The sequence below is a fragment of the Aegilops tauschii genome, chromosome 7 (genome assembly GCF_002575655.3).
Source record: "Aegilops tauschii subsp. strangulata cultivar AL8/78 chromosome 7, Aet v6.0, whole genome shotgun sequence".
NCBI lineage: Eukaryota > Viridiplantae > Streptophyta > Magnoliopsida > Poales > Poaceae > Aegilops > Aegilops tauschii.
The window spans coordinates 80,243,382-80,307,181 of NC_053041.3; the positions used below are offsets into that span (position 1 = coordinate 80,243,382).

Here is a 63,800-nt window from a genome sequence, read left to right on the forward strand (position 1 = left end):
ATCAAATACCCAGGGGCTACTATGAACACTAGTAAGGTACACATCAATAACCTGTATATCAAATATACCTTTGTTCACTTTGCCATCCTTCTTATCCGCCAAATGTTTGGGGCAGTTCTGCTTCTAGTGACCATTTGCATTGCAGTAGAAGCACTCAGCTTCAGGCTTGGGTCCAGCTTTGGGATTCTTCCCGAGAGTGACAACTTGCTTGCCATTCTACTTGAAGTTCCCTTTCCTTCCCTTTGCCCTTTTCTTGAAACTAGTGGTCCTGTCAATCATCAACACTTGATGCTCTTTCTTGATTTCTACCTTCGTCGATTTTAGCATCACGAAGAGCTCGAGAATCATTTTCGTTATCCCTTGCATACTATAGTTCATCATGAAGTTCCAGTAACTTGGTGATGGTGACTAGAGAACTCTGTCAATCACTATCTTATCTGGAAGATTAACTCCCACTTGATTCAAGCGATTGTAGTACCCAGACATTCTGAGCACATGCTCACTAGTTGACCAATTCTCCTCCATCTTTTAGGCGAAGTACTTGTCAGAGGTCTCATACCTCTCGACATGGGCATGAGTCTGAAATACCAATTTCAGCTCTTGGAACATCTCATATGCTCCGTGGTGTTCAAAACGTTTTTGAAGTCCCGGTTCTAAGCCGTAAAGCATGGTGCACTAAACTATCAAGTAGTCATCATATTGAGCTAGCCAAACGTTCATAACGTCTGCATCTGCTCCTGCAATAGGTCTGTCACCTAGCGGTGCATCAAGGACATAATTCTTCTATGCAGCAATGAGGATAAACCTCAGATCACGGACCCAGTCTGCATCATTGCTACTGTCATCTTTCAACTTAGTTTTCTCTAGGAGCATATCAAAAACATAGGGAAGCTACAACGCGAGCGATTGATCTAGAACATAATTTGCAAATACTATCAGGACTAAGTTCATGATAAATTAAAGTTCAATTAACCATATTACTAAAGAACTCCCACTTAGATAGACATCCCTCTAGTCATCTAAATGATCACGTGACCCATATCAACTAAACCATGTCCGATCATCATGTGAGATGGAGTAGTTTTCAATGGTGAACATCTCTATGTTGATCATATCTACTATATGATTCACGTTCGACCTTTCGGTCTCAGTGTTCCGAGGCCATATCTCCATATGCTAGGCTCATCAAGTTGAACCCGAGTATTCTGCACATGCAAAACTGGCTTGCACCAGTTGTATGTGAACGTAGAGCTTATCACACCCGATCATCACGTGGTGTCTCGGCACGACGAACTGTAACAACGGTGCATACTCAGGGAGAACACGTATACCTTGAAATTTAGTGAGGGATCATCTTATAATGCTACCGCTGTACAAAGCAAAATAAGATGCATAAAAGATAAGCATCACATGTAATCAAAATATGTGACATGATATGGCCATCGTCATCTTGTGCCTTTGATCTCCATCTCCAAAGCACCGCCATGATCTCCATCGTCACCGGCTTGACACATTGATCTCCATCTTAGCATCGTTGTCGTCTCGCCAACTATTGCTACTACGACTATCACTACCGCTTAGTGATAAAGAAAAGCAATTACATGGCGATTGCATTTCATACAATAAAGCAACAACCATATGGCTCCTGCCAGTTGCCGATAACTTTGTTACAAAACATGATCATCTCATACAACAATTTATATCACATCATGTCTTGACCATATCACATCACAACAAGCCCTGCAAAAACAAGTTAGACGTCCTCTACTTTGTTGTTGCAAGTTTTACGTGCCTGCTACGGGCTTCTAGCAAGAACCGTTCTTACCTACGCATCAAAACCACAACATTTTTTTGTCAAGTGTGCTGTTTTAACCTTCAACAAGGACCGGCTGTAGTCAAACTCGATTCAACTAAAGTTGGAGAAACAGACACCCGCCAGCCACCTGTGTGCAAAGCACGTCGGTAGAACCAGTCTCATGAACGCGGTCATGTAATGTCGGTCCGGAACGCTTCATCCAACAATACCACCGAATCAAAGTAAGATGTTGGTGGTAAGCAGTATGACTATTATCGCCCACAAATCTTTGTGTTCTACTCGTGCATATCATCTACGCATAGACCTGGCTCGGATGCCACTGTTGGGGAACGTAGCATGCAATTTCAAAAAAAAAAATCCTACGATCCTGCAAGATCTATCTAGGAGATGCATAGCAACGAGAAGGGGAGAGTGTGTCCATGTACCCTCGTAGACCGAAAGCGGAAGTGTTATGTTAACGCGGTTGATGTAGTCGAACGTCTTCACGATCCAACTGATCTAGCACCGAAAGTACGGCACCTCCGAGTTCAGCACACGTTCATCTCGATGACGTCCCTCAAACTCTTGATCCAGCAGAGGGTCGAGGGAGAGCTTCGTTAGCACGACGGCGTGATGACGGCGTTGATGATGTGATCCGCGCAGGGCTTCGCCTAAGCACTACGATGATACTATCGGAGGAGTAAACGGTGGAGGGGGGCACCACACACGGCTAAGACAATGTTGTGCCTTTGGGGTGCCCCCCTTCCCCTGTATATAAAGGAGGGAGGGAGGAGGCGACCAGCCTAGAGGGGGCGCTCCAGGGGGGTCCTACTAGGACTCCCAGTCCTAGTAGGATTCCCCCTTCCTTTCCGGAGAAGGGGAGAAGGGGAAAGAGGTGGAGGAGAAGAAGGAAAGGGGGGCCGCGCCCCCCACCCCTAATCCAATTCAGTTTGGGCTTGGGGGACACGCGCCTCCACCTGGTCGTTGCCTCCTCTCTTCCACTAAGGCCCATGAAGGCCCAGTAGTCCCCCGGGGGGTTCCGGTAACCTCCCGGTACTCCGAAACTTATCTGATACATCCCGAAACCATTCAGTGTCCGAATGTAACCTTCCAATATATCAATCTTTACCTCTCAACCATTTCGAGACTCCTCGTCATGTCCGTGATCTCATCCGGGACGAACAAACTTCGGTCACCAAAACACATAACTCATAATACAAATCTTCATCGAACGTTAAGCGTGCGGACCCTATGGGTTCGAGAACTATGTAGACATGATCGAGACACATCTCCGATCAATAACCAATAGCGGAACCTGGATGCTCATATTGGTTCCTACATATTCTACGAAGATCTTTATCGGTCAAACCGCATAACAACATACGTTGTTCCCTTTGTCGTCGGTATGTTACTTGCCCGAGATTCGATCATCGGTATCTTCATACCTAGTTCAATCTCGTTACCGGCAAGTCTATTTACTCATTCCGTAATGCATCATCCCATAACTAACTCATTAGTCACACTGCTTGCAAGGCTTATAGTGATGAGCATTACCGAGAGGGCCCAGAGATACCTCTCCGATACACGGAGTGACAAATCCTAATCTCGATCTATGCCAACCCAACAAACACCTTTGGAGACACCTGTAGAGCATATTTATAATCACCCAGTTACGTAGTGACGTTTGATAGCACACAAGGTGTTCCTCCGATATTCAGGAGTTGCATAATCTCATAGTCAGAGGAACATGTATAAGTCATGAATAAAGCAATAGCAATAAAACTTAACAATCATTATGCTAAGCTAACGGATGGGTCTTGTCCATCACATCATTCTCTAATGATGTGATACCGTTCATCCAATGACAACACATGTCTATGGTCAGGAAACATAACCATCTTTGATTAACGAGCTAGTCAAGTAGAGGCATACTAGGGACACTTTGTTTTGTCTATGTATTCACACATGTACTATGTTTCTGGTTAATACAATTCTAGCATGAATAATAAACACTTATCATGATATAAGGAAATATAAATAACAACTTTATTATTGCCTCTAGGGCATATTTCCTTCAATTTCGGCACTAGTTCTGAAACTTGAAAATAGATTTATCCGTACCCATCCTACCTTGCAAAGATTGTTTTATTAGCTTCCCGTTATAAAAGACCCTAGGGCTAAAAAGATAGCTACCCATGTTCTAATGAATGAATTTGAATACATAATAAGGGAAGCTAGGGAATTTTTTTTATTTTTATGGTATGAGCCGTGAAAAACCGATGATAGATGAAGTCCTTTACAATAGTGACTATATGTTGAGACATTTCCTGGAAATAATCAAATCTTCGACAAGAATCTTAAAAAGGAAATCCCCATTTTAGATATAATCCCACAAGCTTTCAATGATGTCAATCAACAATATTTTTGTATTGTTGCCGGAAATCAAAGGGGATACGTAGATGGGAAACTTGATAATGCTAAAATTTCTATGGCTAATGTGCTTCAAGTTCTTTTTGCAAAACCTCCTGACAAGGATACATCTACGGAGAATAAGAAGAAAGATGAATACTTAGATCCGTGCTTTTTGCCTAGCTAGGGACGTAAAACGATAGCGCTTGTTGGGAGGCAACCCAATGAATAAATTTTATTTTTGCCTTTTTCTGTCTATTTTTGAGTGTTTGCGCAATTATGCAATTTTTATGATTGTGTTTTTATGTTTTAATTAGTGTTTGTGCCAAGTAAAGCCATTGGGATCATGTTGGGTGATAGTTGATTTGATCTTGTTGGAAAGCAGAAACTTTCGCGTCCAGTAATACAATTTTGAAAATTCACAGAAGCGATGAAAAATTATGAATTCTTTACACAAGATTGATCTACAAATTGCCTATGTTGTCCTAATTTTTTATAATTTTTGGAATTACAGAAGTATGAGCAAAATTCGCGTCTTTATAGACTGTTCTGTTTTTGACAAATTATGTTTTCTTTGCATTGTGTGCTTATTTTGATGAATATATGGTTCGTATAGGGGGGTATAAGGCATGGTAAAGTTAGAATACAGTAGGTATAATGCAATAACAAAATGGAATGGGTTTGCAAAAGTTCTTAAAGTAAAGATTGGTTTTATTATACTAACAGATCTCACGAAGGTTTTGTTGAGTTTTGTGTGATTGAAGCTTTCAAGTTTTGGGTGAGATCACGATGGATGAAGGAATAAGGAGAAGCAAGAACCTAAGCTTGGGGATGCCCCGTGGCACCCCAAGATAATATTCAAGGATGAACAAGCAACTAAGCTTGGGGATGCCCCGAGTGGCATCCCCTCTTTCTTCTAACGACCATCGATATTTATTTGTCACATGTCTTGAGTTTTGCTTGGAGCGTCTTGTATGATATGTGTCTTTGCTTGTTTTTTTTTGGTTTTGTGTCAAGTATCCTTGCTGAACACATCTATTTTAGAGAGCCAGAATTATGCTATGATTTCTTAGAATTGCTCTTTATGCTTCACTTAAATTTTTTGAGCTATGGAATTGCTCTAGTGCTTCACTTATATCTTTTTGAGCATGGTGTGGTTTGTTATTTTTTAAGAAATGCTCTCATGCTTCACTTAGATTTATTTGAGAGTTAGTATTTTTTAAGAAATTCTCTCATGCTTCACTTATATTATTCTGAGAGATGAGAATCTCTATGCTCATGTTCTTCACTGAAATTTATTCAAGCTTGCCAAAAAGCAATTGTAATAAATGAAATTAGTCCCAAAGTGATAGATATTCAAGAGGGATATAATAAAAACTTTCATGAAGATCATTGGACAAAATAAACTTGATTGTTTATAACAGTTTTGAGATCTGATGATAGTGATATGTGAGTCATGTTGGTGAGTAATTATGCTTTAGTAAGAACATTGGTGTTAAGGTTTGTGATTCCCTTTGCAAGCACGAAAGTCAATAGTTATGCAATGAAATTACATCCTATTTGTGGTGCATTATTCGGTGTTAGTTATGCTTAATGCTCGTTTATGATATTTTTCGTCTCTTGGTTGGTTGCTTCTCAATCTTTTGCTAGCCTTCGCTTGTACTAAGTAGAAATACTACTTGTGCATCCAAAATCCTTTAAACCAGTTTTGCCATATGAGTCCACTATACCTACCTATATGCGCTTTTTCCGTGCCGTTCTAAGCAAATTTGTATGTGCCATCTCTATTATTCAAATAAATTCCCTTTTTGTGTGTTCGTACTGCTCATGAAGAGGTAGGGGGTGGCCGACATTTTTCCATGCTAGATATGTTATTCTCAAGATGAGTGTTTATTCACTTGTCATTGCACGAGAGTATGGCAAAGGTTTTAGGGATGCCCAGTCCCGAAATGCAAAGAAATTTACTTTATGTTGTCAAATAATAAATTCCTTGGAAAGTGTTGGTATGGGCGGTACCTGTGGATACGGCTAGCCGTGGAATGTGAAAGAAAGGTGGAAAAAGAATAAACTTTATTTTCTGTTTGGGAACCATGTCTAGCAAAAGATGTATCTAGCCCATTATGATGTATCTAGAATGGAAAGCTATCCCTAGCCCATTATGATGTATCTAGCATGGAAAGTATTGGGAACTACTCGATCATTTTTGTTGACGGGAAAGTCATGCCACCCAAATTTTTTTATCTCTCAATTTAAGCTTTGAGCTTTGGCACGTCTACAAATCCCTACTTCCCTCTCCAAAGGGACTATCTATTTACTTTATGCAATTTTTATTTTTACTTGAGTCTCCATCTTCTCTTATAAAGCACCAACTAAGGGAACTATGATCGTACTTGAGCATTGGATGTAGCTAATATGGGAGTGTGTTTCATGAATGGATCAATGATTGGGCAAAATGGGCTAGGAATAGCTTTCTTTAGTGTTGATATTTTGAAAGACATGGTTGCTTGTCGGTATGCTTGAGTATTGAAACCTTCATGTCAAAGCTAGACTATTGCTTTGAACCATATGAAAGTCCATATGTCCATGGTACAAAAGAAAAGAATATGGGATGAACATGTCAGGCAGCATACCACATCAAAAATTCTGTTTTTATCATTTACCTACTCGAGGACGAGCAGGAATTAAGCTTGGGGATGCTGATACGTCTCCAATGTATCTATAATTTTTTATTGTTCCATGATGTTATATTATCATTCTTGGATGTTTTACAATCATTTTCTAGCAACTTTATATCATTTTTTGGGACTAACCTATTGACATAGTGCCCAATGCCAGTTGTTGTTTTTTACTTCGCAGGATATAGCTACCAAACGGATTCCAAACGCAGCAAAACTTTTTGAAGAATTTTTCTGTACCAGAAGACACCTGTTGGTCCAAAGAAGTACCAGAGCGGGGCTCCGAGGGGAGAAAACCCCACCTGGGCGCGCCTGGGGGCCCAGACACGCCTTGGTGGGTTGTGCCCACTTCGGCTGCCTCCGGCACCGCCTCTTCGCTCTATAAATACCCCGAAAATCCAAAAACCCTAGGAGAGTCCATGAAACACAATTCCAGCCACCGCAAGTTCCAGAACCACCAAATCCAATCTAGACACCATCATGGATGGGTTCATCATCCTCATTGGTGCCTCTCTGATGATGCGTGAGTAGTTCATTGTAGACCTACGGGTCCGTAGTTAGTAGCTAGATGGCTTCCTCACTCTCTTTTGATTCTCAATACAATGGTCTCTTGGACATCTATTTGATGTAACTCTCTCTTTGCGGTGTGTTTGTTGGGATCCGATGAACTTTGAGTTTATGATCAGATCTTTTTATCCATGAAAGTTATTTGAGTTTGTTTGATTTCTTATATATATGATTACTTATAGCCTCGTATTTATTCTTCGGATCTTTGGTTTAGTTAGGCCAACTAGATCAGTTTTTCTTGCCATGGGAAGAGGTGCTTTGTGATGGGTTCGGTCGTGCGGTGTTCTTTCCCAGTGAATAAAAGGGCAGCAAGACACACATTGATCGTTTCTATTAAGGATAACAAGATGGGGTATATTACTACATGAATAGATCTTCTCTACATCATGTCATCGTTCTTATTGCATTACTCCGTTTGTCCATGAATTTAATACAGTAGATGCATGCTGGATAGCGGTTGATGCGTGGAGTAATAGTAGTAGATGCAGGAAGGAGTCAGTCTACTAATCTTGGAGGTGATGCCTATATAATGATCATTGCCTGGATATCATCATAATTATTTGAGATTTTATCAATTGCCCAACAGTAATTTGTTTACCCAGCGTATGGTATTTGTTGGCGAACGTAGTAATTTCAAAAAATTTCCTACGCACACGCAAGATCATGGTGATGCATAGCAACGAGAGGGGAGAGTGTTGTCCACGTACCCTCGTAGACCGAAAGCGGAAGCGTTAGCACAACGCGGTTGATGTAGTCGTACGTCTTCACGATCCGACCGATCAAGTACCGAACGCACGACACCTCCGAGTTCAGCACACGTTTAGCCCGATGACGTCCCTCGAACTCCGATCCAGCCGAGTGTTGAGGGAGAGTTTTGTCAGCACGACGGCGTGGTGACGATGATGATGTTCTACCGACGCAGGGCTTCGCCTAAGCACCGCTACAGTATTATCGAGGTGGACTATGGTGGAGGGGGGCACCGCACACGGCTAAAAGATCAAACGATCCATTGTTGTGTCTCTAGGGTGCCCCCCTGCCCCCCGTATATAAAGAAGCATGGGGGGTGCGGCCGGCCAGGAGAGAGGGCGCGCCAGGAGGAGTCCTACTCCCACCGGGAGTAGGACTCCCCCCCTTTCCTAGTTGGATTAGGACTTGGGAGGGGAAAAGAGGAGGAGGAGAAGAAGGAAGGGGGGGCGCCGCCCCCCTCTCCTTGTCCTATTCGGACTAGGGGGCAGGGCGTGCAGCCCTTGCCCTGACCGCCTCTCCTCTCTTCCACCAAGGCCCACTAAGAACCATCAAGTTCCGGGGGGGTTCCGGTAACCTCCCGGTACTCCGGTAAAATCCCGATTTCACCCGGAACACTTCCGACATCCAAACATAGGCTTCCAATATATCAATCTTCATGTCTCGACTATTTCGTGACTCCTCGTCATGTCCGTGATCACATCCGGGACTCCGAACAACCTTCGGTACATCAAACATATAAACTCATAATATAACTGTCATAGTAACGTTAAGCGTGCGGACCCTACAGGTTCGAGAACTATGTAGACATGACCGAGACACGTCTCCGGTCAATAACCAATAGCGGAACCTGGATGCTCATATTGGCTCCCACATATTCTACAAAGATCTTTATCGGTCAGACCGCATAACAACATACGTTGTTCCCTTTGTCATCGGTATGTTACTTGCCCGAGATTCGATCGTCGGTATCTCAATACCTAGTTCAATCTCGTTACCGGCAAGTCTCTTTACTCGTTCCGTAATACATCATCCCGCAACTAACTCATTAGTTGCAATGCTTGCAAGGCTTTAAGTGATGTGCATTACCAAGTGGGCTCAGAGATATCTCTCCGACAATCGGAGTGACAAATCCTAATCTCGAAATACGCCAACCCAACAAGTACCTTCGGAGACACCTGTAGAGCACCTTTATAATCACCCAGTTATGTTGTGACGTTTGGTAGCACACAAAGTGTTCCTCCGGTAAACAGGAGTTGCATAATCTCATAGTCATAGGAACATGTATAAGTCATGAAGAAAGCAATAGCAACATACTAAACGATCGAGTGCTAAGCTAACGGAATGGGTCAAGTCAATCACATCATTCTCCTAATGATGTGATCCCGTTAATCAAATGACAACCCATGTCAATGGCCAGGAAACATAACCATCTTTGATCAACGAGCTAGTCAAGTAGAGGCATACTAGTGACACTCTATTTGTCTATGTATTCACACAAGTATTATGTTTCCGGTTAATACAATTCTAGCATGAATAAGAAACATTTATCATGATATAAGGAAATAAATGATAACTTTATTATTGCCTCTAGGGCATATTTCCTTCAGTCTCCCACTTGCACTAGAGTCAATAATCTAGATTACACAGTTATGATTCTAACACCCATGGAGTCTTGGTGTTGATCATGTTTTGCTCGTGGAAGAGGCTTAGTCAACGGGTCTGCAACATTCAGATCCGTATGTATCTTGCAAATTTCTATGTCTCCCACCTGGACCAGATCCCGGATGGAATTGAAGCGTCTCTTGATGTGCTTTGGTTCTCTTGTGAAATCTGGATTCCTTCGCCAAGGCAATTGCTCCAGTATTGTCACAAAAGATTTTCATTGGACCCGATGCACTAGGTATGACACCTAGATCGGATATGAACTCCTTCATCCAGACTCCTTCATTTGCTGCTTCCGAAGCAGCTATGTATTCCTCTTCACACGTAGATCCCGCCACGACGATTTGTTTAGAACTACACCAACTGACAGCTCCACCGTTCAATGTAAACACGTATCCGGTTTGCGATTTAGAATCATCCGGATCAGTGTCAAAGCTTGCATCAACGTAACCATTTACAATGAGCTCTTTGTCACCTCCATATACGAGAAACATATCCTTCGTCCTTTTCAGGTATTTCAGGATGTTCTTGACCGCTGTCCAGTGATCCACTCCTGGATTACTTTGGTACCTCCCTGCTAGACTTATAGCAAGGCACACATCAGGTCTGGTACACAGCATTGCATACATGATAGAGCCCATGGCTGAAGCATAGGGAACTTCTTTCATCTTCTCTCTATCTTCTACAGTGGTCGGGCATTGAGTCTTACTCAACTTCACACCTTGTAACATAGGCAAGAACCCTTTCTTTGCTTGATCCATTTTGAACTTCTTCAAAACTTTGTCAAGGTATGTGCTTTGTGAAAGTCCAATTAAGCGTCTTGATCTATCTCTATAGATCTTGATGCCCAATATATAAGCAGCTTCACCGAGGTCCTTCATTGAAAAAATCTTATTCAGGTATCCCTTTATGCTATCCAGAAATTCTATATCATTTCCAATCAACAATATGTCATCCACATATAATATTAGAAATGCTATAGAGCTCCCACTCACTTTCTTGTAAATACAGGCTTCTCCAAAAGTCTGTATAAAACCAAATGCTTTGATCACACTATCAAAGCGTTTATTCCAACTCCGAGAGGCTTGCACCAGTCCATAAATGGATCGCTGGAGCTTGCGCACTTTGTTAGCTCCCTTTGGATCGACAAAACCTTCTGGTTGCATCATATACAACTCTTCTTCCAGAAATCCATTCAGGAATGCAGTTTTTACATCCACTTGCCAAATTTCATAATCATAAAATGCGGCAATTGCTAACATGATTCGGACAGACTTAAGCATTACTACGGGTGAGAAAGTCTCATCGTAGTCAATCCCTTGAACTTGTCGAAAACCTTTCGCAACAAGTCGAGCTTTATAGACAGTAACATTACCGTCAGCGTCAGTCTTCTTCTTGAAGATCCATTTGTTCTCAATGGCTTGGCCGATCAACGGGCAAGTTAACCAAAGTCCACACTTTGTTCTCATACATGGATCCCATCTCAGATTTCATGGCTTCAAGCCATTTTGTGGAATCTGGGCTCACCATCGCTTCTTCATAGTTCGTAGGTTCATCGTGGTCTAGTAACATAACCTCCAGAACAGGATTACCGTACCACTCTGGTGCGGATCTTACTCTGGTTGACCTACGAGGTTCGGTAGTAACTTGATATGAAGTTTCATGATCATCATCATTAACTTCCTCACTAATTGGTGTAGACGTCACAGGAACCGGTTTCTGTGATGAACTACTTTCCAATAAGGGAGCAGGTACAGTTACCTCATCAAGTTCTACTTTCCTCCCACTCACTTCTTTTAAGAGAAACTCCTTCTCTAGAAAGGATCCAAATTTAGCAACAAAAATCTTGCCTTCAGATCTGTGATAGAAGGTGTACCCAACAGTCTCTTTTGGGTATCCTATGAAGACACATTTCTCCGATTTGGGTTCGAGCTTATTAGGTTGAAGCTTTTTCACATAAGCATCGCAGCCCCAAACTTTAAGAAACGACAACTTTGGTTTCTTGCCAAACCATAGTTCATAAGGCGTCGTCTAGAGCATAACCCCAAAACGATAGCGGTAAATCAGTAAGAGACATCATAGATCGCACCATATCTAGTAAAGTACGATTACGACGTTCGGACACACCATTACGCTGTGGTGTTCCGGGTGGCGTGAGGTTGCGAAACTATTCCGCATTGTTTCAAATGTAGACCAAACTCGTAACTCAAATATTCTCCTCCACGATCAGATCGTAGAAACTTTATTTTCTTGTTACGATGATTTTCAACTTCACTCTGAAATTCTTTGAACTTTTCAAATGTTTCAGACTTATGTTTCATTAAGTAGATATATCCATATCTGCTCGAATCATCTGTGAAGGTGAGAAAATAACGATATCCGCCACGAGCCTCAACATTCATCGGACCACATACATCTGTATGTATGATTTCCAACAAATCTGTTGCTCTCTCCATAGTACCGGAGAACGGCGTTTTAGTCATCTTACCCATGAGGCATGGTTCACACGTACCAAGTGATTCATAATCAAGTGGTTCCAAAAGTCCATAAGTATGGAGTTTCTTCATGCGCTTTACACCGATATGACCTAAACGGCAGTGCCACAAATAAGTTGCACTATCATTATCAACTCTGCATCTTTTGGCTTCAATATTATGAATATGTGTATCACTACTATCGAGATTCAAAAAAAATAGACCACTCTTCAAGGGTGCATGACCATAAAAGATATTACTCATATAAATAGAACAACCATTATTCTCTGATTTAAATGAATAACCGTCTCGCATTAAACAAGATCCAGATATAATGTTCATGCTCAACGCTGGCACCAAATAACAATTATTTAGGTCTAAAACTAATCCCGAAGGTAGATGTAGAGGTAGCGTGCCGACCGCGATCACATCGACTTTGGAACCATTTCCCATGCGCATCGTCACCTCGTCCTTAGCCAATCTTCGCTTAATCCGTAGCCCCTGTTTCGAGTTGCAAATATTAGCAACAGAACCAGTATCAAAATACCCAGGTGCTACTGCGAGCATTAGTAAGGTACACATCAATAACATGTATATCACATATACCTTTGTTCACCTTGCCATCCTTCTTATCCGCCAAATACTTGGGGCAGTTCCGCTTCCAGTGACCAGTTTGCTTGCAGTAGAAGCACCCAGTCTCAGGCTTAGGTCCAGACTTGGGTTTCTTCTCCTGAGCAGCAACTTGCTTGCTGTTCTTCTTGAAGTTCCCCTTCTTCTTCCCTTTGCCCTTTTTCTTAAAACTGGTGGTCTTATTGACCATCAACACTTGATGCTCCTTCTTGATTTCTACCTCCGCAGCCTTTAGCATTGCGAAGAGCCCGGGAATCGTCTTATCCATCCCTTGCATGTTATAGTTCATCACGAAGCTCTTGTAGCTTGGTGGCAGTGATTGAAGAATTCTGTCAATGACGCTATCATCCGGAAGATTAACTCCCAGTTGAATCAAATGATTATTATACCCAGGCATTTTGAGTATATGCTCACTGACAGAACTATTCTCCTCCATCTTGCAGTTGTAGAACTTATTGGAGACTTCATATCTCTCAATCCGGGCATTTGCTTGAAATATTAACTTCAACTCCTGGAACATCTCATATGCTCCATGACGTTCAAAACGTCGTTGAAGTCCCGGTTCTAAGCCGTAAAGCATGGCACACTGAACTATTGAGTAGTCATCAGCTTTGCTCTGCCAGACGTTCATAACATCTGGTGTTGCTCCTGCAGCAGGTTTGGCACCTAGCGGTGCTTCCAGGACGTAATTCTTCTGTGCAGCAATGAGGATAATCCTCAAGTTACGGACCCAGTCCGTGTAATTGCTACCATCATCTTTCAACTTTGCTTTCTCAAGGAACACATTAAAATTCAACGGAACAACAGCACGGGCCATCTATCTACAAACAACATAGACAAGCAAGATACTATCAGGTACTAAGTTCATGATAAATTTAAGTTCAATTAATCATATTACTTAAGAACTCCCACTTAGATAGACATCTCTCTAATCCTCTAAGTGATCACGTGACCCAAATCAACTAAACCATGTCCGATCATCACGTGAGATGGAGTAGTTTCAATGGTGAACATCACTATGTTGATCATATCTACTATATGATTCACGCTCGACCTTTCGGTCTCCGTGTTCCGAGGCCATATCTGTTATATGCTAGGCTCGTCAAGTTTAACCTGAGTATTCCGCATGTGCAACTGTTTTGCACCCGTTGTATTCGAACGTAGAGCCTATCACACCCTATCATCACGTGGTGTCTCAGCACGAAGAACTTTCGCAACGGTGCATACTCAGGGAGAACACTTATACTTTAATAATTTAGTGAGAGATCATCTTATAATGCTACCGTCAATCAAAGCAAGATAAGATGCATAAAAGATAAACATCACATGCAATCAATATAAGTGATATGATATGGCCATCATCATCTTGTGCTTGTGATCTCCATCTCCGAAGCACCGTCATGATCACCATCGTCACCGGCGCGACACCTTGATCTCCATCGTAGCATCGTCTCGCCAAACTTATGCTTCTACGACTATTGCTACCGCTTAGTGATAAAGTAAAGCATTACAGGGCGATTGCATTGCATACAATAAAGCGACAACCATATGGCTCCTGCCAGTTGCCGATAACTCGGTTACAAAACATGATCATCTCATACAATAAAATTTAGCATCATGTCTTGACCATATCACATCACAACATGCCCTGCAAAAACAAGTTAGACGTCCTCTACTTTGTTGTTGCAAGTTTTACGTGGCTGCTACTGGGCTTAGCAAGAACCGTTCTTACCTACGCATCAAAACCACAACGATAGTTTGTCAAGTTGGTGCTGTTTTAACCTTCGCAAGGACCGGGCGTAGCCACACTCGGTTCAACTAAAGTTGGAGAAACTGACACCCGCCAGCCACCTATGTGCAAAGCACGTCGGTAGAACCAGTCTCGCGTAAGCGTACGCGTAATGTTAGTCCGGGCCACTTCATCCAACAATACCGCCGAACCAAAGTATGACATGCTGGTAAGCAGTATGACTTGTATCGCCCACAACTCACTTGTGTTCTACTCGTGCATATGACATCTACGCATAAAACCAGGCTCGGATGCCACTGTTGGGGAACGTAGTAATTTCAAAAAAAATCCTACGCACACGCAAGATCATGGTGATGCATAGCAACGAGAAGGGAGAGTGTTGTCCACGTACCCTCGTAGATCGAAAGCGGAAGCGTTAGCACAACGCGGTTGATGTAGTCATACGTTTTCACGATCCGATCGGTCAAGTACCGAACGCACGGCACCTCCGAGTTCAGCACACGTTCAGCCCGATGACGTCCCTCGAACTCCGATCCAGCCGAGTGTTGAGGGAGAGTTTCGTCAGCACGACGGCGTGGTGACGATGATGATGTTCTACCAACGCAGGGCTTCGCCTAAGCACCACTACAGTATTATCGAGGTGGACTATGGTGGAGGGGGGCACCGCACACGGCTAAAAGATCAAACAATCAATTGTTGTGTACCTAGGGTGCCCCCCTGCCCCCGTATATAAAGGAGCAAGGGCGGGTCCGACCGGCCAAGAGAGAGGGCGTGCCAGGAGGAGTCCTACTCCCACCCAGAGTAGGACTCCCCCCTTTCCTAGTTGGATTAGGACTTGGGAGGGGAAAGAGGAGGAGGAGAAGAAGGAAGGGGGGCCGCCGCCCCCCTCTCATTGTCCTATTCGGACTAGGGGGCAGGGCGCGCAGCCCTTGCCCTGGCCGCCTCTCCTCTCTTCCACCAAGGCCCACTAAGAACCATCAAGTTCCCGGGGGGTTCCGGTAACCTCCCGGTACTCCGGTAAAATCCCGATTTCACCCGGAACACTTCCGACATCCAAACATAGGCTTCCAATATATCAATCTTCATGTCTCGACTATTTCGAGACTCCTCATCATGTCCGTGATCACATCCGGGACTCCAAACAACCTTCGGTACATCAAACATATAAACTCATAATATAACTGTCATCGTAACGTTAAGCGTGCGGACCCTACGGGTTCGAGAACTATGTAGACATGACCGAGACACGTCTCCGGTCAATAACCAATAGCGGAACCTGGATGCTCATATTGGCTGCCACATATTCTACGAAGATCTTTATCGGTCAGACCGCATAACAACATACGTTGTTCCCTTTGTCATCGGTATGTTACTTGCCCGAGATTCGATCATCGGTATCTCAATACCTAGTTCAATCTCGTTACCGGCAAGTCTCTTTACTTGTTCCGTAATACATCATCCCGCAACTAACTCATTAGTTGCAATTCTTGCAAGGCTTTAAGTGATGTGCATTACCGAGTGGGCCCAGAGATACCTCTCCGACAATCGGAGTGACAAATCCTAATCTCGAAATACGCCAACCCAACAAGTACCTTCGGAGACACCTGTAGAGCACCTTTATAATCACCCAGTTACGTTGTGACGTTTGGTAGCACACAAATTGTTCCTCCGGTAAACGGGAGTTGCATAATCTCATAGTCATAGGAACATGTATAAGTCATGAAGAAAGCAATAGCAACATACTAAACGATCGAGTGCTAAGCTAACGGAATGGGTCAAGTCAATCACATCATTCTCCTAATGATGTGATCCCGTTAATCAAATGACAACCCATGTCTATGGCTAGGAAACATAACCATCTTTGATCAACGAGCTAGTCAAGTAGAGGCATACTAGTGACACTCTGTTTGTCTATGTATTCACACATGTATTATGTTTCCGGTTAATACAATTCTAGCATGAATAATAAACATTTATCATGATATAAGGAAATAAATAATAACTTTATTATTGCCTCTAGGGCATATTTCCTTCAGTATTTTCTCAAGAGAAGCCATTAGTGAAATCTACGGCCCCGGGGTCTATTTTCTCATCATATATCTTCAGATCTATTTTGTTATTTGCCTTTTTATTTATTTGCATCTTTTTTTCCAGATCTATATTATCGGAAACCCTAAAATATCTCGTTGAATTTTATTTGCCTTTATTCTATTTGCATCTACTAATCTATCACTTTACCAATCTTTTACCCGGGAGGGATTGACAACCCCTCTTTTGCGTCGGGTTGCAAGTATTTGTTCTTTGTGTGCAGGTACCGTTTACATAGTGTTGCTTGGTTCTCCTACTGGTTCGATAACCTTGGTTTCATAACTGAGGGAAATACCTACCTTCGTTGTACTGCATCATCCCTTACTCCTTGGGGAAAACACTGACGCAGATACAATACATCAAGAAAGGATCAAGCATCGGTGGGGTGTCTCCTGTTAGAGGAAGCTTCAACAACATGTGTGCATGTATAGGCGAGGCGTCATCAAATAATGATGGTGACATCCTCTCAACGATTGAGATTACTCGAGGGGGGGTCAAATCGTCGAAGTCAGCACGGGCATGTGCTCTAGCTTTGCCATGCCCTTGAGTATCCCCTTGTTATGGTCAAGGTCGGGGTCAAAGTCCATGGCAAAGGGGTGGTCCTACATAGAGGAGAATGGTTAATAACCCCACCCGTTATAACAAAAGGGGTGATGGAAGTTTGACCATTGTTCAGTGCAGGCCCGAAAGAACGCCTCAATCTCAAATTTGAAAGAACGCTTCAACCTTAGGCACACCCTAGTCCAATAGTGACACATTTTACCATAATGCAAATGAAATTGACATTAAATGTAGTAATGATGATTGGAAATGCATGATATATGAGAAAAATTATCTTATGACATAGTGACACAAAATGCACGTATAGGCTAGGACCGATTGAGATTCGGGAGTCACTCAATGGTTGTGCTCAAACCTGTTGATGGCCTCGTAGGCGCGCCATTGCTCATCCCCCCCTCGTTGTTGCCCTCGCTAGGTGTTTCCCTACAACAAAAGATCCTCATAAGAAACGAGAGATTCAACCAAGTGAACTCTGCGAAGCCTCCAGTGCCATTAAGGATGAAACCTAGCTAAATACTACTCCCTCCATCTGATTTTATTGGGCCAAATAGTTGAAACACAAAGACCCAAAAGGTGCACGCGGACAGATAATTGGGAAGTAAATCTGATAATTGTGCTCCTTAATGTTCTTGACTTATTATCCTATTAACTAAACTACACCCACAACAACTACCATACACATGCAGCTTGGATTCTTCCAATTAGGAAAGCGCATGTGTGGGCTTTCCATCAAGTGGCGTAGGAATCGACTGGTCGAAGAAATAACTAACATATTATTAATGGAACGACCTAAAAAGGTACAACGTTTGGTGGTCCTTCGACCCAATAATCCTGGACATAGGGAGTACGATTCTACATGAATAGGTGGGGTCCACATCCTACTTGTCATCAACTAAGGCTGGTGAGAAGAGGCGAGGAGTCGATAGGTGGAGATACGTAGGGGTCTAGGGGAGTAAGAGGAAACATGGCGGAATGAACATGTAAGGAAAATGTAGTATCTGGTAGTACCAGTTTAGGAGTGTAGACTGGAGAACGCAGGTTGGGCCTTAGGGTCTTCTTCGTATTTTTCATTTTTCATTTTGGTCTATCTATGAAGGTTAGCTAACTATTGTACTAAGTTACATGAATATGTGGGATCCTTACCCTACTCGTCGTCGGCTTAGGATGGAGAGAAATGGGGAGGGGCCAAAGGATGAAGATCTGGAAGGAGGTAGGGGAGGAAATGGGAGTGGAGGGAACGAGAGTATTCAATAAAAGTCTAGCAGCATATACTACAATACACCACACAAGTTGGGTCTTAGGATCTTCTTTGTATTCTTTTTTGGTTTTAGCGAATCCATTGCTTTCCTTAGCATATGAATACACTCCCCCCCCCACAAGAATGGTCTCATTTACCTCTCATCCCTCCTTCTCTTGGGAGTCACCCATAGATATATCTAACTCCTCTCTCCTCCAGTTGCAGAAGAGGAGGTTGGAGTACATAGTAAGTCTATGGCTAGGTCTAGGTTTGCTCATGTGGCATCTGGTGTTATACTACCATGGAACTTCACTCCTCTTCTTGCGAGCGGTATCGGGTGGTTGCCTCGTTCTTCTTCCGGTCGGCTTCAATGATAAGAGCTTCTCTAGTAAGCAGTGGCGGAGCTTGAGCCGAAATCATGGGGGGGCCATGGGTTGGGGGGGCAAACATAATTCCTTTTGGATGATTTTTGGTGGATAAATAGGGCCAATACTAAGGTATATACAAAAAATTCTTATGAGATAGGGGGAGGGGGGCATGGCCCAAGTTGGCCCCCACCAAGCTCCACCACTACTAGGTAAGCTCGTAAGTCTAGGAAAGCGGGCTAATATAGATTCGTCATTCCTTTTTCACCGTCGTCGTGGGGAAGGAAGAACAGAGGGATTTGCGTTTTGGCTCAGTTCTGGAGCATTATGGAGTGACATGGATTTGCTTTGTGTGTATTTGATCACTACAACGTCTTTGAGCACCGAAGTTGAAGAGCAAGTTAACACATGTCTCTAATGTGCTTGTTGGCTTGTTTGGTTTGATTGCCACCTATGGGTCAGCCTATCGCCGATCCCCTCTGCGACCATTTTCAACATACCCAGATGTCTCTTTTCTTTGCTATACTCCCTTGTATCATCTTTGGGAGTCATGTCAACAAATTTAAAGGACTTACTTGTAATTTTTTATTTTTTGGGGGCACAACTGCCCCCCTCCACGGTCCACACACACACTCCTGAAAATCAATCATGGAAAGCCATTGCGCGAGCAGAGGGGAGCAGCGCACACCAGGTCACAAACACTCTCAGGATTCAGAAATCCAGCTGCAAGCAACAGAAATTAGCGAGATCACGCACGCCATGGCAGCTTTGTTGGATCTCATGCTGGTTCGCTCGTCGCCATCGCCTCGCTTGGTTGTTGCTCCACAGGCGTGCGCCGCACCGGTGGCCGGGGCGCCCGGGGAAGGAGAGGGAGCAATGCCGCCGGCCGTTCCGTGCCTCCGCGCCGTCGTGCTGCGGGAGGCGTTGAGGGAGCGGCTCGCCGGCGAATGGGAGGAGCGGCGCCGCCGACCACGGCCGCCCCCGCTGCATCTTCGCGTGGGCCAGTGCGGGAGGAACAGAAAGAGGAAGTGGGCCGGGCCGAGAAGACGGCCCTCAACTCCACCTTCTGCCCAAAGCCCGAGGGTAACCGCCTCACCCAACAAGGCGCGCTTCTCCTCTTCTCCCCGTCGCCGGAGCGCCTACGAGAAATCATTCATCCTCTCTGCCTCTCCAGCGATGGATCAGTTCCACGACAGGCATCACGTGCGGCTGCGGAGCTGCGTGCTCCGCACGTACCTCCACGCCGACCACGACGGGGAGCGCGTCTCCCTCAGCCGGCGCCGTGACTCGCTGAACACGGCGTGGGTGGTGCACATCCACCAACGCGCCGACGGCCCATACCTGCTCCTCCACAGCGCCGCCTACGGCCACTACCTCGGCACCACGTTCAAGCCGGCGCCGCTCGGCCACCACGGCTGCCGCACCGAGCAGCGCGACTACGACGACGAGCCGGACTTGATGGCCGTCATGTGGAAGGCCGCCAGGGCGGGCGTCCGTGACATCATCCTGCTCCGCGACGTCGCCGGCCGCTACCTCCGCGCCAATGGCAGGTACCTCCCCTGGAACACCGGGGTGACCGTCGACAACAAGGTCAGCGCCCTGATGTACTGGACCGTCGAGCACATCCCCGACAGAGACGGTCCGCCTGGCCTTCCAGGCCCGATCCACGTGAGTTCGCCATGACCCTGCTTCTTGAATCTTGATAACTCTCAAATTGCTTCTTGAATCAATTGAGCGAATTGAGTTTTGGGGGTTGCGAATTGTGTTCCATTCGCCGGAGAGAAATTATTGGTTCTGTTCTCCCCAAATTTTGCGATTCCTGAGACCTTCTTTGATCTCTTGAACCTAACCATGGTGGTTCTTTTGGACTCAACTGCAGACCCCCAGCCCCGGATACCACTCCCTCATGCTCTGGCGCAACCCGGTGGTGTCACGGCTGATCCGGTTCATGCTGTCCGATCCCAACGGCCCCATCTACACCCAGCACTGCTGGACCACGCTGCGGTTCAGGGGGAGGTCCGTGTTCCACCTGAGGGACGAGCTGGCCAGGCGCATCGCCTTCGTCCTGGACGGGCGTCAGTCCTTCGACCTCGTAATGTGCGTCCGAGCGGGCCGCCGGGGGCGTCTGACCCCACTCGTCATCGACCTGCCCAGCAGCGGCTACGGCGAGACCCTCTGGATTGTCGTCTTCATGTCCGGGACCCCAGGTGAGAGACACTCTCCATGTCCCAACTTCCTAATGATCTCCTTCGTAAATCGTAATGGTGGCAACAAGTGAACCGGTAGTCTTGACTGAATGCTATGATGCGTGTCCATGATCTTTTAGTCTTGACTGCATTTTGAACCAGTTTGCTGAAAACGTTATAATCCGAGGAAAAGTTTACTGAAATTGTTGTAGTCTAAAAAACAGTTAACTGAAACTGCTGTAGTCTGAAACTGTCAGGAGTTGGTAATTGTCTGCAACTGTTGTAGTCTTGTAGATAAGTGAAAGATGATTACACACAACCTTGGTATGGAAAGCATTGATTTCATACTACTCTCCTCGATTCAGATAATGCAGTACCTCCATTTGATACTATTTTTTGCCATCAGTAAAAAAGAATTGTGTAAAGCCATTGAAAATTATGGAACTTAAAAAAGCCAAATCAGCTCATTAATCTCTATTTAGACTTAGCATAGAAGAGGATATATCCGTTTGAGTTTGCCTATTTTACTTGGGCTTAATAACCTCTGAACAAAATTCAGGTTCCCACAATACTAAATTAAATCTAGTTTCTACAAACCATATTGTTTCCAGGTTTTGCACCTGAGCTATATTTCTAGTCTTGTCCTTTTTTTTTGTAAAACTCTGAGATTTGGATTGCTGATCTGCTTCCTACAAATATTGTTTGGCCAGAAATGTGTTGGTGTTCTTGAAATCTTTTATTGCACAATGCACAGATATTTGAACTCTTACTTAGTGTAGTCGTAATCTGATCCTTCTTGGAAAAAAGATTTTTATGATCGGTTTTGTTAGGACTTTGACTTGTATGAAAAGTAAAAGTAGCTGAATGGAAATAGTACTAGGTGCCAAGTGGATTTATCAGTCTGTGCACACATGGCAAAACGTGGTCTGAAGCTAGTAGAAGCTACTGGTTCCACATTACTGTTCTTGATTCAGATAACTCAGTTTGTCCATTTCGTAAAGTTTGCGCTAGTTGAAAAGGCAAACCATTTTGTAACATTTGCCGCTTAGTTCCTTGCACATTATATTGTTTCAGGTTTTGTCCTGTTGATCTTGTTTGTTATTTGGTCTTCCGTCTAACTGACTCATTATTTCTGCTATTTCAGCTTATAACGCACTGCGACACCCGGATGTCGATGCAGAGTAGAGAAAGATCAGAGCAGGAGTCCTGTCAGTTCACCTCTTCAGAAGTTTCACCGCCTCAGACATTATGACAGCAGAACTGGACCCGTACTTTTGCCTGTTGATAGATATAGGTTCAGAAAACTCAGCAGCTCCCGTGTTTCTTTTGCTAGCTAAAACTTGCTCCGTTCTCTCGACAGGATAGGGCGAACCTGTCAGTTTTGGCCTTGCGGTTCTATGATTCAGAACTGCTCAAAGCGTTGTGGCCAGTGGTTTTAGTAGTCGTCAGGGTCTCGCTCTTCTGCAATTCATTCATCTCTATGATATGTGGTTGGTACTTGCAATGAGTTGATCTTGCATTTCTTTTGGATGATGGATGCACTTCGTATAAATGAAAATTGCAGTGTTCTTGCCAATAATCCTGTCTTTCTATTAGGCCCTTGAGCTGGTGATTCAGAAATGCAAAACGTAGTGGGTTTGAGCTGGTGATGGTGCTTGTAGTTGTGCTGTTTTGAGTTTTGGCCAAGGAGCATGAAAAGGAATTTGTCTCGTGTGCCGAGCATCCGAGTTCTGAACTGCACCTGTACCCCAAGTGCTCCTTTTATGATTTTGAACTTGATTGAACAACCTGCCATTCCTTTGTAAATTCTGTACTGTATTTTTTTTTTCAATTTGTGTGTACATCTAGAGGTTGCTTGGCCGATTGCTAGCTCTGTGCACTGATGTGCCATTCCGGAGTCAGTTTCTTGTCACAAGGAACACTATGACCCCCCCCCCCCCCCCCCCCCCACACACACACACACACACGCACAGAGAATTGGGTTTTTGTTATTTTATAAGTTGTTTATAATTTACAAATAGCAGTGTCAGCCTTCTGTCCTATGTTACAGATCTTAAGTTATTTGTTGCATTATGATAATTTTTAGAAATAGGGTGATTTTCACAAGGTTGGTATCGATATATCCGTTATCTGCCCTACCATCCCATAACCTGAAACTGTTTGACAGTGCTCATATGTTTTCTAGTCAAATTCAGTCTGTTATAACTTCTCGTCCTGCAATTCGGGTTTTGCTGTGTGGGGATTGAACTTATAGAAGTAACAAAGAAACGAGATATTAATTGGGCGTTTGGTCTAGTGGTATGATTCTCGCTTTGGGTGCGAGAGGTCGCGAGTTCGATTCTCGCAACGCCCCAATGTTTTTTTTGTATTTAATTTATTTTCTTTTGTAAACAAAATGTGTGCTCTGCTCTCATCGCAAGATGGTTTGCCATAAGCTGAGCTGCTTAGCTTTGCCTTCAGCAAATCTCCTCAAGGTGAATTCTATTTCTAGGCGGAAAAGTTGTCTGCGCTCTTCAATAGCATTAATACATTCTCAGTAAGCTACCGGATATTTGTCTTATTACGAGCCCATTTTCGGCTTGCTGCTCTGCTCCGTCTGAACTTGACATTGATTAAAGATGCAGTGGACTGTATGTGGCAGGTTCCTCTCAGCCATCCCGCCGAAATGATATTTTTAACCTCTCCAATCTGAAGCCAATGATCCTCAAACCTGAACAGGTTACATCGAGTAATCTCGGAACTGAGCTCAACTATAATAGGTGCATGGTCTGAGGTGATGGAAGGGATGGCCGTTGTAACGCTACGATAAGGAGGTGCCAATAAAATTGTCAACCAAGTGGTTGTAGTATAGTGTAAGTATTACCGCCTGTCACGCGGGTGACCCGGGTTCGATCCCCGGCAACGGTTATTTTTTTATTCCTCTTGTTTTCTTTCTGCACTTACATTTCCATGCAAACTTTTGCTGGTTCAATCTTTTTTTTGAAATCTCCAGATCCCTTTATTTATTCAGTGCTAAATACACAAAGAATCTTTTAGAATACACAAAAATTCTTTTTTTTTCTGCACTTACATGCCCGTGCAAACTTTTGCTGGTTCATTTTTTAACTCTCCAAATCCCTTTATTTATTCAGTGGTAAATACACAAAGAATCTTTTACAATAAAAGGGACCAAGGCACTAGGGCCTCATCAAACCAAGTACTAGGGGGGGAGAACTTAGTTAATCTTGCTAACTCATGAGCAGCTGAATTTGCCCCACGATGGCAATGCTCGAACCGGGCTTTGCGCCAAATTGAGCACCCATAGCTTTGCGCCAAATTGAGACCAAACCGAAGTGCAAGGGCTTCGACAATTAGAGCATACATGCATTCCCTAGCTACATTGTTTCCTGCTGCCAAGAATTTCCCAGAGTTGTCCCGCAATACAGCACTAACAGTACCTTGCAGTGAATCAGGGTCGAACGCGGCATCAACATTGAGCTTTACTGTCTCGACAGACGGTCGTACTCAAGGGTTTCTCTGGATTTTTGCTTTCGGCTTTGAGGCAGCGATGAAGTTTGCTGCAAGGCTGTTTTGTCTGCTCCTTGTGAACTACGTAGCTTTCTTCGTTCCTGTCCCAACATAGCTGTTTCATTTGCAGGTAGGTCTAATAGATGCTCAAGCACAGCCTCACCTGCATGGTCACCACATTGACCGCTGACTAAGCACACAGGAAAGAAAAAAGGAAAAAAAACCTCTCTCTCCGTCGACCATGGTACCGAATGCCGACGCCTACTGGAGCCGGTCTTGCTGCTGCTGCCGTCCAGAGGTCGCGAAGCGCCCCTCCCCCGATCACTTACAGGCGTTCATCACCCAACGTTCCTCCACCGGCCACGCAGCAAAGCCACCCCAGCATCGCGAGCGCGAAGCAGCTAGGTGGCGAAGTCAACGGCGAGCACGGAACGCAGTACGAGCTCGACGGCGCCCTTCAGCCAGAACCGGAAGATTGGCTTGTCCGCCGGCTCATCGAGGTCGTTACCACGCGCAGAGATCCCGTCCATGAGGTCTCGCCGGAGTCGACGAAGACGACGGGGCAGTACGGTTGTGGTCGAGATCGGCGTTCCCCTGGTCGCCTTTTTTCATGGGGTGGCCGGGTTGGTTCGCGGCGGCGAGGTGACCATGACATGGTAGTTGGAGGCACTGATATCCGGCAGCAATTGCTTGTCGGAGTTGGATGCAGCAATGCGGCGGCACAGAGCACCGAGCATTGTGAGGCGCCCGGCTCGCGGTGAGCTTCCCGTCTCCTACCAGGCTACCAACATCTTGCTCGCGGCTCGCGGCGAGCTCTCCCGCGTCCAGGTTGCCCTCCGGAGGTGTGCGCGTTTGTGTGCTGGCGAACGTGGCCATGGGTGTGTGCGCGCGTGCCGTCGAGGCGCACGGAGGCGAGCTCGACGAGGGCGTGGTGTGCGCGCGGCGCGCACGTGTGTTTGTGTGTTCTGGCATGCTGCCGTGCTCACTCGCTAGCTACTGCCGTGTTCTAGGAGCGAAGCGGTGCTGCGTCTCGTGTGTGCAAGCTCCTGACCAGCAGTGTGTGCGCACGCTTCGAGCCAAAAGCTTTCTTGCGCGCGTGCTCCAGGTCTGGAGCATGTGTGCGTACAACGGACGGAGGCAGGGGTGGCGGGCAAGGCGGCGGTTGCTGTCTCGTGAGCAAAAATGCTACACGTACAGGCACATTCTACAGGTTTTTACAGGTTGAGGACCCTCTTCTAATTGACACCCGCCCCCCCCCCCCCCCTGATGTCCACGGATAGGCCCGTGCGTCTTAATCAATCCCCGGCCAATCAATGTTAAGCAAGTGAGGTCGGTCTCGTGAGGGTGGTCAGGGTCGGGCAAGTGAGAGACAGAAGCATTGACTGCTGATGTGGCGCTGCCCAGTCAGCATCGACCATGGTCAAAACCGCTTGACTCACACAAAACCAAGACCAAAACCGGTTGAGTTTTGGACCTTGCGGTTAATTCGAGGCGTATTTCAACCTGTTTCGGAGTTCAGGGTTGTAAATTAAACCGAGGAGTTAGTTTGGGGTTGAAATGTGGACTTCTCTCAACTTGTTTCACCTTTGGGCATTGGAATAACATGTGTTTGACACTTTTGTTGGTTCAGTTAATTGAGCGTGTAATATGAGCTTCTTTGGACCTTATGACATTGTTATGTTTTTATTTAATAATATGGCTGCATGCATCGATTGATGCAGAGGCCCGGGGTTAACCGCGCGGTTATTATTCATTCCCTTGCCCCGGCCCGAGGAAGGCCGCTTATACACGAGTCGCTGCTAAGGATCTTCAGCCATTGACCTGAACATAATATTTAGCTGGCAATTGGGTGATTTCTTTTCTCATTTTTTCTAAGGGTGCAATTGGGTGATTTCTTGGGCGTTACCGCCTTGTTGCCAGACCCGATTGCTTTATCGAATTTAGAGATTGGTCCATATATGTGCGCACGGTACGGGATATGCTTAGGGGTGGAAAGTGGTAGCGGATAATTCAAAATATCCGATATTCGTATTCGAGAAAATGCCTATTCATATCCGAAACATCCGCATCCGAACCAAAATGGAAATGGAAATTATCCGTATCCGAATTTATTAAAAAAATAAAAAATAAAATATGGTAGGAGATTTTGACACAAATATGGATATGGAAGTGGACATATCCGTATCCGAATAAGATTATGGGAGGTAATTTTAAAAATTCTAGACCCAATATTCTAATTATCCAACATAAAAGCCAAATAAGTGGCCAAATTTTACTCTTTATATGATTAAACTTGTAAATTATTATGCATTACAATAGTATTTATTCATAAACCTATTTATCATTGACTTATTTTATGTCACAAGTTGATTATTTCAGGTCACATAGCTATCGACTAATTTACTTAAGCAATATGTTGATATTATTCGTATCCGGTCCGAATCAAGAAAATATCCAATACTTATCTGTATTCGAATAATATCCGAGCCGCATCCGTATCCAATAACATCCGTATTCGTTTTGAAAATATGAAAATGGAAGTGGTAAGAGCACTATCCGATCCGCATCCGATCCGTTTCCACCCGTAGATATGCTTGTGGTTGATCATCTAACTATGTTATATACCATTCTGTCTAATTAATTGCATCAAGGGCGTTTGGTCTAGTGGTATGATTCTCGCTTTGGGTGCGAGAGGTCGCGAGTTCGATTCTCGCAACGCCCCATTTTTTTATTTCTTCTGTACAAAAATCTACATATAAAACATTTTTTCTGTTTTTTGTTACTTCTGTACAAAAATCTACATATAAATCATTTTTTCTGTTTTTTGATTCTTCTGTAGAAAAATCTACATATAAATCATTTTCTATTTCTTTTATAGAAAAAATAATCTACATACGATGGGGAGCATTACAGCCATTCAGAAGAATGTTACAATGATGTTATTTTAGAAGTATGATGCAGATAATGCGGAAATGGAAGAAAGAGAAATAAAATAAGATTTGCCTTCTTTTAGTTAAGAGATAATATTAACAAGGGAGTGACTAATCGTCATACATCTGTTTTTTATTTGCTTCAGGTTTTATTTTCTTCCAGTTGTTGTTTGACACCAGCCCAACCCTTCTAATGATTTGCTCATCAGCATGTCCCCTAACGGGCCGCCTGACGAACCCATTGACACACCCCTCCCACCCCTCACGTATTCCTGGCGACCACAGCGGCGGCTATCGATGGTCACAAACGGGGGAGGGTGGGCGGCCGCCATGACATGTGGTGTTTCTTCATATCTGAAAACACGAACGGGGTGAGAAGGAAGGCGGCGACTTGGATGGACAAGAATCCAACAGCTCGTGGTGGGCCAATAGGGTGGTTGGAACGCGACCGGCTAAAACTTTGGGCTGGTGCGCCGGCGCCTATCAGTCGCCTTTTTCTGTTTTTGACTTTTGCAACGGAGCGGAGGCAGGCACTAGGACAGGGCTACTAGGGGCTTTGTTGGACCTGTGCTGGACATATGTTGGGGTGGCGAAAAATCAAGTGGGATCCCGGCCCCCCTCCTCAGTCCTCTCAGCATAACGTGCGTCCGCCCTGGATGTTTGCCACTAGCGGCTCCAGCTCCAGCAACATTTGCTCTAGCTCTCTCCTTCCCAATGCCGGCTCAACAGTGTGCCCTTGCGACTCCCCTCATCACTCATCGGTGTTGTGCCCAGCCGTCACCACCTCTCCCCACGCCTCCGCTACCGCTCCACTCGTCGGGCCTCCTCGCGGCGCCGACCATGGTGTCCGACCTCCACTGCGCGCCACCGGCACCAGTGCTCCTCCATGGCCTCTCTGTATATATATCCATTTGAAGGAATCCTCATGGCCTCGATCTTGTTTGCGGTTTTTCCTTTTCAGCTAGTCCTACTCTGGATGAGTCTTTGAGTTCTCAAGATTCAGCACCTATATCTACTATCCGCCAATAAGAATGGCATCTAAGTCGTTGTAGTATAGTGGTAAGTATTCCCGCCTGTCACGCGGGTGACCCGGGTTCGATCCCCGGCAACGGCGACCTTTTTTTCATCCCCTGCAACAGCTAATATAATGATTATGTTATGTAAATTTCCGTTTAATTATTACCATCAATTGGGCGTTTGGTCTAGTGGTATGATTCTCGCTTTGGGTGCGAGAGGTCGCGAGTTGATTCTCGCAACGCCCCTGTTTTTTGTTTTTATTTTATTTTCTTCTCACCCCTGATTTTTTTCCCAGGTGAACGCGTGTGCCACTGTTGAAAAAAAGGGCTACCACTTGTGTTTACTTACCCTAGATAGGTCTCACATTTGTCCTCCGGAAAAAAAAATACACGGTGGCATCTTAACTTAATAAAACCACTCAAAGAAATCTGAACTTAAAAAAAGAGAAGGTCACTGGCAGATTGTACCTGCATTTTCTTTCATTATTAGGGATGAAGAGAACTTGTGTCCTCTAGCCAATTAACCAAAGAAAGGGCTGTCCGGTCCCGTGAAAAGAAAAAGAACCCAAAGAATGGGTTGTCGAATAATCCCTCCGTCTCAAAAATAAGTGCCATTGATTTACGAAAATACAAAGGTGAACATGGATGCGTGCGCATCCACGTAAATAGTAAATTCATAAAAAAATACTAAAAAAATAAAATTTTCTAAAATTTCGCTGTATGAAACTTAGTCGATCATACTACTCACATGTGAAGTTGCATGATGTATTGACACCCATGGTATTCTTAGTGAAGAAAATACTAGTGCGATCATACTATTCATTAAACATTGTTTTTAATATAGCTTCGATTTTATCATTTTTGCCCAGATTACCACAAATGTGATTTCTTCGTGAAACTTCATATGCGAGTATACCGGTTGACTATGTATATTACAAAAATAAATACAGATTTTTTGAATTTTTTTCTAGCATTTTTTCGAATTTACTATTCATAGAGGGTGCGCGTGCACCCATGTTCACCAAATCTGCGTCCGTTGATTTAGTTCAACTACACGAAGGCTAAGGTAAATTTTCACACAAACAAATCACATTATATACAATCTTGTTTTCCACCTCTTTATTGATCAAGTTTGTCAGGTTCGCGCTGTGTGTGTAACAAATTTTGTGGCACATTTCAATGGCCCTGTCTATTGCTCCATCAGGAGGGCGTCGATATTGCGCTTGCCCTCTGGACCTTTGCTGTACCAGGATGAGACATAGTCGCCGTAAACCACATCCCGATACTTCTGCGGATGGTCCTTGCTCACGAGCTGGGGGGCAGTACATATTTTCTGAGATTTAGGTGGATCGTAGAACGTCGCCACTGACAAGCGGGCACGGTCGGCATTGACCACAGCTCGATGCACGGCGCTCTTGTATCTTCCGTTGGTTATGATCTGAATCATGGTAGAAAACATGAGCAACATATGAAAGAACCATTTAGCGACTATGCAGGAGGAGATTTTCGGCTTAAGTTAGAATCAACGGTTTGGTCAGAGACCATGTCAATCTAATGAAAGATAACAAAATGTACATGCAGAAGTCAATCTAGTGAAAACATAACAAAATGTTCATACGGAAGAAGCGCGGCCATATGATAAGATTTGCACTTATTCACCCAAACATTGAACATGAAGCATAAAAAAGAACGCTAAATAAACTGGGATTAATTAGCATTCTGCATGTAAACAGAAGAAAGAAAATTGTGTCATGATGCTCAATCAGTACATTATGTGCTGCCCCGCCAAACAATTGTAATGGTTGGTGTAATGAAGTTTACTGACAAATTGTTTCTGACAGTTTACTAAATTTTAGCTGATGGAATATCAAAGCAGCACATCCTTGAACTAGTAGTAGGTTTTATTCCTACCAGTATTTCAGCATCTGTTGATTTTGATCACATTCATACAAGCTATCTAGAAATATTGAATTGAAGTCGTCCAAAATAGAACAGGGTATTGTAAGTATATATGTTAGACAGACCCTAGAAGTCATATCACTGATTGATTAGAGGGAATGAGAGTTTAAGTGGGAAGGGGAATGGGAGTTGAGAAAGCCATATATGTTAAGACAGACCCTAGAAGTCATATCACTGATTGATTAGAGGGAATGAGAGTTTAAGTGTGAAGGGGAATGGGAGTTGAGAAAGCCAATTCCCACCATTTTCTTCCCACGGGATACCCTGTTAATTCGTGGGCAGAGTTTCATCCAACACTAATTCCAATCATATACCAAACAAGGGAATGGAAGTAAAAAAGTCTACTTCCCATTGCCTAATTCCTCCACAAACTCCCTTGTGCAAACTCCCATTCCCCTGCCCAAGTGATTACCAAACAGGCTGTTAAGTAATAAACACATAAAAGCATGTGGAGGTATTTTACCTCTGTCTGGTCAGACAGAATTACAAGGATTGCACCAGGCACAGGATGCACAGGTATCCACATCCCATCCTTAAATACCTCGAGCCCACCCACATCATCTTGTATTAGAAGTGTTATTGCGCCAAAGTCAGAATGAGATTGCAATCCGAGAGCAAGATCTGGCTGTGGACAAGGGGAATAGTAGCTAACGGTGATGTTCTGATAAGCTTCCCCCACCGCTTCTTGCAGGTAGGAGGGTGGCAAGTTCAGACTTTCAGAGATGATGCACAGCAATCTTTGGGCAAGGACTTTCATGCTGTCACTGTATTTTACAACAGTGTCCCTGCAAACATTGCAGATATATTAGGCTATTTGTTCTCGTAAAAAGATAGTTAATGTGATAGATCTTGTAGAAACATGGGCAATGATACAAGGTAGCTCATGAGATGTATTAATGAATCTCGGTAGCGATGTGTCGTGCTACAGTAGTATCTGGCTGAATTTCTACTCAGAATCATACTCTGAAAGAACCTATGTAGACAATTAGAAAATCACACTGAAATGGTCATTTCTAGAAATTAAATCGCATGGAAAAAAAATTGTGTGAAATACTGGTCCAACAGCGAATCTACAACAGAGACAGTGTGTTTTGCCACCAATTTTTTTACTCAATCCTGCATCTGAGCATGTAATTGCTCATAAAATGGCCAAAGCAGTCCAAAAATTCTACAAAAGATATGGAGCGTGCACATTTAACGCGTAGGAGCTCATCCAGAGACTACTCTGTAGTCTAGTCTCTGTACCAGGGCAAAAAATTCACTCTTACCTGTATCCTGGGACGAAGTCGGGCCACCGGGCGGGGTCGCGGCGGGACTCGGGGAGGGTGTGGTGGTCGAAGTAGTCGCGCCAGTCGAGCACGGAGTCGTCTTTGGCGAGCATGCGGCTGCCGTACCCCTCGGCGGCGGCGCCCCTGGCCGGGTCGCAGCCGAACCGGAGCTTCTCCGCCATGGGGGCGCGGAAGAAGGCCAGCCCGGCGGCCCGCATCGCGTCGAGCAGCCCCGCCGGGGCCCCGTGGTTGACGACGTGGAAGGCGCCCCACTCGGCGCACGCGCGGCCGACCGCGTGGGTTGTTGCGGCGGCGGCGTCCGAGAGGTCCAGGACGGGGACGGAGAGGGAGGCGGCGGGGGAGGGGCCCGCGCGGAGGTCGGGCGGCTGGATGTACTGCGCCGGGAGGTGGGGCACGCCGGCGTCGGCGAGCGCCTGGACGCGGGGCGCCGCGGCGGTTTCCATCGGAGCAGCGGGGTTCGGCGACTACCCACCGGTGGCGTGGTGGTCACAGCTACTGTGCTGGTAGGACCGACCGACGAATGGAGATTTTTTCTTTTTTGGTTCAGAATTTCAATTTCTCCTAAACCAGGACTCCAGGAGTACAAACAACCCTGGAAAAATAAATACAGAAATTATATTGGAGTCCTTGGGCCACAACTTTCTTTGCATGACACTCCATCTTCGGAACAAGCTTGTCGTTGTTGATCACAGAAGGGAAGTCATCAAGGGCCACAACTTCACTGGCGTAACACCCTCGAGAAGAAGTCATCACAAACGGAAGAGTTGAAAATCCGAGAGCATGCCTCATTATTTCTCATAGGCGTCACGCCGGCACAAGAGAACGCACCGACGTGATAAAAGTTGAGACGGGAGCATCAGACTGCAGGAGGAAGTTGTCGGCGTCGTCGCATCGAAGTACCCAGTAAACCCTAGCCTCGTCATCCTGAAAGCACGACAAGAAGGATTTATGCCCGTGAGTCAATGATGACATCATCATTGAGATGGACAAGTTGGAGAAAAAAATGTATTCACCAGACTCGCACTGCCGCCATAATCAATGATGCGCCACCAAAAAACCCTAATGTATGGATCGACGCCGAAGCACTAGGGTTGCCCACCTATCGCACCGCCGGAGAAGCCGGTGGAGTAACCAACAGGCTCAACACCGATGATGATGATGATGATGGATGGATGGCGAGGAATGACGACTCGCCTTGATTACCTCTCATGACAAAGGGGAAAGGTGAGGAGAGAGAACTAACACAAATTGTTTGATTCCACATGGGTAACAAAAAATGATTCCCATCATAAATTCTGGTTAAGTTACACCACTGTATCATATATAGACCACACAATAAATCAAACTAAACTACCCCTAAAAATGAACATCTCTTAAGTTATTAAGCTCCCTTAGAATGGAGTGTCCTACTGCACCAGTTAGTCTGCAATCGTGGCCGCGCATGTTAGGAAGTGTATCGGTTGTCGGTTGCGGTTGGGCTTGTTCGCACGTGGACGTGACGCTTATGATGATCGGTACACAAATCTTTAAATTCATGAACACTTCTGCAATGCATTAATATTTCTAAAAATCATGAACATTTCTAAAATTTGGGAACTACTTTGAAAGAACATTTTCTAAATTCATGATCGTTTTGAAGTTAGCAAACATTTTTTGTATTGTGGGGAAAATTGTTCAAATTTGCGAATATTTCCTAAATTCGTGAACATTTTTAAAAGTCACAAACATTTTTCAAATATGTCTACTTTTAAGTTAATGGATATTTTTATTTTTACAATGTTTTCAAAATTCACGAAGATTCCTTTATTTTTCAAACATTTAAATATCCTCTCTACTTTTTTAGTTTTCTTTCCTCTTTAGTTTGCCTTCGCTTCTTTGGATGGGTCGAAGCCCAATAGGGAGGTCGGTAGCCAACCAAAGTGAGTGTCCTGGGGCGTGTGTGTTTGGTCATCCTTGGACGCGTTGCACGTGAATAGGATCCCCCGTGTGTGTGGTTTAATTCGCTATTAGGGAAGGGACAGACTGGTTTTCTACTTCGTGCATTTGTGAGGGGGTGGCGCCAACTTGTTGTATATGCGGTGAGCGGTCAGGGTCATCACTTTTTGCCTTCCCCACCGGGCTCCTCGTGCGATGGATTCGAGGTGGAAGACCAACGTTGTACTAGTGCTAGCTAGGGGAAGATAGATATAATGAAAAAAAAAAATATGACGTTGGAGAGCCAGGCCAATATGAGCACATCTCGGAGAATCGTTGTAGCTAGGCATCATGACATTAAATCCAACCTCAAAGGTTGAGAGGCAACTAGGTTGAGAGATTGGAGTCCTTTGGAGAGGAGACGAAAACCATTGCAAGGAGAGTGATTATGAGAGCACAGGCATGAGTGAACAAGGTCGCATGAGGCCGGGGCCTGCATCGTACATGAGCCTAGGGCCATGCTCACACGTGCCAACAAAGTAGGGTAGTTAGGAAAAATAGAGGTCCATTTCAGTGTATGTGGTCTGATAGTCAGTTTGAGTTTGGTTTATGTAGGATGAAAATTGGGTATACACCCGAACACAAAACAAAGTAGCGATGAGAACACCGAATCGAACACCATCGACCGAATTAACCAGCAACATCGGTCGACTTAGCTCAGTTCGATTCTTGGACTTCCGATGTTAATAGCCCGACCGAGGAACGGCATGATATATAAAGTCCTAACTTGAAAAAGCTTCAACTTGTTGCATGGGGAAGCATGGAGTGCAGTGATTCAGCATCCTTGACCATCAAAAAACACAACCTGGGACGCTACGTGGCTAGTGATATGATATCCTCGGTTAATGTCGTCTCGCCCTGATATGATATTAACCAGCGTCGTCACACTCACACACGGATGAAAAGAAAAGACTAGAATCTATATCTAGTATACCGAAAGCATGATGTAGACCGAATATTAGCCCTAAGCAATAATGGTTGGAGTCAATCAACCGAGCTGCTCTTATCAGAAACCACCAGAATCAAAAAGTCTTGGGCGTGATGTAGAGCGAGGCTCCACGAACGCAACAAACGGTGGTCGGCGGCGTGGTAGTGGCAAACCGACGAAGCCCTCCACCACGGACGGACGTAGTGCCCTTGGCTTTGCTGCGCTCGCTAGGCCCTGCGGGGCTGTGTTCAGTGTGCGTCCGCGTGATGTGCTCGGCGAAAAGGTGTGGCCGTGGTAAGCTTAATTAAAAGCTATTCCTATTATCGACAAAAGAGGTGGTTTGGATTTGATTTGTCGTGTTACTTGCGCCGCCGCCATGATCCTCCTTTTGAAGAGAGTGCCGCCATGATCGAGACTGGGTATAGAGAGAGGGAGAGGGGATGCAAAACAACTTGTCCGCCCCCTCGCCAGAAAAGGTTGACAACAGGGAGGGATGTGCTCTTGGAGGAATTGGCCTGTGGGAGTACTTTTGTGTGTCAGCCTAGCACTAGTGACAGCAACAGCCCGTGAGCGATCGGTTCGATTCGCGGGCCTCCACCACCACCACCACCACCACTCCGCCTCCGCTCCGTGTGCCTCTGCCTCGCACGGACCGGAAGCGCACAGATGCGCCTAATAATGGCCGCCCGTTTTGTCTTGTTCTTTGCCACCGAGACCGAAACCGATCGCCCGAGTCCCATTCCCACCCCCACCCCTCCAATACCACACCGTCATCGTCATCGTCATCGTCATCGGCCCTCCTCCTCCTCTCTGCGCGATCCTATTGAACCTCCCCCGTTCGTACGTCTTCCGCGAGAGAGAGAGAGAGAGAGAGAGAGAGAGAGAGAGAGAGGCGAGTGGAGAAGGGAGTCGAGGAGATGGCGGCGGCGGTGAGGGTGGAGAAGGCGACGAGCGACCTGCTGCTGGGGCCCGACTGGACCCTCAACATCGACATCTGCGACGGCGTCAACTCCGATCACGGGTTCCCTTCCCTTCCCTACTCTCTCTCTCGGCTTCGTTTCAGTTCTCGATCGGTTCCTGTGCGACCGCGATAATCGCTCGAAATCTGTTTTCTCGATCGGTTCCTTCCTTCCGGTGCTAACAGCCCAATTCCCGTCTTCTCTAGTAGTAGGAGTAGAAGCTATTATTGTTGTTCCTCCTCCTCATCCTAATATGCTAAATTATCGCCACGCGCCAAGGTTAGTTATTAGGTTTATAAAGATATCGGCGAGGGTGGAGAAGGCCGCAGGTTCAGGAAAAGCAGAGCATCGCATACACTATAGCATAGTGGAAATACAGGTTGAGCCCTCCATGTTTTTGGCTTGCCTAGCCTAGCATACGATCTGGGTTCAGGCACAGCAAGACCATATCAGCTTCATGCCACTCCGAAAAAAACTGCACTAGTTATGTTTCAGTTCAGGAAAAACAGAGTACATGCGTTTCATCATTCATGAGTGCTGCTTCTATGGTGCTCTAGATTGGCTAGATTCTCCAGGTTCAGACACACCAGGGCATCTCGGCCTAACCATTGGAACTCTAGATTGTCATAATTTCTTTCTCCAAAAGATTTACACGTTTCAGACAGAGAACATCGGAAGTGTCGCACCATTTTACTTCTTTCTTGTGCATTGACTAGTCTACCGTCTAAGTTTAAGGTACTGAGAAGGTTGGGTGATCCTACCCACACCACGTAAGTCAGAATATAGGCCAAATAACTGGTGACTCTAGAAATAACTGCTGACTTTTGCCGCTGAGAAAACATGTATGACCAAATAAACCTCATATTCACACCAACTTTCTCAAGGACCATGCATCCTTAGAGTACTTTTGAAAACGATTTAGGATGCTGCCTGTCAGTCTTGCGGATGAGCTTTACCACTGACCAAACCTGGCATGCTAGTTCTCATCTGCAACATGTTCCAAGTGGTTACAAGTTTGCAGCCTAGTTTTGCGTGGTCACTACATTAATGACGAGGCAGGCACAGAGCAGCTTATATCCTTAAGTTTTTGTGACTTCTTTCCAAAAGGAGCAAATAGTTGAGCTTACACATAAAGCAATGATTCAGGCAAGCAAAGGAGGTGATTAAAACTCTGAAGAAGCGTCTTCAACACAAGAATTCATCAGTTCAGTCTCTTGCATTGACGGTACGTTTCTCTGCTTGACAGCTTAAGTAAATTTTTAGTCCTGCTTTGATTGTGCTTGTGTGAGAATACCATGAATTGGGATTGCAGCTGTTGGAGACTCTGGTGAAAAATTGTGGGGATCATGTGCATTTTCTGGTTGTAGAGCGCGGTATATTGCAAGAAATGGTCAAACTTGCCAAGAAAAAGGTTAGTTTTCTAATACATGCTGTTGTACACTTTGTTCTCCAGAAAAGCCACTGAATGTTTATTTTCTGAATCATGGAACTAAGAACTACAGTATGTATATTATGTAGGTAAAATTCCTTCCATCTTCTGGCAAATACATGGATTCACACTGTATTTAACATAATTTGATTCGACACGAACATATTCATGATTGTAGTCCAATGTTTCTTATCCGGCCAATGTCAAAAAAATCATTACAATCAGTATGGACGTAGCTCCAAGGCTTAAGACTGGTTAGTTAAGGTCTGAATTACTGAAACAGACAAATGCCAGGTGGTCACGGCCTCATGGCTAACCCATAGACCTTCGAAATTTGCACTCACTGCTACCTGAGCAAACTGAGATATGCAAGATTTCTTTTCAAACCTATTGGGTAGTAATCTTCTTTTAAGTTTCCCCTTTTTTAATCAAATTCATAAGATCTTAGTGTTTTATTTGGCATCCATGTGTACTCATCCAATCTTTGCTCTTACAGTCAGTTAACTTTCTAAACATTACATTTACTCTGGCTCTCTGTCTAATTAATTCTAATTACCATATGTATCATAAATTTTGTGTTCTCTAAAAGTTTGTTTTTGTGGTATTGATTAAAATTCTTCAGTATAACCACAGGCAAATGTGCAAGTGAGGGACAAAATTTTGACACTCCTTGATTCTTGGCAAGAAGCATTTGGTGGGCCTGGTGGGAAGCACCCTCAGTTCTACTGGGCATATTCTGAACTTAAGGTATTTTTATTGTCTGCTAAACCATCCAGAACAACCTACACTTCATGACACACCCTTTTATTCTTCAACTTTCGAAAGTCACCCATCAGATATGTGAATCTGGTACATATACCAATGAGCCTCTTTAATTGCAGCAATCTGGTTTAGAATTTCCTAGGCGCTCACCTGAGGCAGCAACAATATTCGCCCCTCACCTTCAACCAGGGATCGGGAGTCCAGCCAATTCATCCTTGAGAGCTGATGGGATGATTTCATCAAGTGGCTCTCCTCTGAGGTAACCATTTATTTTATATTTTTATGCATCTTTTGTGTGCTCCATGTTAGTGTCTGAGAAAACGGATGAAATTCGTTTCATGCTATATGACATATTTTTATCTGTTTAGTTTGTCAGATTTGCAACGAATTTTAAGTGCCGCGGAGCTACTAAGTGAGATGCTGAGAGAAGTGGATCCAAATGATCATGAGGTATACAGATTTATTCTGTTTTTTCTTCTCGCTGTTCTTCTATTTATTTATTTTTTTGCAGAAGAAAGAACTTTATTGATTTGGAACAGTACTATTAAAATGGTTCTGAAGCAACTCGAACACACACATCGGAGCCGTGAAACACAGAATGCATAGTCCGCTTGGCTAGTTCAGCCAACAAATGAGCTACTCCATTAGTCCATGGTTCACTTGAACTTCTGGTAACAAGTGCATAGCAGATTTCGCCAATTCTAAGTATGCTTACTCCAATTTGGTTATTCTCTAGCAACCGCTGTGAAATTCTCACTCTTGTACTTTGAGCTCTTTCCAAAAAACAAAACTGCCCAACATTGATCGGAGTGAACTTCCGACTCCTTGCTTCTCGCTCTTCACCCTTGCCCTTCCAGCTAACCCTCCTGATCGGCCTGGCGAGGGCTGGGGACTGGGGGTGACGCGGCCTGGCGTTCCTGGGCATCGGGCGGCGGCTGCTGGCAGCGAGGTGACCGGCGGCTCTTCTCACGGGCGGGTGGAGGCAGGACAGCGGGTGGTCGGTGGAGGCCTAGGCCTCGGACAGTGGTGGCGGGGTGATGCGTGGAGAGCCGATGGGGCGCGGGGCTCGCACAGTGGTTGCGGCTGCTCGGCGGCCCCCATTTGGATCTAGGATGCCAGATCTGATGGGGCGGCGTCCGCCCTTCCCAGGTGCGTTGGCTGGCAGTAGGGTGGCAATGTGGACTGGGCGCTGGTGCAGGAGTTTGATGTGGTCCTCCGGCCCGGGGTTCGTTGCTCCTCACGCGACGTCCGGCGCTCAGTCGCCCTGGAGTCGATGCACGACTTTGGGCCGCCTCCGTTCCGGCCAAGGTAGGAGCTTGCGGTTCGATTGGGTTATGACGTTGGTGAAGGACCGTGGTGTTGGTGGTCGTAACAGTGTCGTGCCGACAGTCGGATCAGTACTGTAGGCCGCGGATTTGGCATAGTCTGAGTTGATGGCTTGACGATGGCTGTCGGCAGCCACTAGGTCATGTCCCCCTGGTCCACCGGGATTGGTGGGGACTTCAGGAGCGGGTGTGATGGCTTGACGATGGCTGTCGGCAGCCACTAGGTCATGTCCCCCTGGTCCACCGGGATTGGTGGGGACTTCAGGAGCGGGTGTGATGGCTTGACGATGGCTGTCGGCAGCCACTAGGTCATGTCCCCCTGGTCCACCGGGATTGGTGGGGACTTCAGGAGCGGGTGCCCCCACTGTGAAGTGGACGGTTGGCAATTTCTCGTGGCATGGATGCTGGGGGGGGGGGGGGGGGCGGCCCTGGAAGGTGGTCCGCATGGTTGGCTCTCCGGCGGGCACCATGGCGGTGGTGGTGGCATTGTCTCTTGGTAGTGTGGGTGGAGAGAGGCATAGCGCAAGGTGGCTCGGGGCCGCTCTCGGTCTCCGTGGTGGCGCCTCGATCAGGATCTGGGGATCTGAGCTCGTCATGCTTCTTCCAAAGACCTCATTGTGGCATGCGGGACCTGTCGGGCGAAAGCTCTGCGCTCTGGCGCCGATGATGGCGACGCTCGTGGGCGCCACTCTCTTCTTGAAGATGTCGTCGTGGTGTTCCCCCCTGTGTCCGGATTTCGGGTGAAAACCTTTGTCCATTGTGGACTCGACAGCGGTGATGCGCGGCGCCGACATCCCTCCTGTGTTTTTTCGGTAGCGTAGTCGCGTGCAGTGTACGTGATCCGATCATCCTGGGATCAACTTTGTAAGAGGGCTACCTCTCTACCTTGTATCGTTCGGCCGTGTACTTTGTTTGGTTGTTGCTTTATATATAAAGCGGGGCGAAAGCCTGTTTGGAGAGATTTGACTAGAAAGTAATGTTGAAATCCAAGTCTACGTCGCAAGTTTCTCGCCCTTTACTTCAACTGTCTTGTTTCACGAAGGAAGAGCAGTGTGGGATTTTTGTTCCCCCACAAGGCAGAGTAGCTCCTGAACTGTCCAAAGCCAAAGGCACCACAATCCTCGACAGCTCTACCCAAGAAGATTCATTGCCACCATGGATCCTGCATCAGTGAGGAAGCAGGAGGGTCGTTGCTGGTGCTGCCATATTAGAGAAAACCATGAATACAGAGGTTGAATAACCACCACCAAGGTGGGAAAAGAAGCCTGTCGCCACCATTCTATATGTGAGAGGGACGATGAAACACCTGTGAGCACGCCGGGGAGGAGAGGACAACCAACGTGTCCGGCCAAGGTAATGAGATCCACCAAGGAATCCACATGCTGACATGTAGTCTTTCCCGAGCGGCCGTCCGCGTGGGTCATGGCGCGACTCACTGCCATGTACAACCCTATTGTTGGTTCCTCTATATTGATGTCAATAAATGTCATACAAGTTAAAGTTTTAACTAATTTATTTAGTGTGGTACTGTTGTATGCTCAAGAGCACTTTTTGCATCCAACGTATATGAGTCTAATCTTGAGGGTTTGAAATGATTTATTGTTGCCTTGTGTTGGTCACTACACATGTAAATTTCTAAATCACTGACATGCTTGTCATTTTAGGCTGTGAATGATGAAATTATCGCGGAACTTGTGAACCAATGCCGGTCATACCAGAAAAAGATCATGAGTTTGGTTAGTTCAGTGAGGTACGTGCTGTATGAACATTGTCTACTACATTCTCGCATCTTATTACCATTTATGAAGGGATAAATGTGTGGCAGCAGTCATATCATCTTTTGCTATTAAGGGCATATTTGGTTTAAAGGATTTCTGTGTGTAAGTTGTGTGTAAGAATAATCCGTTGTTTCTCCACACAACCTTTCACTCAGATTGTAATTCTGTTTCAAATCAATAACGATTAAGATTCTCCGTCAAAAAATTAAACCCAGACCAAAGTCAAGCTTATTACCTGGACACTCCCCTTACATAACATGAGTACGTGACAACGTTAAGTAGTGGCAATCACTGTTCAGAGGCAGGGATCATTTTTACAGAATGACAACCGCAATTCCATATAAATTATCTGACGTTCCTGTGCTGCATTACAGTGATGAGGACCTCTTGAGCCAAAGTCTCGACTTAAACGACAGATTGCAAATTCTGCTTTCCAAACACGATGCAATTGCATCAGGTTCCCCTCTACCGGGTGAAGAAACGGATGTGTTGAGTGAGTTGCCCAGAGGGATCACTACAACCCCTGCAGCAACAGTTGTTCCCGAAACTGCCATTGTACCAACTTTTGTCTTGGATGATGAAGAGGAAGAGGAGGAAGATGATGAGTTCTCTCAGCTGGCTCGCAGGTCGTACTAATGACCGATCTTTATTGTTTCATATTCGTTCAGTCTATCTTGCATGATTCATTACTGACGATTAATTGTGGTCAGGAATTCGAGATTCAGGTCAGCAAATGAGAAGAGCGCCTCTTCAGGTGTAGGCGCATCATCGTCGTCCACGCAGGATGGAACAGCAAGCTCAGCAGCTTCTGAGACCACTACATCATCACCATCTACTTCAAGCAGTGCATTAGCATTGCCTGATCATCTAGCTCCTATAAGGACTTCTCCAGAAGACAAGATTATGAGCGACCTCCTTGCGCTCACCATAGTGTCAAGCCCATCACCTGAACCTGCCTTGCATCCTGGTGGTTCCCCAACCAGTTATCATCCACAGCCTCATTATGCAGACCCACAACACACAGCTGCAGCGCACAACAGCTACGTCGCTCCTTGGGCTCAGCATCAACCTCAAACTGCACCCATTAAGCAGCAGCAGCAGCAGCACCAACCACCACCTCAACCACAATTTTCTTACAACCCATCTCCTTACCCGCCACCACCATGGGCCCCTCAGGACAACACCGAGTCAAACCCTTTCGTGGCATCTTCATCGCAGCAACTTTCTACTTCTAACTCGCCTCTTAAAGTACCGCCGAACATGAGGCCCCTACAGCAATCGCAATCTTTTGGCGTACCGCTTCGAAGTGCCGCGTCAGATTCACCGACAAACAAGAGCCTGAAGCAACCCATGTCTGCAGGGTCTCGCCGACCGTCTTATGTTCCTTCTAACAAGTTCTTTGATGATCTGCTTGAGAGAAATGCGGATGGTACTCTGAAAACGAGCAGTGGGGTAATTGGAGGCACATCCAGTCCATACAAACCGTAGTGATGCTAGTGGAATCAATATACAGTATGAAGGAATATCTGTCCTGTGGTTCATACAAACCAATAAACCGTAGTGATGACAGCGGAATCAAAATACTATGAAAGACTTTGCATTGTTTGTCTTGATAACTGCTACAATTTCAAAAATACGAGCCAATAAACCATGGTGATGCCAGTGGAATCAAAATATGAAATTTTGCATTGTTTGTCTTGATGACTGCTGTGATTCCATTTGGCCCGCAAACTTTGTTGCCTTGATTGGTTTGCTTGATGCTTCTGGGTACCATTATTAGTAATTTATGCGAAAACAGAGCATGTGAAACCCCCAATCTTATTTGTTGTGGAGTTAAAATTGATTGTGCACTTCAATTAAGATGTCATTGAGAAGTTGATGCAATTTGTGCAGCTGATTTCTTATTTCCTTGCACTGGACAACTGCAGAAAGAAAGTTGGTGTGATCTTGAACTCTGAAGGCAGTCCTTGCCTTTAGATTCAAATCACCCCTTCAATCTCCATTAATTTTTTAGACTGAAGTCATTGCGCCCAGCTTCAATTTCGCTTCAGATATTCACCTTCATCACTCTGATCCAGATTCCATCTCATAGAAATGGACTTCCTCAGGCACTTGCTCGGCTAGAAAATGTAGTTCAAATAATTTTCAGTTAGATTTTCAGTGCATGCTCTAGCCTTTTTCATTGCAGGCGCCATCTACCATGGTCCGATGGCCCGTATGAAGCAGGAACGGGCTTGTGTTCAGGTGCTCGTTAGTCATTAGGTACACAAATATATTACATAACATATATGAACTTTTGTACTCCCTAACTAAAACCACGGCAAGTATTTTGGAGCGGAGGAAGTACTACACAAATTTAATTTTTCATATAAGAACAATTTTCGAATACACGATGACATTGTGTTTCGTAGTATGACATATATTCACATGTATATGATTTATTTAAATCCTCGCACCTTTGAAAATGCATGAACTTTCCAAATACTGAAACATAATCTTTTATTCAAGAACATTTTCTAATACGCGGTGAACATGTTTTTTTTGCGTGTGGTAAACATGTTCTTTCATACGTGTGAAGTTTTATTTGTTCAAACGTGAACAGTTCTCATCTTTCATAATATTTCCCCATTTAAAAAACTTTTTTTTGACAATATCATTTAAAACTTTAAGAAAAAATATTTTCCCTAATTTGGGAAAAAAATATATGATATGTTCCTATTATGTATACCATTTTTTACAATCATTCTTAAATTTGTTAATTTTTTTTAGGGATCTTAAATTTGTTAAATAAGAAAAGACTAACACCTATATGGGCCAGGCAAGGGATGCGCAATAGCACGAGTGTCAAAAGGGGCTCTCGTGATTGAGCAGTGGTGACTCGAGGGTGAAACCTTGGCCCTGCAGTCACCATCTCCCTCACCTCTCCTCCCTCTGCCACTGCTAGAGTAGGTCGCCTGGTAAAACTGTTCATCTGCGATCAGGACTGCATTTAGGTTTCTGTCATTCCTCCTTTGCGTAGAGGGCTTTGAATTGGGTCATCTCTGCAACGAGTGGCATGCTTAAGTGTTGTCCAGCTACATTGGTCATGCTAGCAGGGTGGTGGCGATTGCATTGGCCATGGCATGGAGGTTGTTCAGAACATGCTAGAAGGTGAATATTCCATGAGGTCCATGGCATCAAAAATTCAAAAAATGTTCATCGAGTTCAATTTTCTTTTCATCAAATTAAAAATAAATTATTGAATTCAAATTTTGTTCATCAAATACAAAAATATTCATCAAGATTCAAAAAATGTTCATCATACATTAAAAAATTCTCATGAATTTTAAAATATTATTCTATATTAAAAAATTATCATGAGTTTTTAGAAATAAGAGATCATTTTTTAATCAGCGAACATTTCATGATATTCATTAACCTTTTTTTGATTTCATGAACATTTTTCCCAAATTAGCGAACTGTTTTTAGAATTTGGAACATTTTTTCTTCAAATTTGTGAGTTTTTAAAAAAAATCCATAAACACGTTTTAAATTCTTGAACATTTTTTAAATTTGTATTTTAAAACTTCTAAATTAGTTTCTAAAATACGTTTGATGAAATCCTGAATTTGATTTGAAGAAGAAAAAACAAAAAAGAAAAAATGAAAGAGAAAAACAAAAAAAAGAGCGCCTCGCCTCGCACATGGGCCGACCCAAAAGTGCGTGTGGGGGAGCAGAGGGTGCGTGTTTCATAGCTTCCCATGGCACAAGGCCCTAAATAGTACTCCCTCCGTCCCAAAATAAGTGACTCAACTTTGTACTAAGATAGTACAAAGTTGAGTCACTTATTTTGGGACGGAGGGAGTACTAGCTCCCATCTATATAGAGTCCTGTTTTTTTTCCTCCTGAAAAAAGGGACCCGGATATCTATTGAATGTCAGATTTTTAGGTATGACTAAGCAAACGTTCTATTAGGCGCAAATTATGTTTGCCAATGATGACAAGTTTAGTTGGCGAGGATGACAAATCCGCCTCAATTCAGTTTATTTTTTGGCCAGAAACTTGTCGTGCTTGCATCATCGCGCCAATATAAATTGCCATGAAAATGTCAGATTTGTTGTGCCTAAAAATCCTACGTCATAATTTTTGTATTTCTGAAAAAGAATAAAGGAATCTATATATTAAAAGTTTGTATTTTCGAATTGCTCGTGTTTTTTTCCTTTTGTGAAAAGCACATGAATGATGAATCTATTATATAAAAGCGCATTAGATGACATACCACCATCTCCATTTGAAAAGCGGGGAGCACTTGACACTGAGTCACTGACGGACTGTACGTAGACAAGTCAGACATGGAGCTGTAGCGTGCTCTCGTGCCTTTTTTTTCCGCTCGTATCAAAAGAGATAGCTGGCCAACTCCACCGTCTACCGGTCTTTGCTAGAGATAGTGCGACAATATATATAAGTATAATATAATAGCGATGCCACCGTCTACCGGCCTGCCTTCTTAGCTCAATCATTGCAGCAAGACTGCAAGAGAGACCATATCCATGGAGGCCAAGCAGGTGGAGCCTCGGAGCCTCAGCGTTGATCACGAGTCACTCAAAGACACCAAGAAGAGGAAGGGGGGATGGATCACCTTCCCTTTCCTCGCAGGTTTGTTCGTGCATCCTACTCATGTGTAGTCTGTGGCTGACGTTCACAATTAAGTTTGTGTCTGGCCGTGTGATCGACGTTTGCAGTGGCCATACTGGGTCTCGGGTTGGCCACCAGCGGCGCGACGGCCAACCTGGTGGTCTACCTGATAAAGGAGTACAACGTGCCGAGCGTCGACGCGGCGCAGATCTCCAACATCATCTCCGGCTCCATCAGCGTCGCACCCGTGGCCGGCGCCATAGTCGCTGACGCCTTCTTCGGCTGCTTCCCCATCGTCGCCGTCGCCATGGTCATGGCCGTCCTGGTAATAAGTCAATGATCTGCGCGCGCGTGACATGTACTATGTATATGTATAAAGCTTCTGCTCCACTGACCACTCCATGCCGCGTGCAGTCCTTGGTCGTGTTCACGCTGACGGCGAGCCTTCCGGGCCTCCGGCCGGCGGCGTGCCAGCTCGGGGCCGGCCCGTGCGAGAAGGCGTCGACGGGGCAGATGGCGGCGCTGTACGCGGCCGTGTTCCTGCTCTGCCTGAGCGCGGCGGGGGCGCGGTTCAACCAGGCGACCATGGGCGCCAACCAGTTCGAGGCCGCCGCCGACCGCGACGTCTTCTTCAACTGGTACTTCATCTTCTTCTACGCGTCCACCGTGCTCGGCGCCACGGTCATCGTCTACGTCCAGGACACGGTGTCCTGGACGCTCGGCTTCGGCGTCTCCTGTGCCGCCAGCGTCGTCGGCCTCGCGGCGTTGCTCCTCGGCGCCAGGCACTACCGGCAGCCCCCCGCCCAGGGCAGCCCGTTCACGGGGCTGGCCAGGGTGGTCGTCGCCGCGGCCAGGAAGAGGAAGGTCAGTGTCGTGGCGTCGGAGGAGTTGAAGTTTTACTACGGGCTACGTAGCGGCGACCATGTCGTTACCCCGAGCGACAGCTTTAGGTAAGAAAAGCTTTTCTAAGTTTTCTCTACGGACTTAGTCAAACTTTTTTTCTAAGTTTGACTTAGGATAATCTTACAACTTCCATTATTTTGAAACGGAGGGGTACTAGTTCGGTTCCACATGCATAAACAAACTTTATAAGCGTTTACTTAAACTCAAAACTTTTAAAATGACAGGGAATGTTGGAAGTAAATAATGATTTATTTATTTTGAGTTGATTTTCTTTTGTTAGGACGTGCTTTTGTAGTATACCCATGGTTTAGAATTTTAGTTTCAGAAATATTTCAGCTACAACGAAAATCATTTAATTTTCAGTTATTTCTAGACAAAGACCAAATTTCTCACATAAATTTAATTGAATACAATCAAATATTCTGATACTTCAAAAAAGTTAAACAAATCCGTCTATTTATTTATAGTACAACCGTAATGGCTAAAATATTTTGACCGAAATGCAATTATCACAGGAAACCGCAACTGTCGTACTACAAAACACCGAATCATCCTCGCTCCAAAATGCTTCGGTTATTTGTAAGTACTACGTGAACTAGGTAGCTACCACGTCGACTAACAACAATTAATGTTTGTTGAATTATTAGTAAGGGTTCCTTTCTGTGTCTGGTCATATAACTTGTGCTAAAAATCAGTTAGGTTCCTCCGTATAAATACCGTTGTACTGCAAAAAAAAAAACAATGTACGAAGTTATACATGCAACACAAAAGGCCCTTTTAGCACAAGACCATACTGATCTTAGCTGGTTTTCATTTTCATTTTTTCCTCGCAACAAATTTGTGTGTGTGCCTAGCTTTGTATTAAAACAATGGGCTTTATGCTAAAATTCGGTCATACTCATATGGATAGAAAATCCATGCTCTCCTTTGGTCTGACCCAGGCAACTTACTCACTGTAGATCTGCCACACACAAACAAGTAATTGTGCAAAGCGGCGAGCACTATTATTCAGTTATTTGCTATCTTAGGCTTTTTGTCTCCCTTTCTTTTGTGCTCGCTGAGAATGAAGATTCCCTTTCGCTGCAATTTGCATGTTTGTAGTTTATTCCCATTCGTACCCACTCACCTTAGGGCTTTCGAAAACACCATATTACTATCTACGATATTCTAGCTTAGATTTTTTTTGAACACAGTACAGACGCAAGCGTTCATATATATATGCTCATACAGTCACCCCTATGAACGTAAACACGCACACCCTACCTATGAGCACCTCCGAGAGACCAAGTCGGCATATTATCTTGAGATTTTATGAAGTCACTGTAGGCGCCTCGTAGTCGACGGGAACGTCTTCTTCCACTGAATATGCATCGCCGGAAATCCTGAAATAAATTCAGGATAAATGTGAGCACCAGGACTTGAACCCTGGTGGGCTGGGGATACTAATGTTCACTATTCTAGTTTAGATTGCACATGCGTTAAGTCTACACAGTTTGGGTTTTGAGCATATTAAGTTCCGTTACATAGTTAACAAAGAGAGTACCGGGTCGCTGTTGGGTATGTAGGACTATGTGGCATGGGTTGTCTTCCTGTCCATGGCAACTTAACTCCCACCTCCACACTATAATTATCATTATCGGTGATTATTAAAGCAATGACATGGACATATTACCTCATGGTTGTGCGAACAAAATGGCGCTTTGCTAGTCTTTTTTGTGTGTGTGGAGACCAAAGAGAAATATTGGCTTTACAATCAGATAAACTTTTAGCGTCCTTATCATGGATATCAAGATTGGTGAACACATTGAAATGGCAAGTATAAATTTGTCTCCATATTAATGTTACAGTTTTACTACTTCCTTCGACCTATATTAATAATCGATGATTTAGTACGATTTGTACTAAATTTATGGATCGAGGGGAGTAGGTTTTGTCGGTTTATAACAATATACATCAATGGTTGATTGCATTTTTCGAATGCCATGTCCATGTCCAAATCAACTCCTTTTTGTATTTATTCTACTTCTTTTCAATATTCAAACCATCAGTGGCAACGCCACCTACTAGCTTTGGCTGTCCAACTTTTTGGTAAAATCATCATATAGTTAGGATCAACTATTTAAGTACATGTTAAGCAAAAATACTACTAGCTACTACTCCATTTGTTCCTTTATGTAATGTGTATTTGTTTTTCATAAAAAATCCATAATGTAAAATGTATTTCTTCTTTTTCATCTACTAGTAAATGTGCACGTGCAACGCACGTTAATATTTAGGCAATATATTAATTGCACGTGGATATTAGATATGCTAATATTTGTGTGTTAATTCTGTGATTAATGCAATATTTGGTATGATATTAGTTACGTGTTAAACATGTTGAACGCTCGCCATTGAAACAGTCTAGGTCGTTGGATTGACTTAGATAGATTTTTCGGTTTTGTCACTCCACCATTCCCTACATGACTTCCATATAAAGTAGTGCGAGATCCCTAATTGGAGTTAATTAAAAAAGAAATCTCTTACCTGATTGCATGCACTCACAAATCTCTCTTTCCTAGCCCACTGATTGATTTTATTCCGGTGCGGTGCGATTCAGCTCCATGTTATTAGCTTGTCGGCTATTTAGTTGTCGTTAACTACCTAATTTGTTCAGAGTATTTTCCTCTAATATTCTCCTCGATTGTGTCTCTTGGTCACCGCGCTAAAAATATACAATATAGGTATCTTTATTTTGCAAAATACTGTATAGGTCCTTACAAACACACATATATATTGAAAAAAAAATACATTCAAATCCCGAGGAGTGTCGAAGACTTCTTTCTCCTACATCCACCGGCGGCGCGCCATGAGTATAGCTCGATGCCACCTTTGGGCCTCCATTTTGGCGGAGCAAACTTTTTTAAACCCAGAAGTTTGTAAGAGCAACATGTTAGTGTCTTGAAATTTCAGCTGAGAAAATTAGTCTCATCCACAAACTTACATACGACGCATCTAAAAAATGCTTAAATATGACAGACAAAATATATTGTTTAGTTGACTAACCAAATTAGTCTCGACAAGGGTCACGACAAATGGTACAATGGTAGCGATTAAGTTGTGCAAAAACACAAAAGAGAATCATGTGAAGATGGATGAGAAGACAGATTGTAACGAAAACTAATGGCACTCTTGTAAACATCACCACTGCCTGATATGAGTATATGAGAAGTCATCGACGACAATGACATCCACTTATTTCCACGCTGCTCGATGGCGCGCGTGCAGCTTCCTGAACCGTGCCGCGGTCATCACGGACGGCGACGTGGACGGGGCTAGCGGCTCGGTGCTCCGGCCGTGGCGCGTGTGCACGGTGCAGCAGGTGGAGGAGTTGAAGACGGTGCTGCGGATCATGCCGCTGTGGAGCGCGGCCATCGTGCTGAGCGTCGCCATCGGCGTGCAGATCAACTTCACCATCCTGCAGGCGCTGGCCATGGACCGCGCCGTGGGCCGGTTCACCGTGCCGGCGGGCTCCATGTTCGTGGGCAGCCTCATGGCCGTGGTCATCTTCCTCGGGCTCCTCGACCGGGTCCTGCTCCCGCTCTGGAGGCGGGTGACCGGCCACACGCCGACGCCGCTGCAGTGCGTGGGCGCGGGCCACGCGCTGACCGTTGTGAGCATGGCCGCGTCCGCCGTCATCGAGCGCCACCGCACCGCCACGGTGCGCGCGCACGGGGAGGAGGGTAACCCCGCGTGGGTGTCGCCGCTGTCGGCCATGTGGCTGCTCCTGCCGTTCGCCGTGGCCGGGGCCGAGGAGGCGCTGCACTTCCCGGCGCAGGTGACGCTGTACTACCAGGAGTTCCCGCCGTCGCTCAAGAACACGGCCACGGGCATGATGGCCATGATCGTGGCGCTGGGGTTCTACCTGAGCACCGCCCTCATCAACGTCGTCCAGCGCGCCACCACCTGGCTGCCGGACAACATGAACGCGTCCAGGCTGGAGAACCTCTACTGGCTGCTCACCGTGCTCGTCGCCGTCAACTTGGGCTACTTCCTTACGTGCGCCAAGCTGTACAGGTACCAGAACATCGGCAAGTAGCTCAAGCTCAGGACGCAACACACTCGTTGTGCATGGGGTGTGTGCTTGCTTTCGGTGTGACGAACGATCAGTTTGGCAACCGCTCCTAGCGATCCAAACAGATTCCGTGATCCGTTCAAAAAGTTTGCGATTCATGTTGGTACTAAGACTAGAAGGAGGGTTGGGCGCGTTTCGCTGCGTCGTTGTCAAATGTGTGTTGTGGTGTCATATGTTGCTAATTAATAAGCTCCACTAACGATGGAGGGTACTGGTGGGAAAGCGCGGATGACTGAATGATTGAGCAATAAGCATTGAACTAATGGCTTACATATCACCCAGATAACTTTGCCAGCAATGTGGAAAGCAGGATATATGCAGCTCACCAGTCAGAGACGTGCATGCGGCCGGATGGGTATGTTATAATTTGTCAAAGCAAGAGCTTATGTAAGAGCGAAACCCCCAAAAGGTGAATTAGAGATTTGTCTAGTCGGAGATGATAGCCTTTTGCCCTGGAGATGAAAAATTCACCCTGTTGATTATATTGTTGCGACATGCGAGTGCGCCACCATAGCGCGTACTCCCTCCAATCTAAAATAAGTGATGTGTTTTTAGTTCAAGTGCCAGAGGGAGTACAAAAGTTGAGGGCATCCCTGTCATCTGCCTTGGCCATGCAGTTCAGACTGCAGACCGAATGTATAACCATTGATGCATAGTCGGGGCATTTGGGCTGTTCTTTTCGTTTGAAGAAAATCAAGCAAATTATTCCTTTAATCTATGCTATAGGGTCTCATTGTCGACGTCCCCTAGTTTGATTTTCATCTTGCACACTACCATTACGAGCAATAGACCCATGTATGCATGCATGCTTCTCCATGTTCTCTTGTCATCGGATATTTCATCGTGCTCTAAAGAAAAGGACTGGCCTATGTGGCCACACATCCTAGTCGATCTTAGTATGGGATGTGACATCTTCTCCCTTTTATGCATGGATGTACGAAAACACTAATGTGAGCAAAGCATATCACAAGGATTCTTTTATTATTGAATGAAATATATTATCTTTCCATCCGCTAACTGTTTTTTTACAGCATCTTTCCATCCGCTATCTAACCAGAGTGTCGACCTTCTTTCATCGATTTTCATGCAACGAGATTTTTCAAACTACTCCCTCCGTTTCAAAATAAATGTCATGGCTTTAGTTAGTAGCTAAGTTAGAGATATTTTGGCAAGTTTTATGTTAGTAGTGGCAACAACCACTTGGTTGCCAAAATATAGAAACTTGGTTACCAAGATATTAAACATGGAGCCACTGTCGGGCACACCAATGTAGGGCAGCCTCACATCAAGCAGAGCCGTAGTTGGCCAGCCCAGTGCAGCAGCAACGTTTCATCCTAGCCCGTGCGCGAGCATGACATGGACTCCCCCCCCCCCCCCCCCCCCCCCCCCCCCCCCCCAACCCACCCACCAAGATGCCGTACGCTAAATTATTTGTATTTAAATTTTCATTTTTTAAATTTTATATTGAAAAACCCATCAGTTTCAAAAAATGTCAACACAGTATGGATTTTTTTAACACAATAACAAAAATGTTGATAGCGTTCAAAAGAAATGTTCCTAAATTTCAAAATATATTTATGTGAAATTATTCGAAAAAATATACAATGTGAATTGTTTTGTGTAATATAAAAATTTCTTTTGTACCATTAAAACAATCTGAAGTTTTAAAGAAATGTTCTCACATTTAAAAAATTGTTTGTGACATTTGAAACTATATTTATAAAACTAAAAAAATATTCGCATGGCATTAGAAAAATATTTATCGCCACAAAAATATTTAACATGTATTTGGAAAAATATTGACCATGTATTCAAAAAAGTGTTCAAGAAAATATATTAAATAAAAATTTATATCATGTATTTTAAAAAAATAATCAACATGTATCAACAAAAATGTTTCACGTGTACACTAAAAATTATATTGTGTACAGAAGAAAAGTAGACATGGGAAAATGGAGAAAAAAAGAAAGACAAAACAGTAAAATGCAAGTAATAAACAACAAAAACTGGTGAAAACAAAGGGAAAAGGAAAACAAAAGAAAAAACCACTGAAAACCAAGAAACACATGAACAACACCAGTGAAAAACAAAGAAAAACAGAAAAAAAAACTGACAAAACCAGTGAAGAAACAGAAAAAGGGGGGAAAACACCTAGAGATAGAAACACAAAGAACGAAACCAGTGATCTCAATCGAAACCAGCGAACGAGAAAAAAAAGTAGGACAGCCGGGTAGCTCCACATGTGTGTAAAAACCTCCAATGAGATGTATGTTAGTTTCACTATAAGCGAGATATAACATTTGTGGCTACTGCAGCCTGGCGTCCGAGCATATTGTTAGAGTTGTTTCGAATATTGATCAACTACGCGCCTCAGATTTATTCTAACACATATGCCGCTCGGCGGGCCTCAAAACCTTAATTAACCATGAATTTCTCTGTACTGGGAAGATGGAGTGTCTGAATGACGAGCCAGCCCCCGAACTCTAGTCTTCACGGACTACTTCGGGTGCAGGTTAGATCGTCCACACTCTCGCTTCCTCAAGTAGGTGTAGGAGCTCTATCAAATTGATTTGGTTAAATACTGGAGCCCCAACTCATGTTCAATCTTGGCCACCTTCGCTCGTCTCTGCGAGACCCGCAATACAATAAACTTGTTAATCTTTGATGGATTCCTCATGATGTAAAGGTTTTCAAAGATCTTAATAGAGGGCCTGGTAGTCAATCTATGAAGCGACATGCATGGCGAATCTTCAATCTTTAAGGATGCACATCTGTGCTGATTTTGCGCTGATTTGTGACAGATTGAAACTTTCATGGAGTATCTTGTAGTGTTGGGTCGAAGACCGCCCCTAGAGGTGTTTCGATATGACGATTTCATGGAGGTGGTAGGGAATGCCAAAATCCAGGCTTCGCTCGACGAAGCACATCCTTCTAAGAACTCCTGGTATGACTGGAAACAAAAGCATTTTTACCTTCACTGATCTACATGAACTGAAATGCACCTCTGATGTAGACAACCAATTGTGAGGGATTGCTACACTTCAACTCCTGGCATGTTGCGGGAGTTGAAGGACATAAAGATCCTTGTGTAGGGGAACATTGCATGAAAAAAAAATCATACGCCCTCGCAAGATCTATCAAGTAGATGCATAGCAACGAGAAGGGAGAGTGTGTCTACGTACCCTCGTAGACCGTAAGCGGAAGCGTTTAGTAACACGGTTGATGTTGTCGAACTTCTTCGCGCTTCAACCGATCAAGTACCGAACGTACGACACCTCCGAGTTTTGCACACGTTCAGCTCGGTGACGTCCTCGCCTTCTTGATCCAGCAAGACGGGCGAAGTGGTGGATGAGTTCCGGCAGCACGACGGCATGGTGACGGTGATGGTGAAGTGATCTCCGCAGGGCTTCGCCTAAGCACTACGAAAAATATGACCGGGGGTGTAAACGGTGGAGGGGGACGCCGCACACGGCTAGGCAATTGTTTGTTATGTGCTAGGCGCCCCCCTCCCACATATATATAGGTGGGAGGGAGGGAGGAGCAGCCAAAGCAGGCGCCCAAGTAGGAGGAATCCTACTTGGGGTCCCTCCCAAGCCGCCCCCCTGCCATATATAAACGAGGGGGAAGGAAAGAGGGGGGAGAGGGAAGGAAGGGGGAGTCCTACTCCACACTTTCCTTTCCCTCCCCTCTTTCCTTCTCCTCCTCGTAGGGTTGGCCACTATAGGGCGCACCAGTGTTGGGAACGTAGTATTTCAAAATTTTCCTACGATCATGCAAGATCTATCTAGGAGAAGCATAGCAACGAGCGGGGAGAGTGTGTCCACGTACCCTCTAGACCGAAAGCGAAAGCGTTTATCAACGCGGTTGATGTAGTCGTACGTCTTTACGATCCGACCGATCCTAGCACCGAACGTACGGCACCTCCGTGTTCAGCACACGTTCAGCTCGATGACGTCCCTCTTACTCTTGATCCAGTTGAGGCCGAGGGAGAGTTCCGTCAGCACGACGGCGTGGCGACGGTGATGATGAAGTCATCGTTGTCGTCTCGCCAACTATTGCTTCTACGACTATCGCTACCGCTTGGTGATAAAGTAAAGCAATTACATGGGATTGCATTTCATACAATAAAGCGACAACCATAAGGCTCCTGCCAGTTGCCGATAACTTTTACAAAACATGATCATCTCATACAACAATTTATATATCATCACGTCTTGACCATATCACATCATAGTAAGCCCTGCAAAAACAAGTTAGACGTCCTCTACTTTGTTGTTGCAATTTTTACGTGGCTGCTACGGGCTTCTAGTAAGAACCGTTCTTACCTACGCATCAAAACCACAACGATTTTTCGTCAAGTGTGTTGTTTTAACCTTCAATAAGGATCGGGCGTAGTCAAATTTGATTCAACTAAAGTTGGGAAAACAGACACCCACTGGCCACCTGTGTGAGAAGCATGGCGGTAGAACCAGTCTCGTGAATGCGGTCATGTAATGTCGGTCTGGGCCGCTTCATCCAACAATACCGCCGAATCAAAGTACGATGTTGCTGGTAAGCAGTATGACTATTATCGCCCACAACTCATTGTGTTCTACTCGTGCATATAACATCTACGCATAGACCTGGCTCGGATGCCACTATTGGGGAACATAGTATTTCAAAATTTTCCTACGATCACGCAAGATCTATCTAGGAGAAGCATAGCAACGAGTGGGGAGAGTGTGTCCACGTACCCTCGTAGACCGAAAGCAGAAGCGTTTATCAACGCGGTTGATGTAGTCGTACGTCTTCACGATCCGACCGATCCTAGCACCGAACGTATGGCACCTCCGTGTTCAGCACACGTCCAGCTCGATGACATCCCTCGTACTCTTGATCCAGTTGAGGCTGAGGGAGAGTTCCGTCAGCACGACGGCGTGGCGACGGTGATGATGAAGTCACCGACGCAGGGCTTCCCCTAAGCACTACGACGATATGAACGAGGTGTGTAACTGTGGAGGGGGGCACCGCACACGACTAAAAGATCAACTTGTGTGTCTTTGGGGTGCCCCCCTCCCATGTATATAAAGGGGGGAGGGAGGAGGAGGCCGGCCAAGGTGTGGCGCGCCAAAGGGGGGAGTCCTATTCCAAGTAGGATTCGCCCCCCCTTTCCTATTCCTACAAGGAGAAGGGGGGAAAGAGGAGGAGGAGGAGAGAAGGAAAGGGCCCCCCAACCCTAGTCCAATTCGGTTTGGGCTTGGGGAGGCGTGCGCCTCCACCTGGCTGCTGCCTCCTCTCTTCCACTAGGGCCCATGAAGGCCCATTAACCCCCTCCCGGGGGGGGGGTTCCGATAACCTCCCGGTAATACGGAAAATACCCGAAACACTTCGGAACCATTCCGGTGTCCGAATATAACCTTCCAATATATCGATCTTTATGTTTTGACCATTTCGAGACTCCTCGTCATGTCTGTGATCTCATCCGGGACTCCGAACAAACTTCGGTACATCAAATCACATAACTCATAATACAAATCGTCATCGAACGTTAAGCGTGCGGACCCTACGGGTTCGAGAACTATGTAGACATAACCGAGACACATCTCCGGTCAATAACCAATAGCGGAACCTGGATGCTCATATTGGCTCCTACATATTCTACGATGATCTTTATTGGTCGAACCGTTATGACAACATACGTAATTCCCTTTGTCCATCGGTATGTTACTTGCTCGAGATTCGATCGTCGGTATCTTCATACCTAGTTCAATCCCATTACCGGCAAGTCTCTTTACTCGTTCCGTAATACATCACCTCGTGACTAACTCTTTAGTTATTTGCTTGCAAGCTTATGATGTGTATTACCGAGAGGGCCAGAGATACCTCTCCGATACTTGGAGTGACAAATCCTAATCTCGACCTATGCCAACTCAACAAACACCTTCGGAGATACCTGTAGAGCATCTTTATAATCACCCAGTTACGTTGTGACATTTGATAGCACACAAGGCATTCCTCCGGTATCCGGGAGTTGCATAATCTCATAGTTGAAGGAATATCTATTTGACATGAAGAAATCAATAGCAATAAAACTGAACGATCATTATGCTAAGCTAATGAATGGGTCTTGTCCATCACATCATTCTCCTAATGATGTGATCCCATTATCAAATGACAACTCATGTCAATGATTAGGAAACCTTAACCATCTTTGATCAACGAGCTAGTCTAGTAGAGGCTCACTAAGGACACGGTGTTTGTTTATGTATTCACACATGTATTAAGGTTTCCGATCAATACAATTCTAGCATGAATAAGGAAATATAAAATAATAACTTTATTATTGCCTCTAGGGCATATTTCGTTCACCTCGCTGTCAGAGGTCTCACCAGGATGGGATGTGACTTTTGACTACCTACAATGATGGATCCGTCCCTAAGGTGCTTGACTTATTACTCAGTCCAGATTCAATCTGTATGCTAGGTCCAAAGATGGATCTCCTGAGACCGGCCCTCGCGTCAACGCAAAGGTCTGAGCCAGTGATTTGTACTCCAAACATGATCTAGACAAACAAGACCTCACCCCCGTTGGTGGATAGGATTGAGTCTATTTGGCTGATTTTTGACTCGTTCAGTCGGGTTTTATTTTCAGTAATATCCCAACACATGTCATCACACTTGAACGATTTTGAGTTCGTCATTCAAATTTGTTTCCATTCAAAACCTGACACATGGCTTGGAGAAAAAGGCCAGACCTCTGATCAAGTCATCACAAGCTTTTTAGGTTCGTGTATCTTTATCTCGAGACGAATCGCGCGAGATTTCAGATGATGCAGAGCAAAACGGAACTAATTGTATGGGCGTACCACTGGGGAAGCTGTGGCTGGCGAGAATCTGTTGCGATGGAGAAATGTCAAATGGGAAGCTCTATGGAGGCGAAGCTGGAGTTTGCAACTTCAAAACTACAGGTGTTAGCCCTCCTTCAAAACTATAGGTTTTAGCCCTAATGTTTTTTGTCCTGATTTACAAGTTCCAAATCTTGTATTAACAAGTCTAATGGATCATTGTTTTGCGGGTGAAGTATAATGTATCATAACTTGTTCCACGCAAAGAGTCTGCACTAAAAGCATTAGGAAAATTCAGTCTACATGATTTCAAAACTAAAATTCCAGTTATTTGTATCCTGACTCACATGCCAATACTCGTGAGAATCTAGTGTGACATGTTCTTAGATAAAGAGCCGACAACAAAAATGAAAGTGATATCCATTAGATCCACATACACGACACACATCAACGACAAAATGGGAGGTGGAAAATTCGTATGAAGTCTAAAATAAAATCATTCTATTGAATTCATACTCCATCTAATTCATTCAAAAGTCCGAACTGATGAAGAAAGACAGGCAACATATTTCAACACCCCCTCGCGTCTAGGCCTTTTTAGTCCTGAGACACGGGACTGATGTCAGCGACAAGATGGGAGGTCGAAAATTCGAATGAACTATAAAATAAAATCAGTCTACTAAATTTATGCTCCAACCAATTCATCCAAAAATCTAAACTGATGAAGAGAGATGGGCAATATAATTCAACACCCCCCTCGCATCTAGATATTTTTAGTCCTTATACATGGGATCGATTTAGGCCTTAGAATCTTTTATTTTTAATATTGCGTTGACAGTCTTGAACCTGAGACTTGTTGGCTTGGATCCATATTGAATTATGCTCATCCAATTTATCCAAAAGTCCGAATTGATGGAGAGAGACGGACAATATATTTCAACATATTCGACCGGAAAATAAGAATTTTATAAATGTAATAGTGTTTCTCTAGGATGATGTATGTTTTGGCTATAACATTTCGATACCTTGAATGATACATCAATGCAAATTGAGTCACGGATTAATTAAAAGAAGCTATGTGTGAGAAAAGGATCTCTGTTTACCAAAATATATTAACATATAAGATATTAATATTAAATCTGGCCGCACAAAAGCACGGTTTATCCAGCTTGTTACAGAAACGACCATACAGACAATGGAGATGGTAGCATGCATTTAGTTGGAAGCTCATCAAAATCCACACACTAATAACATCTCTTCACAAACCAGGCAAACCGCACAGAGTTGGAAGCTTCGTATCTCTGCCAAACTGATCGTTCATCACACCAAAGCAAGCACACACCATGCATATATAGATCAACCAGGGACGAAGCTAGAAAAAATGGGGACTGGTGTCAATTGCTGCCCACGCTAAGCCTCTAGCAAAAATTATAGTGGTGCAACAACATAGGTAATGGCCGAGAGTGATATAAAGAGCAAATATATGCAATGAGCTCGTGATATTATTACATAAAAAAACTCATACCGAGTATTGGCCGAGCGAAGTCATAGAACAACACTTGTTTACATATTCCATAAATAATAAGCAAAAAGATGACTTTGGAACGTTTCATTTGCAACTATCTGAAAAAGATAAACAAAGGAATGTATTAATTCACAACAATAGTAAGAAAGAAATAATGCAGACAATAAGTATCATTAAGCAACAAAAAAAACTAAAGTTATATGAGACTCACATTTTATAACTTCCCTTCTCGATCTTTCATCTTCTTAAATAGATCAATAACATCATCATTCGTTATTGTAGAAAATATGTCTTTCTCCACAGCAAATCAGGCAATCACTCATGAACTCGTCACCCATTTTGTTTCGCAAAACACTCTTGACGATATTCATTGCTGAAAAGCATCTCTCCACTGATGCTGTGGCAACTGGCAAAATTAGCACCAACTTGAGAAGTTGATACACCAAAGGAAAAGCAAGATGCTTTTTAGTTTCCACCAACACTTTAGCAAGATCAGCAATGCCATCCAAATTGTCAAATCTCTGGTCCGCTCGAACATTGTCAATGAAAATCCGAAGTTCATGACCGAGATCCATCAATTGTGATGAATTGAAATCATCAGGATAAAACTCAGCTAGCTTCAATAAACTCTCCAAGTTAAAAGCAGTGAAGGAATTTTTGGGGTTGAAAGAAGCCATGTGGATAAGCAGTGCAGAATTCACTTCATTGAATCTATCATCGAACTCTCGAAGTTGCCAATCAATAACAGAATTAAGGCACTCTATTTGGTAATGATGAAGGTTTGTAATATTGGTTCTTTTTCTTGGTTTATGCCGATCGACATATTCATCATGCATGTTTACCTTAGGAATGTCATGTTCTTCACAGAATGAATATACCTTCTCTAGAAGTGATTCCCATCCATCATCTCTTAGTTGTTGTAGATCATTCCGTGTTGAGTTCACACATGACATGGCATTCAAGATATCTTGATCCTTTTGCTGCAATGCATGTGACAAAGTATTGGCACTCCCTAATATATGGAACATCATGTGCAAATAGAACACAAAATCAAAGGTTCCAAAATATGATAGAAGGCCCCGTGCTTCACTTTTCCTGGAATCGTTCTTGCCTTCTTTTGCTACATAATTCAGGGCACTAACAATTGACGGGAACAACTGGATTAAGCTTGAGAGGGTTCTATAGTGAGAACCCCAACGAGTGTCTCCCGCCCTTTGAAGTGACTGGTCTTGATTTAGCCCTGTACCAGTACTAATTCGTCCACTACTTATGGCTTTTTTTTTACATTTTCTCGGTTACTCTCTCTAATCATGTCTTTTCTTTTGCAAGAAGCTCCGACCACATTAAACAACAGAGATATCATATAAAAGAAATCCGCAATATCTTCATTCTTCTTTGAAATTGCCACTATAACCAATTGAAGTTGGTGAGCAAAACAATGCACATAATATGCCGACCTGTTCTCTTCCAGAATTTGATGCAAGATCTTGTCTTGGTTTAACTGGCCTTGAAGTCCCTGCCACATTACTATCTGGTGCTGGTCGTTTCCCTTTCAACAAAAATTTACCCATATCCTCCTGGTCCTAGTCAAATCAAAGAGAAGAAACTAAAATTACTTATCCAGTACCCATCAAGAAATCAAAGCACATGTAGAGTTGTACAGTCTAGAGAGCAAGAGAGATAGACTGCGGATTACCTGGGATGGGAAGAACTTGCAGATTATAGATTAAGCAGTTGCGGTCTGGCAGATCGGTCGGCCGATGCAACATTCCCCAGATGAGTTTATTGAAGCTAGCTGAGTTTTATCTTGATGATTTCAATTCATCACAATTGATGGATCTCGGTCATGAACTTCGGATTTTCATTGACAATGTTCGAGCGGACCAGAGATTTGACAATTTGGATGCCATTGCCGATCTTGCTAAAGTGTTGGTGGAAACTAAAAAGCATCTTGCTTTTCCTTTGGTGTATCAACTTCTCAAGTTGGTGCTAATTTTGCCAGTTGCCACAGCATCATTGGAGAGATGCTTTTCAGCAACGAATATCGTCAAGAGTGTTTTGCGAAACAAAATGGGTGACGAGTTCATGAGTGATTGCCTGATTTGCTATGTGGAGAAAGACATATTTTCTACAATAACGAATGATGATGTTATTGATCTATTTAAGAAGATGAAAGATCGAGAAGGGAAGTTATAAAATGTGAGTCTCATATAACTTTAGTTTTTTTTGTTGCTTAATGATACTTATTGTCTGCATTATTTCTTTCTTACTATTGTTGTGAATTAATACATTCCTTTGTTTATCTTTTTCAGATAGTTGCAAATGAAACGTTCCAAAGTCATCTTTTTGCTTATTATTTATGGAATATGTAAACAAGTGTTGTTCTATGACTTCGCTCGGCCAATACTCGGTATGAGTTTTTTTATGTAATAATATCACGAGCTCATTGCATATATTTGCTTTTTATATCACTTTCGGCCATTACCTATGTTGTTGCACCACTATAATTTTTGCTAGAGGCTTAGCGTGGGCAGCGATTGACACCGGTCCCCATTTTTTCTACCTTCGTCCCTGGGTGATGGCCATGCCGGGCCTCGATCGAGGTGCTCTCCGTCTTACACTACCAGAAAAACTTCGTTTGCCGACGGCACCCGTCGGCATAAATGCAGCTATGCCGACGGCCAAGGGCAGGCCGTAGGCGTAGAAAAGCCGTCGGCATAAATCCATATATGCCGACGGGGCCGTCGGCATATATGAGGCCGTCGGGACCGCTCGAGGTACGCCTACGAGGCCCGTCGGCATAGGAGCGGCCGTTGGCATAGCCCTTGCCGTCAGCGCTGACCGTTTGACGACGTTGAGCCTACGCCGACGGGTGGTAACGGCGGCCGTCGGCATACCCGTGCCAGCCCTATGCCGACGGCTGTGCCGTCGGCATAGACCTGGCCCATACCCCTCTGCCACATCATCGATCCGTGTGCTATGCCACGTCATCGATCCGTGGACTGCACCTCCGTGTGTGCACAGATATGCCGACGGCCTAGCCGTCGGCATACATTTATTTAGTTTTATTTTAAATTTCGCTTTATACAACCTATGGCAAATATATGCCTACGGTATAGCCGTCGGCATAGGCCCATCTGCCATGTCATCGATCCGTGTGCCATGCCACGTCATCGATCCGTGGGACTGCACCTCCGTGTGTGCATAGGTATGCCGACGGCCTCGCCGTCGGCATACTATTTTTTTATTTTTACTTTAATTTCTCATTTTTACTTTATTTTAGTTTTTGTTTTTGCATATGATAATTATGCCTTATCTAAAAAAACATACCCTGATTGTATATCGATTGCCCCCCGTTACGAACGTCGCTATCGCCGTGTCACGGAGGGGGGAAACGGTCGACACGGAGGGAATTCTAGTTGGTGGGGGGATTCGGGGTGTAGCTATGTCACCGAAACATCACGCGAGTCCCGATGCATATGTGAAAGTGTTCAGGCATGCGTAGACGCCCGTGTTGGGGCTCCGCGGTGTGCCCCCTGCACACAAAGCAGTGCCGCCGTCACTTGGATGGGGGCACACCCCGGAGACGCGTGCCGCCTCTTCGGACATGCCACCACACCACCCCGCATGTATGAGGGCCCGGTGCGACGCTCGGGTGGCATTGCTACCCCAGGGCCCCCGTCCCGCCTAACCCTGTAGCGTTTGACCACGGGATCTAGCCCTTTGACTTTGCACGGACGGGTTTTGAGCAGTGGACCTATCCACCCGGTTGTGGTAGGTCAGCCCATAGGAACACTTTGGAGCAACATCCGGGCTAGACCCACGGCAAGATCCCCTCCATGTAGACCCGACGCGCCCGTTTCCCCCCTCCAGGTGCCGGCGGCGGCGTCGTCCGTGAGGGGGGCACACCCCGGAGACGCGTGCCGCCTCTTGGGACATGCCACCACACCACCCCGCATGTATGAGGGCCAGGTGCGACGCTCGGGTGGCATTGCTACCCCCCAGGGCCCCCGTCCCGCCTAACCCTGTAGCGTTTGACCACGGGATCTAGCCCTTTGACTTTGCACGAACGGGCTTTGAGCAGTGGACCTATCCACCCGGTCGTGTTAGGTCAGCCCATAGGAACACTTTGGAGCAACATCCGGGCCAGACCCACGGCAAGATCCCCTCCGTGTAGACCCGACGCGTCTGTTTCCCCCTCCAGGTAACGGCGGCGGCGCCGTCCGTGAGGGGGGGCACCCCCCGGAGACGCGTGCCGCCTCTTGGGACATGCCACCACACCACCCCGCATGTATGAGGGCCCGGTGCGACACTCGGGTGGCATTGCTACCCCCTAGGGCCCCCGTCCCGCCTAACCCTGTAGCGTTTGACCACGGGATCTATCCCTTTGACTTTGCACGGACGGTCTTTGAGCAGTGGACCTATCCACCCGGTCGTGGTAGGTCAGCCCATAGGAACACTTTGGAGCAACATCCGGGCCAGACCCACGGCAAGATCCCCTCCGTGTAGACCCGACGCGTCCGTTTCCCCCTCCAGGTGCCGGCGGCGGCGCCGTCCGTGAGGGGGGCACACCCCAGAGACGCGTGCCGCCTCTTGGGACATGCCACCACACCACCCCGCATGTATGAGGGCCCGGTGCGACGCTCTGGTGGCATTGCTACCCCCAGGGCCCCCGTCCCGCCTAACCCTGTAGCGTTTGACCACGGGATCTAGCCCTTTGACTTTGCACGGACGGGCTTTGAGCAGTGGACCTATCCACCCGGTCGTGTTAGGTCAGCCCATAGGAACACTTTGGAGCAACATCCGGGCCAGACCCACG

The 63,800-nt window shown here is 45.0% G+C and overlaps 4 protein-coding genes and 3 non-coding genes across 8 annotated transcripts; 6 read left to right on the top strand and 1 right to left on the bottom strand.

The window, feature by feature from the left end:
* The first annotated feature begins 19,518 nt into the window (after positions 1 to 19,518).
* On the top strand, positions 19,519 to 22,704 carry LOC109768235 (uncharacterized). The gene is made up of 3 exons (XM_020326982.4): positions 19,519 to 20,628; positions 20,840 to 21,167; positions 22,291 to 22,704. The coding sequence occupies exons 1-3, from the start codon at positions 19,609 to 19,611 to the stop codon at positions 22,329 to 22,331; spliced, it is 1,389 nt and encodes a 462-aa protein (XP_020182571.2). The 5' UTR covers positions 19,519 to 19,608; the 3' UTR covers positions 22,332 to 22,704.
* A 723-nt stretch (positions 22,705 to 23,427) lies between these two features.
* Positions 23,428 to 23,499, top strand: TRNAP-UGG (transfer RNA proline (anticodon UGG)). The gene has a single exon. It is a non-coding gene; the product is annotated as a tRNA-Pro (tRNA).
* Positions 23,500 to 27,303: 3,804 nt separating this feature from the next.
* On the top strand, positions 27,304 to 27,375 carry TRNAP-UGG (transfer RNA proline (anticodon UGG)). The gene has a single exon. It is a non-coding gene; the product is annotated as a tRNA-Pro (tRNA).
* Positions 27,376 to 28,625: 1,250 nt separating this feature from the next.
* TRNAD-GUC (transfer RNA aspartic acid (anticodon GUC)) lies at positions 28,626 to 28,697 on the top strand. The gene has a single exon. It is a non-coding gene; the product is annotated as a tRNA-Asp (tRNA).
* Positions 28,698 to 29,691: 994 nt separating this feature from the next.
* On the bottom strand, positions 29,692 to 32,442 carry LOC109768226 (jasmonate-induced oxygenase 4). The gene is made up of 3 exons (XM_020326970.4): positions 31,827 to 32,442; positions 31,022 to 31,343; positions 29,692 to 30,037 (listed from the first exon to the last, which is right to left on the bottom strand). The coding sequence occupies exons 1-3, from the start codon at positions 32,288 to 32,290 to the stop codon at positions 29,789 to 29,791; spliced, it is 1,035 nt and encodes a 344-aa protein (XP_020182559.1). The 5' UTR covers positions 32,291 to 32,442; the 3' UTR covers positions 29,692 to 29,788.
* Positions 32,443 to 35,266: 2,824 nt separating this feature from the next.
* On the top strand, positions 35,267 to 42,676 carry LOC109768227 (TOM1-like protein 6). Of its 2 annotated transcripts, none has more exons than XM_020326972.4 (9): positions 35,267 to 36,763; positions 36,855 to 36,933; positions 37,021 to 37,119; positions 37,771 to 37,884; positions 38,019 to 38,158; positions 38,268 to 38,349; positions 40,889 to 40,974; positions 41,377 to 41,628; positions 41,713 to 42,676. In XM_020326972.4, the coding sequence occupies exons 1-9, from the start codon at positions 36,756 to 36,758 to the stop codon at positions 42,488 to 42,490; spliced, it is 1,638 nt and encodes a 545-aa protein (XP_020182561.1). In that variant the 5' UTR covers positions 35,267 to 36,755; the 3' UTR covers positions 42,491 to 42,676. The 2 variants fall into 2 exon arrangements, with proteins under 2 accessions (XP_020182561.1, XP_020182560.1); XM_020326971.4 differs by having other exon boundaries at positions 35,410 to 35,770.
* A 2,672-nt stretch (positions 42,677 to 45,348) lies between these two features.
* On the top strand, positions 45,349 to 51,066 carry LOC109768228 (protein NRT1/ PTR FAMILY 2.7). The gene is made up of 4 exons (XM_020326973.4): positions 45,349 to 45,637; positions 45,724 to 45,941; positions 46,031 to 46,566; positions 49,787 to 51,066. Exons 1-4 carry the CDS (start codon positions 45,532 to 45,534, stop codon positions 50,595 to 50,597), a joined length of 1,671 nt encoding a protein of 556 aa, XP_020182562.1. The 5' UTR covers positions 45,349 to 45,531; the 3' UTR covers positions 50,598 to 51,066.
* Positions 51,067 to 63,800: the final 12,734 nt, after the last annotated feature.

Bases quoted from the DNA above. Each gene is read 5' to 3' on its own strand.
- LOC109768228 (XM_020326973.4), top strand. From the start codon at position 45,532: ATGGAGGCCAAGCAGGTGGAGCCTCGGAGCCTCAGCGTTGATCACGAG. The intron at 45,638-45,723 runs GTTTGTTCGTGC...CGACGTTTGCAG, and splicing joins CACCTTCCCTTTCCTCGCAG to TGGCCATACTGGGTCTCGGG. The intron at 45,942-46,030 runs GTAATAAGTCAA...TGCCGCGTGCAG, and splicing joins CCATGGTCATGGCCGTCCTG to TCCTTGGTCGTGTTCACGCT.
- LOC109768227 (XM_020326971.4), top strand. From the start codon at position 35,667: ATGGCGGCGGCGGTGAGGGTGGAGAAGGCGACGAGCGACCTGCTGCTG. The intron at 38,159-38,267 runs GTAACCATTTAT...TTATCTGTTTAG, and splicing joins TCAAGTGGCTCTCCTCTGAG to TTTGTCAGATTTGCAACGAA. The intron at 38,350-40,888 runs GTATACAGATTT...TTGTCATTTTAG, and splicing joins TGGATCCAAATGATCATGAG to GCTGTGAATGATGAAATTAT.
- LOC109768226 (XM_020326970.4), bottom strand. From the start codon at position 32,290: ATGGAAACCGCCGCGGCGCCCCGCGTCCAGGCGCTCGCCGACGCCGGC. The intron at 31,344-31,826 runs GTAAGAGTGAAT...CAATGTTTGCAG, and splicing joins GACTTCGTCCCAGGATACAG to GGACACTGTTGTAAAATACA. The intron at 30,038-31,021 runs GTAAAATACCTC...ACCATGATTCAG, and splicing joins TTCTGTCTGACCAGACAGAG to ATCATAACCAACGGAAGATA.
- LOC109768235 (XM_020326982.4), top strand. From the start codon at position 19,609: ATGGAAAGCCATTGCGCGAGCAGAGGGGAGCAGCGCACACCAGGTCAC. The intron at 20,629-20,839 runs GTGAGTTCGCCA...ACTCAACTGCAG, and splicing joins GCCTTCCAGGCCCGATCCAC to ACCCCCAGCCCCGGATACCA. The intron at 21,168-22,290 runs GTGAGAGACACT...CTGCTATTTCAG, and splicing joins CTTCATGTCCGGGACCCCAG to CTTATAACGCACTGCGACAC.